Source organism: Hordeum vulgare, chromosome 4H (assembly GCF_904849725.1).
Source record: "Hordeum vulgare subsp. vulgare chromosome 4H, MorexV3_pseudomolecules_assembly, whole genome shotgun sequence".
NCBI lineage: Eukaryota > Viridiplantae > Streptophyta > Magnoliopsida > Poales > Poaceae > Hordeum > Hordeum vulgare.
In genome coordinates, this window is record NC_058521.1 from 217,475,466 (window position 1) to 217,547,293 (window position 71,828).

Sequence of the window (71,828 nt, forward strand, 5' to 3'; positions counted from 1 at the left end):
TCTAGTCTTGTTGGCTTAGATTCACGTTTCCTTCGTCATATGCTCGCTGCCTACCACTGAAATAATTGCCTCCTGATATTTCCATGAAACCCAAACACTTTCCCCTCCTAGCTAACATTGAATGGCTAACTAGGCTTGCTCAGCTACTAATGTTAGCGTTGCTAGTTGCAGGTGCAATTGTCTCATGTGATAACATGAGTTTGATATCATTATGTTAAAATCTGTTACTTAATTAATGCATCTATATACTTAGTACATGACGGGAGGCCTAGCCTTTTGCCGGGTGTTTTGTTCCGTTATTGCCGCCATAGTTTCTGGCTACCGGTGTTTGATTCCATATTGATCGCTCCTAACATGTTCGGGGTTGTTATGGGGACCCCCTTGATAAATCGTGTAGTGTTAAGACTTGTCCGGCAGGACCCAAAATTGGTTTTAATCTACTAATCACTTAATAATAATCTGCATATGGAATAGCTACCCCGAGGAATTAATCAACAACCCGGGCCAGTGCTCCTCATGAGTGTTGGTCCAAACCTGAGCACTGTTCGGGGCCAACTCAGGGCAACTTGAGTGATTTCTATCAGGCCATCGTGCGCGTAGCTCATCCGTCGTGTCCTGAGACTGAGATACACGGCTCTTATCGGGGTCGTCGACACGACGGGATGTCCTGCTAGACTTATCTTACCTTAGCCATATATCTTGCGTATAGGAATCCCGGTGAAGCTTTGGTTCTCCCCAGAGTTGAGGTTTTCCTGTAAGGAATCCGACGAGATCACGAGATTCGTGATAGAGGATTACTTTGCGGCCCGTGACCATTTGTGATGGACTAGTTGGAGCACCCCTGTGGGGTTTAATCTTTCGGAAAGCCATGCCCACGCTTATGTGGCAACTTGGAATATTTGTTAACATCCGGTTATAGATAACTTGAACTTAATCTAATAAAATTGCCAACTGAGTGCGTAACCGTGAATGTCCCCTTCGAAGATCTCTCTTCGATCGAGAACACGGTGGGGTTATGATTGATGTAGGTAGGTATTCACGATCACTTAATGATCAGCTAGTCTTCGCCTGCTAATATAGACCACCTTCAATAACTTGTTCTATGTAAGTTAGCCACCATAAAGCTTAGGATGCTGCAACCTAAACACTGAACCTTCCTTACCTAATAACTTGACTAGTTCTCACACCGAGGTCATAGATTGCTGAGTCCCTGTGGCTCACAGATTACTTCAACACCCCAACAGGTACAGGTACGCCCGACACAGGTGATCCTGATGGCACACAGCTGGCGTGGCAATACGATGAGGAGAACGACCGCCTGTACGTGAACTATCCAGAAGACTAAGGCATGGTCGTGATCGTGGGCAAGCATGCAGGGTAGCATAGACTTTTCTCATGTTATGTAGTCTGTAGCAGAACTACCTTGTCTGAATAAATGTGTGATGTAAACTCTGATATTATCTATGAGATGGCAAACGATTCCCTATTTGTCATTCTATTATTATGTATGTGCTATGTTATCATGCTTGCGAAACGCTTAGATGCGCTTCTTTCCATTTTGGGGCCTCGTTCCCTAAATCGGAAAGGACCGCATCTTAGACGTTACAAGTTGGTAATCAGAGCCTTACGACCATAGGAGCCTTTGTGTGATCGTACTTGGCTGAGTCGAGTCTAGTAAAATGTTTTGAGTCTTAGTTATATCGGAGAGTAGGATTCTTTTTTCTCCTCTTCCATGCTCTGGTGAGGTTCCCGACTTAGGAAATCTTAATTCTACTCCTCTTCTTGCTCAATTTTTTTAGGATCATGTGGGTATTTGTGAAATCTATATGATATCGATATGACGGAGTTCTGTCTTGGTGCCTCCTGTCTGCCTTGATTTCTTCCGGGGAGTTGAGCTCCAGGGTATTCTTGTGCACATCGCCATCATTCAGATTTCTGAGTATCTCAGAACGAAGGATGTTCGTAATTGCTTCAATACTAGTAGTGGCGAGATAACCCCGATGTCCCCAGTACTCGTGCAGATTGTTCGGGAGTACTACCATACTTTGTATCGTTGTGATCACGAGGGTCTGTAATAGATGAAGGTCCGAGATTCTGGTTATGTGTTGACGGATGTGATACAGTGGACGGGTTAGTATAGGAGTTGTGTGAATATTACTCCTTGTATCCGTGTACCAGATTGCATGACTAGATATTTCGGGAATTCATAGGTGGGATATCAAGTAGTGACTTATAGGACAATCTTCCTACAGATGCATGATGTGAGGTTGGGATTCGACATTTTGTGGGTACGTTTGTTCACGGTCGTCTTACAACGGTTCTCGTTGTGTCTTAAAGAGTCCTTGTAGCTTGCTACGACTCGGGGATACTTTGTAAGTCGTGGGCACTACCTTGCACGGGATGGCTACTGTAAATTCGAGCCCGTGAGATCTTATCCACGAAGATATCAGATGAAATCTCGATCATATGTTTGTTCCGAGCAATTCTAGCTCATACTTGTTTGCAAGTGGTCTTAATCAGAATTTTGTCGACAGTCACTTTGAGGAAGCATTCTTACTATTTTGTTCGGGTGCAATTGCTAATATTCCTGTTCAGGTATTTCTACCTTTTTGATTCAGCTATACCTTCAATTTATTCTGTGGGCTAATGTGTTGTCCGTCTTCAGGATGGCTCCACCAACTCGTCAGAATCCAGGTCGTGAGGATGTGCCGCCACCACCTCCTCCTCCGAAGAATCCTCCTCCGCTGCCGCCTCCTCCTGCGGAGGCTTGGCAAGCGGTGATGGCTGCTACAAATGCAAACACTCAGATGCTGATACAGTTGTTGCAAGAGAGGACTAATCAGCAGCAAAGCAACTTCAATCATGGTGGCAATCAGTTTGCTAATCTGAGTCAGCTCCTGTCAAATCAGCCGAAGACCTTCACTTCCTGTGACCAGCCGTTTGATGCTGAGGATTGGATCCGTGACATGAACAAGCACTTTGAATGCAGCAATGTTCGTCCTAAGGATTTCATCAAGTTTGCAACATTCCAGCTGAAGGGGCAAGCATCTATCTCGTGGCAACAGTTGAAGGATTTCAAGGGTGCTAGAGTGATCACTTGGGATGAGTTCTGCCGTGATTTCAGATCCCACTACATTCCGTCCAGCTTTGTGGAGGAAATGCGTGAGAAGTTCGGGCGCTTGAAGCAAGGTGGTAACTCCATGTACAAGTACAACGTTGAGTTCCACGAGCTAGCCCGATACGCCTTGCAGGATATCCCTGATCAGAAGAGTAAGATTTATCAGTTCATAGGTGGCTTGAAAGAAGATTTGCAGTTAGCTCTCACTTTGCACGATCCTGAGGAGTTCGATAAGTTCTACAACTTAGCTCTCAGGGCTGAGGCAGCTTTGCTCAGGGTGGAGAATTCTAAGAAGCGCTTCAGAGATTCTAGTTCGTAGTACTCTACTCAGGTGGTTCAAAAGCAACAGAAGTATTGGGTGTCTCTTCCTCCTCCTCGGCACACGCAGCAGTTCAAGCATTCAGGTGGCCGTGGTTCTTCCCACCCACCCAACCCAGATTTTCTGCAGAGATTCCAGCAGCAGAAGCAAGGGCCTCCTCAGACACAGTACCATCAGCCAGCAGATGTTACTTGTCACAAGTGTGGGAAGAAGGGTCACTAGGCCAACAAGTGCACTTCTCAGGTCTGTCTTCCGCCTCCTCCTCCAGGCAAACCTCCAAGCAATGCTCTCGTCAAGTTCAACCCCAGGTCTGCTCGAGTCAACATGGTGAATGCGACTGAGGCACAAAACTCGTCAGATGTGATCATGGGTAACCTCCTCGTTAATGATATTCCTGCTAAAGTTTTGTTTGATTCTGGTGCTTCTCATTCGTTCATGTCTAGACCATTTGCATGGAATCATGATTTCGTTTCTAAGACATTGGACAAACCTCTTCGTGTGGTTTCCCCGGGCATGTTGATGAGCTCTAATGTGGTAATTCCGGATGTTTCTGTCAAGATGGGTAGTTATTCTTTTCTGGCGTCTCCTATTGTCTTGGGCAATTCCGACATTGATTTGATCCTCGGTATGGACTGGTTGGCCATGAACAAAGCATTGATTGATTGTGAAGCTAAAGAAGTGAAGCTTACTCACTCTTCGGATGACGTGATTATCTTCGCGGCGCGCGATGACACAATCCGTCTATTCTCTTTGAATGAAAAGGGTGAGATTAATCCTATTTCGCAAGTCCCAGTGGTCTGCGAATATAAAGATGTGTTTCCAGAAGAACTGCCAGGAATGCCTCCGCATCGGGAAGTTGAATTTGTTATTGAGCTTGAACCAGGTACTGAGCCTGTGTGCAAATGGTCGTACAAATTGGGTCCAGAAGAGTTGAAGGAACTTAAGAGGCAACTCGATGAGCAGGAGTGTTTTGGTCTGATCAGACCAGGCTCGTCTTCGTGGGTCTGTGGAGTTCTGTTTGTCAAGAAGAAGGATGGCACGGACCAATTGTGTGTCGATTACCATCCATTGAACAAGAAGACAATCAGAAACAAGTATCCACTTCCGAACATAAATGAGTTGTTCGAACAGTTGAAAGGGGCTAAGATCTTCTCCAAGCTCGATCTCAGAATGGGCTATCATCAAATTCGCATTCGCGAAGAGGATATTCCAAAGACTGCTTTCAGGACTAGTTTTGGCTCGTATGAGTATATGGTCATGTCTTTTGATCTGGCAAATGCTCCACAGACGTTTTGTCGAATGATGAACTACATATTCTCTCCGTTCAAGAATGAGTTCGTCTTGCTATATCTCGACGATATTCTGGTCTTTTCAGAAACTGAGGAAGAACATGAAGAACATCTCAGACTGGTGCTTGACAAGCTGAGAGAGCACAAATTCTATGCCAAGTTTTCCAAGTGTGAGTTCTGGTTGAAAGAAGTCGTCTATCTTGGGCACATCATCTCTGCCGAGGGCATGAAAGTTGATCCGTCGGAGGTGCAGGCCATTGTTGAGTGGGAGCCTCCACAGAATGTGAAGCAGCTTCGAAGCTTTCTCGGGCTTGCAAGCAATTGTAGAAGGTTCGTTGATAACTTCTCCAAGATTGCTAAGACTCTCTCAAGTCTTCTTTAGAAGGGTGTGAAGTATGCCTGGTCTCCAGAGTGTCAGTTGGCCTTTGATACACTCAAAGAGAAGCTCACCTCTACTCCAGTCTTGGTTCCTCCTGATGACTCCAAACCTTACCAAGTGTTCTGCGATGCCTCTCTTCAAGGTCTTGGTTCAATTCTGATTCAAGAGAAGAAAGTGGTTGCTTATACCTCCAGGCAGTTGAAGCCAGCGGAGAAGAATTATCCTGTGCATGATCTTGAGCTGGCAGCAGTGGTACATGCTCTGATGACTTGGAGACACCTCTTGTTGGAACGAAAGGTTGAAGTGTTCACCGATCACAAGAGTCTCAAGTACATCTTCACCCAACCTAACCTGAACCTCTGGCAAACTCGTTGGGTGGAAATGCTCCAAGATTTTAATCCGAGCGTTGAGTACACGCCAGGCAAAGCTAATGTCGTGGCACATGCTTTGAGCAGGAAGGCTTACTGCAATAGTCTCATTCTGAAGCCTCTCCAGCCTGACCTTTGTGAATCTTTCAGAAAGCTCAACCTTCAGTTAGTGCCTCAGGGATTTCTTGCAAATCTTCAGATCTCTCCTACCTTGGAAGATCAGGTCCGAGCAGCACAGCTTCTTGATGCAATGGTGAAGAAAGTCAAGATTGGCTTGGCAAAGGGACTTCCGAAATATAAGTGCTTCAGTGTTGATGCCAGAGACACGTTGTTCTTTGAGGATCGTCTTGTCGTTCTGAAAGGTGATCTCAGAAAGGTAATCATGGAAGAAGCTCATAACTCTCTGCTCTCAATACATCCAGGAAGCTCCAAGATGTATCAGGACTTGAAACAGACCTTCTGGTGGACTCGCATGAAGCGTGAGATTGCTCAGTTCGTAAATGAATGTGATGTATGTCGAAGGGTGAAAGCAGAGCATCAACGTCCAGCAGGTCTTTTGCATCCATTGCCCATTCCCGAGTGGAAGTCCGACCATATTGAGATGGATTTCGTCACCGGGTTTCCGAAGTCCAAGAAGGGTAACAATGCCATCTTCGTCGTCATCGACAAGTTGAGTAAAGTGGCTCATTTTCTTCCAGTCAAGGAATCCATTTCGGCAGCTCAGCTTGCAGAGCTGTACACTTTCAGGATAGTGTCTTTGCACGACGTGCCTATGATGATTTCTTCGGATCGCCGAAGTATCTTCACTTCCAAGTTCTGGGACTCTTTTCAGTCTGCAATGGGCACAAAGATACGCTTCAGCACAGCTTTTCATCCTCAGACTAGTGGTCAAGTGGAGAGAGTCAATCAGGTCCTTGAGGATATGTTGAGAGCCTGTGTTATCTCTTTTGGCATGAAGTGGGAAGACTGCCTGCCTTTCGCTGAGTTCTCGTATAACAACAGTTATCAAGCTAGTTCAGGCAAAGCTCCTTTTGGAATTCTCTATGGCAGGAAGTGTCGTACCCCGCTCAACTGGTCCAAGACCGGCGAGCGTCAGATTCTTGGGAATGACTTGATAGAAGAAGCTGAAGAGATGTGTCGGGTCATTCGGGATAATCTCAGAGCAGCGCAGTCCCGTCAGAAGAGCTATTATGATAGCAAGCATCGTGACATGTCTTAGGAGCTCGATGACTTCGTCTATCTCAAGGTGTCGCCTATGAAGGGTACACATTGCTTTGGCATCAAAGGCAAGCTTGCGCCTCGTTTCGTGGGTCCTTTCAGAATTGTTGGCAAGAGAAGCGACCTTGCGTATCAGCTTGAGCTCCTGTCAAACTTTGCAAATGTGCATGACATGTTCCATGTCTCTCAGCTTCGGAGGTGCTTCAAGACTCCCGAGCGTATTGTTCATCTTCAAGACAACGACCTTCAACCCGACCTATCCTATCGTGAGCATCCAATTGCGGTTCTCGAGGCGACTCAGGGCAAGACCCGCAACAAGTCTGTCAAATTTCTCAAGGTGCAGTGGTCACACCATTCCGATAAAGAGGCCACTTGGGAACGCGAGGATCACCTTCGTTCTGAATTCCCAGAGTTCTTTCAGTCCTAGATATCGGGGCGAGATCTTTTTGTAGTGTGGGAGAGTTTGTAATGCCCCAAGAGTGTAACTTGCCTTATTTGGAACCTTCTGTATGTGGGTCCATCTTGTCATTGCAATGAGAGTATATTCCATGTGGTATTTCATGTGCTCATGTCTTGTTTCCCTTTGCATGCATGCATCCATTTCATTCCATGCTTTCATTGTGTTGTTGTTTTGTGAATCCATGGTGTGGTGATGAGGTGTGATGATATGTGATGGTATGTAATGTGTTGATGAGTGGTGCATTTGAAGTGGGGTGCAACTTGTAAGTTTTCAAATAGGATTCAAAACTTCCCCCCTCTCTATTTATCTCAAGCTCAAGTTTCACTTGCTCCTTCCCTGTTTCAAAAATGCCCATGCTTTAGTATGAATTGTGGTGGATGTGATGCTATGTATTTAGTGTTTTGAAACTATGTTTTAGTGGTGCAAATATTCACAAAACAGATCAATTAATTCTGTTTTGTAAATATTTTTATGCTCCAAAAATTCCCTTTTATATTTTATTAAATAAGTCATAATTCCTTATGACCACGGGCATTTTTGTTTTATTTTTAGCTTCAACAGATTTGACTGTGCATTTGTTTTGTCTCTGTTTGTTTTGAAAATAGAAAACCCCAGTGGGTTTTCTTTTTCCTATCTCGCGCCTTCGAGTGGGCTTCTCCCAATAGCTCGCCCAACTCCTCCTCGCGCGCCAGCCTTTCCTTGTAGACGGCGTCTCCTTCCTCTGTCGCCCTTCCGTCAGTTTCGTGAGTGAGGAGCCGAGACACAGAGCGATGCCGTCACGGACGTCGAGGCCGCGCGTCCCTTGCATCCTCCTCCTCCTATAAAGAACCCTTGGCGTCCGTGCTAGGCCTAGGGTTCCTCCAAGCCGCCGCCACTTCTTTCCCCTCCTTCCTCCTCCCTCTCCCTCGTCGGCAGCAGGTAAGCGAGCTCCCCCGCCATGGCCGTGACTTGAGGAGGTCCTCGCCGTCGTTGTCGTGCCCCAGCGTCCTCTCCAACCCTTCGGCAAGCACGCGGGACCTCCAGGGGACCCGTTCCCGTAGCTAGGAGGAGCAGATCGGGTCTGCTACCCCTACTTCGATGACAGCATGCTTCCTCTCTGTCGATCCCCTGAGCCGCGGCTTCTTCCACTCCTTCCTCTACTTCCTCCCCGACAGGCACGACGTCCTCGTCAAGTGGGTGAGCACGAGTCTTTCTCCCCTTCCTGTCGGTAGATCTAGCGCGTAGGAACCGTAGCATCACCGCTGAGCATGTCTCTGTCGCCGGTGACGCCGCGTGTCGTCGAGTAGTAGATGTGGGCCTCCTCGAGGAGAGTTAGCTAGTGGAATGGAACCGTGGGAGCCCCTTCTCCCTTCCATCGATGAGCTGTAGGCCAATTTCATGTAGATCGCCGGTGTTGTGCTTCCCCTGTTCCGGACAGCGTCGGGCAAAGGAAGGACCAGAGGGGTTGCTCAATAGAGTTACCTCCTCTACTCTCTTAAGATCCGAGCGCGTAGGAGAGTGGTAGGTGGGTTTTGGTGCACTTGATGGTTGTGGGTTTGAGTCCCGCAGCACGCACCCCTTTTCTATTTTTGTTTCGGGCACAGTAGCTTCAGGGGAGAACATTCCCTGCTCCCTTCCTTGTTCCTGTCGAGCTAGTGCAGCCTAGCCCAGTGGTGCTAGTTGCTGGTAGTGAACCAGGAGCACCTGGGTTCGAATCCCCCCAAGCCTTTTATTCTTATCCCTATTTTTTTCCCTTTGCTGTTTCATTTGTATGCTATGATAGTTGTTGTGGTGTGCTAGTGAAACATGTGTGGTATTTATTTTGCCTTCCAACCAGTAGGTAGCACCTTGATTATGTTGCTAGAGATCATGTGTAGGTATATCTATGTATGTGTGTGAGTAGGAGTTAGTGTTTGAGGAGTGCATGTGTAGGTGATATTAGTATTGTGTGTGCTTTCAACTATATGCACGTGATTATGGTTGTTGTGTGTAGGTGATCATGTAGGTGTGCATGTGTAGTTAGGGGGTGCAACTCTCATGAGGTGTGCTTGTGTGGTGCAAGCACCCTAGTGCATATGTGATGTAGTTTGTCCATGTAGGTGTGAGGGTGAGCTCACTAGCATGTGGTGTTGTGTGTGAGTGTGTGTGCATGTGTGTGGTGACACCCACATGCCAAGGCATGGTGTGCCTTGATGAGCACATGTGCAAGCTTGTATGTGTAGGTGTAGGAATGCATGTTGTGAGTGTAAGTAAGTGTATGTGTTTAACTAGCATGTGTAGGTGCCTGATATATGTGTGCTTGAGGTATGTGTGTGTGTGTGGTGTGCTAAGGCACATGAGCATGAGGTATACCCCTCATGTGCACCATTGGATATGTGAGTGTGTGCAAGTGCATGTGAGGTGATGAGCTAGTGGGGACACATGTGATAAAGCACTATTTACCTCTGCATGATTCCATGTAGATTTTCATCTTACATTTGTGCCTTTTTGTTCTAAGAAAGTACCTAGGTATTATATATGTTTTTGGGGTAGAATCATCCCAGGAATCCAATGGTGGAATCAGATTCCACTTTGGAACACTTTCTGGGAATGCCATATTTCTATTTTGATCAATGTTTAGAGCTTGGTTCCATGTGATGTGATGAGCCCAAGGGGTTGATTCCTTGTTGTGGCAGTAGAGGGTGAACCCCTCTATAGCATGGTGGTTTTGTTTCATGCTTAGGAGTTTACATGTGCAAGTTGTGCTTATTCAAAGTAGGCATGTGGCTGAAATTTCAGCTTAGTGAAAATCTGTGATTTTCACTAAGTCTGAGAAACTGCTGATATTTTCTTCCCTTGTAGTTGTGCTTGCAAATGTTCATGTGTTGGTAATCAGCCCTTGCAATCAACTGGAAAGTTGGAGCTTTTGTGTTTGTCTAGCTCTCTGTCAATTTTCATTCCTTTTGGCTTCCTGTAGATATTGTTTTGGGTGCTGTCAAAATGCTTCAGAGCATGAACAGCAAGTGAGAATCTGAGAATTTCACTAAGTCCATGAAAACTGATATTTTTGTCCAAGTTAGCAGCTCTAGAACTTCCTGTGTGAAACTCCTTTGTATTATCTTTTTGATCATGCTTGTAGAGATTTTGAATAGCTCCTGCCACATATCTTATTTGGCACACATTTGGGTGGCTGTAGGTGCTTTGCATGCAGCTCTCAAACTGCTATGTTGTTGTTTAGGAGAGAATGTATAGTTTTGATGTTTTGATGCTTGTGAGTGCATAGTTGATGGTGTGGTGAGATTACTTGCACCACCCAATCCATACCTGTTTTTTTTGTGTTTTGGCAACCTGGGAATACCAGAAGTATGCCATTGGAGTGTGTTTGTGGTAGAATTGATCTGTAGAACTCCATTTCTTGTATCGTTGTTTCTAGTTGATCCGTAGCTCCGTTCGTAACGTTCTTTATATGTTTTTGCATCGTTTTCGCGTGATGCATCTGTTCATGTCATCTTCATGCATGTCAAGATAGCTTAGCGTGAAGTTCTGTCCAGTAGTTTGTAGTTTCTTCTCATGCATGTGCAAGTGACTAGAATAGAGATGCATGTTCATTCTCATCTCATGCATCATGTGCTTGTTGCATCTTGTTGTGTTGTTGTTCATTGGATGCTATTTTTATGTTGGGTAGCACCAGGATCGGAGAGCGAGTACATGGATCCGGGAGAGTACGTGCAGGACGAACAAGAGCAGTTCCAAGCTGAAGACATCACATGCAAGATGACATGACCTTGATACCATCTCTAGTATTGTTGGATTAGATTCACGTTTCCTTCATCATATGCTCGCTGCCTACCACTGAAATAATTGCCTCCTGATATTTCCATGAAACCCAAACGCTTTCCCCTCCTAGCTAACATTGAATGGCTAAGTAGGCTTGCTCAGCTACTAATGTTAGCGTTGCTAGTTGCAGGTGCAATTGTCTCATGTGATAACATGAGTCTGATATCATTATGTTAAAATCTATTATTTAATTAATGCATCTATATACTTGGTACATGACGGAGGCCTAGCCTTTTGCCGGGTGTTTTGTTTCGTTATTGCCGCCATAGTTTTCGGCTACCGGTGTTTGATTCCATATTGATCGCTCCTAACACGTTCGGGGTTGTTATGGGGACCCCATTGATAAATCGTGTAGTGTTAAGACTTTTCCGGCAGGACCCAACATTGGTTTTAATCTTCTAATCACTTAATAATAATCTGCATAGGGAATAGCTACCCCGAGGAATTAATCAACAACCCGGGCCAGTGCTCCTCATGAGTGTTGGTCCAAACCTGAGCACTGTTCGGGGCCAACTCAGGGCAACTTGAGTGATTTCTATCAGGCCATCGTGCGCGTAGCTCATCCGTCGTGTCCTGAGACTGAGATACGCAACTCTTATCGGGGTCGTCGACACGATGGGAAGTCCTGCTAGACTTGTCTTACCTTAGCGATATATCTTGCGTATAGGAATCTCGGTGAAGCTTTGGTTCTCCCCATAGTTGAGGTTTTCCTCTAAGGAATCTGACGAGATCACGAGATTCGTGATAGAGGATTACTTTCCGGCCCGTGACCGTTTGTGATGGACTCGTTGGAGCACCCCTGCAGGGTTTAATCTTTCGGAAAGCCGTGCCCGCGGTTATGTGGCAACTTGGAATATTTGTTAACATCCGGTTATAGATAACTTGAACTTAATCTAATAAAATTGCCAACTGAGTGCGTAACCATGATTGACCCCTTCGAAGATCTCTCTTTGATCGGGAACACGGTGGGGTTATGATTGACGTAGGTAGGTGTTCAAGATCACTTAATGATCAGCTAGTCTTTGCCCGCTAGTATAGACCACCTTCAATAACTTGTTCTACGTAAGTTAGCCACCATAAAGCTTGGGATGCTGCAATCTAAACACTGAACCTTCCTTACCTAATAACTTGACTAGTTCTGGCACCGAGGTCATAGATTGTTGAGTCCGTGTGGCTCACAGATTACTTCAACACCCCAACAGGTACAGGTACGGCCGACACAGGTGATCCCGATGGCACACAGCTGGCGTGGCAGTACGATGAGGAGAACGACCTCCTGTACGTGAACTATCCAGAAGACTGAGGCATGGTCGTGCTCGTGGGCAAGCATGCAGGGTAGCATAGCCTTTTCTCATGTTATGTAGTCTGTAGAGGAACTACCTTGTCTGAATAAATGTGTGATGTAAACTCTAATATTATCTATGAGATGGCAAACGATTCCCTATTTGTCATTCTATTATTATGTATGTGCTATGTTATCGTGCTTGCGAAATGCTTAGATGCGCTTCTTTCCGTTTTGGGGCCTCGTTCCCTAAATCGGAAAGGACCGCATCTTAGACGTTACATTGATGCAATCGCCGTCGTCACAATTTCACTTTAGTTACCATTAGGATTAGTTATGAACTTAAATAATTTTTATTTAGTGCGGGTGTTAAGCATGAACATTATATGTGGATCTTTTTTATTGCGAGACGGTTACTCGTTTAAGTCATAGAATAATGGTTGTTCTATTTCTATGAGTAATATCTTTTATGGTCATGCACCCAATGTGAGAGGATTGTTCATATTGAATCTTGATAGCAATGATACACATATACATAACATTGAGGCCAAAAGATGTAGAGTTAACAATGATAGCGCCATGTTTTTGTGGCACTGCCGCTTAGGTCATATTGGTGTAAAGCGCATTAAGAAACTCCATTTCGATGGGCTTTTGGAGTCACTTGATTTTGAATCACTTGACACGTGCGAAACATGCCTCATGGCAAGATGACTAAGACTCCGTTCTCCGGAACAATGGAGTGTGCAAGTGACTTGTTGGAAATCATACATATCGATGTGCGGTCCGGTGAGTGTGGAGGCGCGCGGCAGATATCGTTATTTTCTCACCTTCAATGACGATTTAAGTAGGTATGGATATATCTACTTGATGAAGCACAAGTATGAAACGTTTGAGAAGTTCAAGCAATTTCAGAGTGAAGCTGAAAATCATCGTAACAAGAAGATCAAGTTCCTACGTTCTGATCGTGGGGGTGAATATCTGAGTTTCGAGTTTGGTGCTCACTTAAGACAATGTGGAATAGTTTCACAGTTGACACTGCCTCGAACACCACAGCGTAATGGTGTGTCCGAATGTTGTAATCGTACTTTGTTAGAAATGGTGCGATCTATGATGTCTCTTACCGATTTGCCGTTATCGTTTTGGGGTATGCATTAGAGACAACTGCATTCACTTTAAATAGGGCACCATCAAAATCGGTTGAGACGACACCATACGAACTGTGGTATGGCAAAAGACCGAAATTGTCATTTCTTAAAGTTTGGGGATGTGATGCTTATGTCAAAAAGCTTCAGCCTGAAAAGCTGGAACCCAAAGCGGAAAAGTGCGTCTTCATAGGTTACCCAAAGGAGACAGTTGGGTACACCTTCTATCTCAAATCCGAGGGCAAAGTGTTTGTTGCTAAAAACGGAGCTTTTCTTGAGAAGGAGTTTATCTCGAAAGAATTGAGTGTGAGGAAGATAGAACTTGATGAGGTTGTCGAACCTCTAACCCCTCTAGATGGTGGTGCAGGGCACGGGGAAACCTCTATCGAAGCGACACCGATTGAGGAGGAAGTTAATGATGATGATCATGAAACTTCGGATTAGGTTCCTATCAGACCGCGCAGGTCGACAAGATCACGTACTGCTCCTGAGTGGTACGGTAATCATGTCTTATCAATCATGTTGTTAGACAAAAATGAACCTGCGAATTATGAAGAAGCAATGGTGGGCCTGAATTCCAACAAATGGCTGGAGGCCATGAAGTCCGAGATAGGATCTATGTATGAAAAAAAAGTGTGCACTTTGTAAGTATTACCTGAAAGCCGCAATGCTATTCAGAACAAATGGATCTTTAAGAAGAAGACGGACACGGACGGTAATGTGACCGTTTATAAAGCTCGACTTGTGGCAAAGGGGTTTTCACAAGTTCAAGGAGTTGACTACGATGAGACGTTCTCACTGGTAGCGATGCTTAAGTCCGTCCGAATCATGTTAGCAATAGCTGCATTTTTCGATTGTGAAATCTGGCAGATGGATGTCAAAACGGCGTTCCTTAATGGTTTTCTTAAGGAAGAGTTGTATCTGATGCAACCCGAAGGTTTTGTCAAAGAATGCTGGTACGTCTCCAACGTATCTATAATTCTTGATGGTTTCATGCTATTATCTTGTCAAACTTTGGATGCTTTGCATGCCTTTTATATATTTTTTGGGACTAACTTATTAACTCAATGTCAAGTGTCAGTTCCTGTTTTTTCCATGTTTTTTACCCCTTTCAGAGGAGATTTTGAAACGGAGTCCAAACGGAAGAAAATCCCCGAAAAGATTTTTTCTGGAACGGAAGAAGATCGGGGAGCTTGGGAGCCAAGGCAGGGGAGCCCCAGGGGCCCCACAAGCCCCCACCCCGCGGCCAGGGGGGAGGTTGCGCCATCCAGGCTTGTGGGCCCCCTGAGCGCCCCCTGACCTAGGGGTTGCGCCTATAAATTCCCTAAAAAGTCCAAAAAAAACAGGAGATCATCGAAATCACTTTTCCGCCGCCGCAAGCTTCTATCTCCGCAAGATCCCATCTAGGCACGTTCTGGTGCCCTACCGGAGGGGGGATTCGGACACGGAGGCTTCTTCATCAACACCATTACCTCTCCGATGATGCATCAGTAGTTCACCATAGACCTACGGGTCCATAGCTAGTAACTAGATGGCTTCTTCTCTCTTGGATCTTCAATACAAAGTTCTCCATGATCTACATGGAGATCTATCCGATGTAATCTTCTTTTGCGGTGTGTTTGTCGAGATCCGATGAATTGTGGATTTATGATTAGATTATCTATGAATCTCATTTGAGTTTCTTCTGATCTCTCTTATCCATGATTGCATATCCTTGTAATTCTCTTCGAGTTGTGGGTTTTGTCTAGCCAACTAGATCTATGATTCTTGCAATGGGAGAAGTGCTTGGTTTTGGGTTCATACCGTGCGGTGACCTCAGCCAGTGACAGAAGGGGTAGCGAGGCACGCATCATGTTGTTGCCATCAAGGGTAAAAAGATGGGGTTTTCATCATTGGTTTGAGATTATCCCTCTACATTATGTCATCTTGCTTAAGGCGTTACTCTGTTCATCGTGAACTCAATACACTAGATGCATGCTGGATAGCGGTCGATGTGTGGAGTAATAGTAGTAGATGCAGAAAGTATCGGTCTACTTGTCTCGGACGTGATGCCTATATGTATGATCATTGCCTTAGATATCGTCATGACTTTGTGCGGTTCTATCAATTGCTCGACAATAATTTGTTCACCCATCGTGATATTTGCTATTATGAGAGAAACTTCTAGTGAACACTATGGCCCCCAGGGTCTACTCCACACCATATTTTCAACCGTACACTTTTTACTTCGTTGCACTTTCCGCCTTGAGATCTCACTTTGCAAACAATCTTGAAGGGATTGACAACCCCTTTGAAGCGTTGGGTGCAAGCTTGTTTGTGTTTGCGCAGGTACTTTGGACTTGACGAGGCCCTCCTTCTGGATCGATACCTTGGTTCTCAAACTAAGGGAAATACTTACTGCTCCTATGCTGCATCACCCTTTCCTCTTGAAGGGAAAAACCGACGCAAACCAGAGAAGTAACAAGAAGAATTCCTAAGCGCCAGGGAAGGACTTTTGTTGCCGCAGCAGAAGAATTTCTGGCGCCGTTGCCGGGGAGGAAGATCAAGTCAAGAACTCATCCAAGTAGGTGTCGCAAACTCATCTCTTGCATTTACTTTGTTTGCCAGTTGCCTCTCGTTTTCCTCTCCCCCACTTCACCAATTTGCCTTTTTCGTTTGCCTTTTTCGTTCGCCCTTTTTCTCGCTTGCTCTTTGTTTGCTTGTGTGCCTGCTTGCTTGTTGAAGTCACCATGAATGAAAACACCAAACTTTGTGACTTCTCGAATACTAATAATAATGATTTTATTAGTACTCCGATTGCTCCTGCCACTAGTGCGGAGTCATACGAAATCAATGCCGCTTTGCTGAATCTTGTTATGAAAGAGCAATTCTCTGGCCTTCCTAGTGAAGATGCCGCATCCCATCTCAATACCTTCATTGAGCTTTGCGATATGCAAAATAAAAAAGATGTGGATAATGACGTGATTAAATTGAAGCTTTTTCCTTTATCGTTGCGAGATCGCGCAAAAACTTGGTTTTCTTCTTTGCCCAAAAATAGTATCGATTCTTGGGATAAGTGCAAAGATGCTTATATATCCAAGTATTTTCCACCGGCTAAGATCATCTCTCTCCGTAATGATATCACGAATTTCAAGCAACTTGATCATGAACATGTTGCACAAGCTTGGGAGAGAATAAAATTAATGATTAGAAATTGTCCCGCTCATGGCTTGAGCCTTTGGATGATTATTCAAATCTTTTACGTTGGCTTGAATTTCGCTTCTAGAAATATCTTGGACTCCGCCTCGGGTGGAACGTTCATGGAAATCACATTAGGAGAAGCCACAAAGCTCTTAGACAACATCATGACGAACTACTCTCAGTGGCACACTGAAAGGTCACTTACTAGTAAGAAGGTACACACTATAGAAGAAATTAACTCGTTTGCTAAGATGGACGAGTTAATGAATTTGGTTGCTAGTAGAAGTGCTCCTTTGGATCCTAATGATATGCCTTTGTCTTCTTTGATTGAGAGTAGCAACGCTAGCTTGGACGTTAATTTTGTTGGTAGGAATAACTTTGGCAACAACAATGCTTTTAGTGGAAACTATGTTCCTAGGCCTTTTCCTAGTAACTCCTCTAATAACTTTGGCAACTCCTACAACAATACTCATGGAAATTACAATAGATTACCCTCTGATCTAGAGAGTAATATCAAAGAGTTCATCAACTCTCAAAAGATTTTCAATGCGTCCATAGAGGAAAAACTACTCAAAATTGACGATTTGGCTAAGAGCGTTGATAGAATTTCTTGTGATGTTGATGCTTTGAAAGTTAGATGTGCTCCTCCCAAAATCAACATGGATGAAACTTTGAAAGCTATGTGTGTTTCCATGATTGAGAGCCAAGAAAAAACCGCCCAAATTCGTGCTAGACATGCATGGCTTAAAAAGGCGTGTTCTCGTGATGAGAATCACGAAGATCTTAAAGTGCTTGGTGTGACTCCCATTGAATCTTTGTTTTCTTGTGTCAAACCTAATGATTATGGGGCTAGATATGAATCCACTTTGGTTGAAAAGTGCCCCAATGATTCGGAGTCCATCTATCTTGATGCTAAAAGCATTAAAAGTGGAGTAGAAGATGTTAAAACTTTGAGTAGTAATGAAATTACTACCGTGGATTTCAAGGAATTCAATTATGATAGTTGCTCCTTGATTGAATGCATTTCTTTGATGCAATCCATGTTGAACTCTCCACACGCTTATAGCCAAAACAAGGCCTTTACCGATCATATCGTCGAAGCTATGATAAAATCTCTTGAAGAGAAACTTGAATTGGAAGTGTCTATCCCTAGAAAGCTTCATGATGAGTGGGAACCTACCATCAAAATCAAAATAAAAACTATGAGTGCATTGCTTTGTGTGATTTGGGTGCTAGTGTTTCTGCGATTCCAAAGTCTTTATGTGATGTTCTAGGTTTTAATGAGATTGAAGAGTGTTCTCTTAATTGGCATCTTGCTGATTCTACTATCAAGAAACCCATGGGAAGGATCAATGATGTTCTTATTATTGCAAATATGAACTATGTACCCGTGGATTTCATTGTGCTTGACATTGATTGCAATCCTAAATGCCCCATTATTCTTGGTAGACCTTTCCCAAGGACTATCGGTGCTATCATCGATATGAAGGAAGGGAATATTAGATTTCAATTTCCTTTAAGGAAGGGCATGGAACACTTTCCTAGAAATAAAATAAGATTGCTTTATGAATCCATGATGAGGTCCACTTATGGTTTGAGCACCAAAGACGACGATACGTGATTCTATCGCTTCTATGCCTAGCTAAGGGCGTTAAACAATAGCGCTTGTTGGGAGGCAACCCAATGAATTTATATTTTTCTTTCTGTTTTGTTGCATCCACACTTTCATAATTCTGTTGTGATTGTGTATTTTGTGTGTGTTTATTTTTGTGTTTGAGCCAAGCAAAACCTTTATGACTAGTATTGGTAATGGTTGTTTGATCCTGCTGGAAAAAGACAGAAACTTTTCGCTCACGAGATGATTTTTCACTTTTATTCAGAAAGGGATTTTGAGTTGATTATTTTTGCTGCTGATTGATATGATTTTTTCCCAGGCCGTCGTAATTGTTCAGATTTTTTGAGGCACCAGAAGTATACAGATTGCTACAGACTGGTCTGTTTTTGACAGATTCTATTTTTGTTGAGTTGGTTGCTTGTTTTGATGAAACTATGGTTAGTACCGAGGGGTACTAGCCATGGAGAAGTGAGAATACAGTAGCCCAACACCAATATAGATGGAATTCAAGTTTGCTAGAGTACCAAAAGAAGTGGTAGTTTGTTTTCTTGTACTAATGTTATCACAAGTTTCTGTTTAAGTTTTGTGTTGTGAAGTTTTCAAGTTTTAGGTGATGTTCTCATGGACAAAGAGATAAGGAGTGGAAAGAGATCAAGCTTGGGGATGCCCAAGGCATCCCAAGCCAAACTCAAGGACACCAAAAAGCCTAAGCTTGGGGATGCCCCGGGAAGGCATCCCCTCTTTCGTCTTCAATCCATCTTTAACATTACTTGGAGCTATATTTTTATTCACCACATGATATGTGTTTTGCTTGGAGCGTGTTGTATCGTAGGAGTCTTTTCCTTTTGTTGTGTCACAATCATCCTTGCTGCACACCTTTTTGAGAGAGAGAGAGAGAGACATGCACTCATCGTGATTTTGCTAGAATGCTCATAGTGCTTCACTTATATCTTTTGAGCTAGATACTTTTGCTCTTGTGCTTCACTTATATATTTTAGAGCATGGCGGTGTGTGATTTGGTAGCTGGCTTATGCTATGAAAGTAGTCCCAAATGTGATAGGTACCCAAAGAGGATGCAAAAACCTCCATCTTCATGTGCATTGAGTAGAAAGAGAAGTTTCGATTCCTCTCAATTAGTTTTGAGACGTGGATTCGGTAATATTGAGAGGTATGTTAGTAGGGTGTTGTGAATCTAGAGATACTTGTGTTGAAGTTAGTGATTCCCGTAGCATGCACTTATGGTGAACCGCTATGTTAGGAAGTCGGAGCATAATTGATCTATTGATTGTCATCCTTTGTGTTGAGGTCGGGATCGCGCGATGGTTTACACCTACCAACCCTTCCCCTAGGAGTATGCATTTAGCACTTTGTTTCGATTTCTAATAAAAACTTTCGCAATAAGTATGTGAGTTCTTCATGACTAATGTGAGCCCATGGTATAGATGCACTTTCACCTTCCACCATTGCTAGCCTCTCTAGTGTCACGCAATTCTCGCCGGTGCACAAACCCACCAAATTCCTTCCTCAAAACAGCCACCATATCTACCTACTATGGCATTTTCATAGCCATTCCGAGATATATTGCCATGCAACTCCCATTGTTCCATCGCATGACTTGTGCCGTCACTCTCATATTGCCATTGCATGATCGTAAGATAGCTAGCGAGATGTTTCAACGTCATACGCCATGCTAGATCGTTGCACATCCCGGTACACTGCCGGAGGCATTTCCTATGGAGTCATCATCATTGTGATCTTTGAGCTGTGAGTAAATAAAAGTGTGATGATCATCATTATTAGAGCATTGTCCCATGTGAGAAAAAAAAGAGGCCAAAGAGCCCAAAAAAACAGAGAATAAAAAGAGGCCTAAGAGCCCAAATGAAAAAAAGGAGAGAAAAGAGAGAAGGGACAATGCTACTATCTTTTTCCACGCTTGTGCTTCATGATAGCACCATGTTATTCATGATTGAGAGCTTCTTGCTTTGTCACTACCATATGCTAGTGGGAATCTTCATTATATAACTTGGCTTGTATATTCCAATGATGGGCTTCCTCAAAATTGCCCTAGGTCTTCGTGAGCAAGCAAGTTGGATGCACACCCAGTAGTTTTCCATTTGAGCTTTCACATACTTATAGCTCTACTGCATCTCTTGTATGGCAATACCTACTCATTCACATTGATATCTATTAATGGGCATCTCCATATCCTATTGATACGCCGAGTCAGTGTGACCATCTCCTCCTTTTTGTCTCACAACCACCACCACACTCTATTCCACCTATAGTGCTATATCCATGGCTCGCGCTCATGTATTGCGTGATAGTTATAAAAAGTTTGAGAAAGTAAGAGTGCGAAAACAATTACTTGGCCAATACCGGGGTTGTGCATGATTTACATTAGTTGTATGAGGATGATGGAGCATAGCCAGACTATATGATTTTGTAGGGATAACTTTCTTTGGCCTTGTTATTTTGAAAGTTCATGATTACTTTGCTAGTTTACTTGAAGTATTATTGTTTTCATGTCAATAGAAAACTATTTTTTTGGATCTTACGGATCTGAACATTCATGCCACGTGAAAGAAGTTGCGAAGGACAACTATGCTAGGTAGCATTCCACATCAAAATTCATTCTTTATCACTTTCCTACTCGAGGACGAGCACGAGTTAAGATTGGGGATGCTTGATACGTCTCCAACGTATCTATAATTTTTGATGGTTTCATGCTATTATCTTGTCAAACTTTGGATGTTTTGCATGCCTTTTATATATTTTTGGGACTAACTTATTAACTCAGTGCCAAGTGCGAGTTCCTATTTTTTTCCATGTTTTTGACCCCTTTCAGAGGAGATTTTGAAACGGAGTCCAAACGGAAGAAAATCCCCGAAAAGATTTTTTTTCGAACGGAAGAAGATCGGGGAGCTTGGGAGCCAAGGCAGGGGAGCCCCAGGGGCCCCACAAGACCCCACCCCGCGGCCAGGGGGAGGCCGCGCCATCCAGGCTTGTGGCCCCCCTGAGCGCCCCCTGACCTAGGGGTTGCGCTTATAAATTCCCTAAAAATCCCAAAAAAATCAGGAGATCATCGAAATCACTTTTCCGCCGCCGCAAGCTTCTGTCTCCGCACGATCCCATCTCGGGCACGTTCTGGTGCCCTGCCGGAGGGGGGATTCAGACACGGAGGGCTTCTTCATCAACACCATTACCTCTCCGATGATGCGTGAGTAGTTCACCATAGACCTACGGGTCCATAGCTAGTAACTAGATGGCTTCTTCTCTCTCTTGGATCTTCAATACAAAGTTCTCCATGATCTTCATGGAGATCTATCCGATGTAATCTTCTTTTGCGGTGTGTTTGTCGAGATCCGATGAATTGTGGATTTATGATCAGATTATCTATGAATTTTTTTTTGAGTTTCTTCTGATCTCTCTTATGCATGATTTCATATCCTTGTAATTCTCTTCGAGTTGTGGGTTTTGTTTGGCCAACTAGATCTATGATTCTTGCAATGGGAGAAGTGCTTGGTTTTGGGTTCATACTGTGCGGTGACCTCACCCAATGACAGAAGGGGTAGCGAGGCACGCATCGCGTTGTTGCCATCAAGGGTAAAAAGATGGGGTTTTCATCATTAGTTTGAGATTATCCCTCTACATCATGTCATCTTGCTTAAGGCGTTACTCTGTTCGTCATGAACTCAATACACTAGATGCATGCTAGATAGCGGTCGATGTGTGGAGTAATAGTAGTAGATGCAGAAAGTATCGGTCTACTTGTCTCGGACGTGATGCCTATATGTATGATCATTGCCTTAGATATCGTCATGACTTTGCGTGGTTCTATCAATTGCTCGACAACAATTTGTTCACCCACCGTGATATTTGCTATTATGAGAGAAGCTTCTAGTGAACACTATGGCCCCCAGGGTCTACTCCACACCATATTTTCAGCCTTACACTTTTTACTTCGTTGCACTTTCCGCCTTGAGATCTCACTTTGCAAACAATCTTGAAGGGATTGACAACCCCTTTGAAGCGTTGGGTGAAAGCTTGTTTGTGTTTGCGCAGGTACTTTGGACTTTACGAGGCCCTCCTTCTAGATCGATACCTTGGTTCTCAAACTGAGGGAAATACTTACTGCTCCTGTGCTGCATCACCCTTTCCTCTTCAAGGGAAAAATGACGCAAACCAGAGAAGTAACAAGAAGAATTCCTAAGCGACAAGGAAGGACTTTTGTTTGCGCAACAAATGCTAACAAAGTATGCAAGCTCCAGCGATCTATTTATGGACTGGTGCAAGCATCTCGGAGTTGGAATAAGCGCTTTGATGAGGTTATCAAAGCATTTGGGTTTATACAAGTGGTTGGAGAATCTTGTATTTACAAGAAAGTGAGTGGGAGCTCTGTGGCATTTCTAATATTATATGTGGATGACATATTGCTGATTGGAAACAACGTGGAGTTTTAGAGAGCGTAAAGGATTACTTGAATAAAATATTCACGATGAAGGACCTAGGAGAAGCTGCTTATATTCTAGGCATTAAGATCTATAGGGATAGATCGAGACGCCTGATAGGACCTTCACAAAGCACATACCTTGATAAAGTTTTGAAGAAGTTCAAAATGGAACATTCCAAGAAGGGGTTCTTGCCAGTGTTACAAGGTATAAAATTGATAAGACTCAGTGCCCAACAACTGCGGAAGATAGAGAACAAATGAGTCCCATCCCCTATGCTGCAACCACAGGTTCTATCATGTATGCAATGTTGTGCACTAGACCAGACGTCAGCTTGGCCATAAGTATGGCAGGCAGGTTTTAAAGTAATCCAGGAGTGGATCACTGGATGGCGGTCAAGAATATTCTGAAGTACCTTAAAAGGACTAAGGAAATGTTTCTCGTTTATGGAGGTGACGAAGAGCTCGTCGTAAAGGGTTAAGTCTCAAACCGGATATGTACTTATTCTTAATGGGGGTGCGGTAAGCTGGTGCAGTTCCAAGCAAAGCGTCGTAGCAGATTCTACATGTGAAGCAAAGTACATGGATGCCTCGGAGGCAGCTAAAGAGGGTGTCTGGATGAAGCAGTTCATGACGGATCTTGGAGTTGTGCCGAGCGTACTAAATCCAATAACTCTGTTCTGTGACAACACTGGTGCCATTGCCTTAGCAAAGGAACCAAGGTTTCACAAGAAGACCAGACATATCAAACGACGCTTCAACCTCATCCGCGACTAAGTTGAAGGAGAGGACGTAAATATTTGCAAAGTGCACAGAGATCTGAATGTAGCAGACCCGCTCACTAAATCTCTTCCACGGGCAAAACATGATCAACACCAGAACTGTATGGGTGTTAGATTTATTACAATGTAAATCGCATGGCGATGTGAGGACTAGATTATTGACTCTAGTGCAAGTGGGAGACTGTTGGAAATATGCCCTAGAGGCAATGATAAAATAGTTATTATTATATTTCTTGTTACAAGATAATCGTTTATTATCCTTGCTATAATTGTATTGAATGAAAACATAGATACATGTGTGGATACATAGACAAAACAATGTCCCTAGCAAGCCTCTAGTTGGCTAGCCAGTTGATCAATGATAGTCAAGGTTTTCTCACTATATGCAAGTGTTGTCACTTCATAACTGGATCACATCATTAGGAGAATCATGTAATGGACTAGACCCAAACTATGAATGTAGCATGTTGATCGTGTCATTTTGTTGCTATTGTTTTCTGCGTGTCAAGTATTTATTCCTATGACCATGAGATCATATAACTCACTGGCATTGGAGGAATACCTTGTGTGTATCAAACGTTGCAACGTAACTGGGTGACTATAAAGGTGCTCTACAGGTATCTCCGAAGGTGTCCGTTGAGTTAGTATGGATCAAGACTGGGATTGTCACTCCGTGTGACGGAGAGGTATCTCGGGGCCCACTCGGTAATACAAATCACACACAAGCCTTGCAAGCAATGTGACTAAGTGTAAGTCACAGGATCTTGTATTACAGAACGAGTAAAGAGACTTGACGGTAACAAGATTGAAATAGGTATGCGGATACCGACGATCGAATCTCAGGCAAGTAACATACCAAAGGACAAAGGGAATGACATACGGGATTATATGAATCATTGGCACTGAGGTTCGACCGATAAGATCTTCGGAGAATATGTAGGATCCAATATGGGCATCCAGGTCCCGCTATTGGATTTGAATCACGAAGCTGTACCACTACATCAACCGCGTTTCTTAACGCTCCCCGCTTAGCAATCTACAAGGGTACGTAGATCTAATCTCCTCTCGTAGATGGACATCACCATGATAGGTCTTCGTGTGCGTAGGAAATTTTTTGTTTCCCATGCAACGTTCCGCAACAAGCTCCACCACCACCACCATCATGCCGCCATGCTGGAGAACTCATCTACCTCTCCGCCGCTCTTGCTGGATCAAGAAGGCGGGGATCGTCACCGAGCTGTACGTGTGCTGAATGCGGAGGTGTCGTCCGTTCGGCACTAGATCGGGATGGACCGTGATGGGATCGCGGGACGGATCGTAATGAGATCGCGAGACGGGCTGCGATTTGGATCGCGAATATGTTCCACTACACCAACCACGTTATATACGCTTCCGCTTAGCGATCTACAAGGGTATGCAGATTCACTCTCCTCTCTCGTAGATGATCATCACCATGGATAGGTATTGCGTCTGCGTAGAATTTTTTTGTTTCCCATGCGACGTTCCCCAACATAGTACTTGGCTGGAAATTAGATCGGACGGCCATGAAGAAGTGAAACACAAGATCGGACGGCTAAAATCATGAGGTGCGTGAGAGGGTAGGGAAAGGATGCAATTTTACTGTCCTCAATAAGGAATACACGTTGAAGGTAATCGCTTGTCGAGATTGACAAAGCGTAGACCTCACAGTAAGAAAGGATATTCTGCAAATGAGCAGTAAATCCCAACTCATTACCTTGTGATTTCGAATAAGATGAGGGAGAAATATTAAAAAAGTGCAAGTTTGATATGCGAGAAAAGCTGATTTCAATCGCAAAAACATGTTCAAGAGATATGTGGTAAACACATGAAACATGTCATTCTTCCCACATGAAATCCGGTAATTTATTTATATTATTAAGTCATTGCATAATATAAGCACACCTAATTACATAAGTCATAACTAGAATAAATCTAGAATCAGGACTAGAATGTAAGTAGTCAAACTAGATATAGTCTAACCTTGCACTAATACAATAATTAGTACTAAATTTTAACTAAAAACAGAGAAAAAAATGAAACAAGTCCTACTCGGGCAGGCCCACAGCCGAGTAGGAGGAGGCTGGCCGGCGGCTGGGCCTGGGTCGCCCCGGCCTTTGGCAAGCCCCTCCAGCCACCGCATAAGAGAGGGAGAGGGGAGAGGGCGGTACGGATAAGGGTCAGAGACCCGATCCAATCCATCCACTCGATCCCCACCTCCGCTCAACGCATGAATGGGACGAGAGGCCGCCAGCGTCAGCGAGGCTGCCAACGCCTCCCCACCCCGCGTCACCAATGCAACACAGAGGAGCTCGCCTCGTCTGACGAAGAAACGAGGACGACATGGTCGCGAGGACCTCCCTGCAGCGGCGTGGTGGAGAAATCGAGGCCGGCCGGATCCTATGAGCTGATGCGGCGGTCGAGGGCAGCGATGGCACACCCGAATAGGCGGCCGAAGCGCCGCTCCACGTGCTTGCTCGAGCCCGCGTTCGTCTCCTACGGTGGCAAGACGTTGGCCTCGGTCCGGTAGCCTCGGCTACCGTCATGGGCGTCGACGGCGCGAGCCAGACCACCGAAGGCGAAGGGGGTGGATGCGCCCCGGGGGGGGGGGGGGGCGGAGCAGGCGCGGTTGTGGCCCCGTGCGCCGCAGGGGCGCTCGGGCCGGCCACGAGCCAGGGGTCAAACCCCATTGGCGTATGGCCACGGGCGCGAGGAGCACCGCGGTGGGCGCATCCGAGGGCGCAGCGGTCGCATCCAGAGGCATGGCGACCTCCACACGCGCCCCTCCCAGCGCCATGGTGACCGCGTCCAACGACGTCGCAACCGAAGCAGCGGATGGCCTGCATCCGACAACAGAAAACGTTGGAGTCCACCCACTCCATGGCGACGGCGAGCAATGAGGCGGTAGCGCCGTCCTCGCGGATGAGGCAAAAGAAAAAGCGAGACGAGGCCTAGCATCTCACTGGCGATGAGTCCTCCTTTCCTTCTCACTTTCTTTGTTCTCTTTTGCTCTTGTGTGGTAGGCAAGTGGTGATAACGTGTTGTAAGTTCAAGAAGGAATGAGAGATGAACAAATAAAATAAACTTGTGTCTTTATTGATGATCTTTACAGATTACTCCCTCCGTTCTTAAATGTAAGTCTTTTTAAAGATTCTACTATGGACTATATACGGATGTATATAGACATATTTTAGAGTGTATGTTCATTCATTTTGTTTCTTATGTAGTCATAGTAAAATCTTTAAAATGATTTATATTTAGAAACAGAGGGAGTATATAAAGAGACGCCTTCATAATAAGACGTCCGTTTGTATGTCGGTTCGGAGGGTGATTTCACGAGCCATCACGATAGTTGCCAAGGAGCAACTGCACATGGGAAAATAGGGATTCCCCTAATTAATCGCATGGATTAATTAATCTTAACACTTTCTGGTTGTCTCGTCGTCGCTGAGTTCCGAAACCCAAACCCAGCCCCCGCTCCTTTCCTTTCCCTTCCACCGGGCTTAACGACCTCGAAAAAGAGTAAAGCCAGAGAGAAAGCTACACCCCACCGAATCCCACAACCGAGAAGAGGAAGAAGGAGAAGGAGGAGGGAGCGAGCGAGAGCGCTGACGATGCAGCAGGCGATGTCCTTGCCCCCGGTAGCGGTTGGCACGGCGTCCCCACCGGCCGGCATCACCACCGAGCAGATCCAAAAGGTTCGATCCGCGCCTCCTTCCTGCTAGGGTTACGCAGATGCTTCCTTCAAGCGATTGATTCGACCATAGGCCTCACCCTTTTCGTGTCTGGTTGGAGAAATATCGCCCCTATTTCGCTCTCCTCCCGCTCTATAGCCTTAGGTGATCTCATCAGATTCTCGCTTGTCTGCTCTCGTTAATATACTCTATCAGCTAACTGCACGTGCGTGGTGGCGCATTCAGAAAGCTACAGAAGCACGTCTATGCAAGAGGGTTTTAGCAACAAAATGAAACCAGGATAAGGGGATTGGAAATAGACATATTAATAGGAGTAGCAAAAGAGCACGTGCGTTGCAACGCGAGAGAAAATAACACACGCTCTTAACCCAATAACCATGACTAACCTTAAAAGGCCCTTTGTTAGTTTCACATGGCATCACACTTGTGTTGCCAACAGTAGCCTCAGTGCTCACACAACGAAAACACGTTTGAATGTGGTAGAGAAACTAGAGAGGTGCTGGGCGCAGCTGAAAGGAAATCCAAGAAGAGTCCATGAAAGGCTAGCACGATTAGGATCCTTTGTAGGGTTTATCTCGGAAGAGAAGGCTATGAAGCGAACATCTCTTCTTTGGGAGAGAGTCGGTCCTAAGGTCTTTCTCTCTCTCGCGCGCGTGCACGCACGCTCGCTCGGAATAAGAGAGAAATATGTTGTTTTTTCCTGCGAGGTTTTTCATAGGTGTGCATGCATGGTTTTTGATATTGTTTTTCTCTCGAACTGGTTTTAGTGGGTGTTCATTATTTGCAATTCGGATCGCCACTGGTACGAAAGAAAAAGGATCGTGCACTATAAATTAAGTTTGCACCAGAAATAATATTTTAGAAATAGTTAACAGCTAAAAATAACATCATATTTTGATTCTACACATTTTTCTAATCAAATTTCCTATATAACATGTTAAAATCGGAGTTACGGTTTAAAAGATATGGATAATTTTGTTTTACATGAACTGCGGATTGATTAACCGAAACGTCAAGGGGTTTTCTGTTAAAAGAAACAAAAGGTTCAGCTGACTTAAAATATGGACGGCAGGTTGATTACCTAAAAGGTCAGGGTTTTTTCTAAAAAAATACAAAAATGTTTGATTTAAACATGCACCACGTGTTAATTTATGAAAAACTGAGGGGTTTATTTGCAAAATGGCGTGACTGAGAAGCACTCCGTGCTTTATTATTAAGTATAGAAGTAGAGATTGTGAATAGACATGCACTTGTAGGGTTGATAGGAGGTAAATATCATTGTCTGCCAAAAACCAATGGTGACCATCAATCACGCAGCTGAATCTTGCCAACTCGATGTGGCCTGATGGCCTGTGAGCCTCGTGGTTCGTGGTTCTGTACCACAAGATACGGCTCATCAGCCATGCTCTGTGGTGCTACTGCAGACTTACCCTTGTGCATCTGCAAGACGGCATCGTTTGCATGACCAATGTGGTTTCCACCATCCTCGCCAAGTCCATCATCCACCGATGTGTGACAAGCAGCCGTGCAATACCACTGTCGGACCATGGCCGCTGTGCCACAGAACATGGCTTGCTTGCTGATGTTCAGTGACTGCAATTATCTATCAACAATCACCAACCACCACACGGTGTAGCCTTTTCACTAGAGGATTGCTGCCGGTATGATGCCACTCATCAGCCCCTTCTGTATGATGCCACCCATCCACAAGCATGGAGTTGGATTTTATTTTGTTAATTGTATTTTTGCTAAATGAATGACTTTGTTTTACCAACTTAACTGTATAGCTATTTGCTCAATGGCACCCTTCGATAGCTACAGCCAGACCTTTTCCAACATCATCTCTGTGTTTCCAAATCATGGACTCCTGATAGTTACATAAGCAACTAAGTTTAACTCCAAAAGAGTCAGAAATCATCAGTATCCATCTGAACACATTTCTATCCAAAGACCGGTTCAAGAAATATCAACTATGCTGGCACGATAAAAGAAGTAAGAATATATGGGACGGCGCTTCTTCACGAATAAAGTTTCTTGTGTGGTTCTTACACAACATTGCACCAGTGAATGTAAAATCGATGAGTTATGACTATGGAATCCTAGTGTTATAGTATGATCATATTTACGCATTAAATATATATTACTACCTAAGTCTCAAAATATAAGACATTTTTGTAGGCTAGTAGCTTTTTACTAACAGTTGTCTTCTTTTTTCAGTATTTGGATGAAAATAAGCAACTTATTTTGGCCATCCTTGAAAATCAGAACCTAGGAAAGTTGGCTGAATGTGCTCAGTAAGTGGCTTGCTAATTTGGTTTACTGCTTGCAATTACCACACGAAATGTTTATTGTTGGTTTCATATTTTGCGGCCAGAGATCTCTCAGGTATTCTTAATTCCTATATACCCTCTATGGGCTCATATTTTGTACTTATTACATGCTGTATTGCAGAATACCTTATACCTGCCATTCCGTGTATACTGTTTCCGAAAAATGTCGTTTTCCCGCATCCCCAATATCCATATCCCCACAATGATGAAACTGCCAATGCATTGACCCTGTTCTCTCGTTTTATGTGATGTAGTGTGAAACTGCATACAACAACAACAACAAAGCCTTTAGTCCGAAACAAGTTGGGGTAGGCTAGAGGTGAAACCCATAAGATCTCGCGACTAACTCATGGTTCTGGTACATGGATGGCAAGCTTCCACACACCCCTATCCATGACTAGTTCTTTGGTGATGCTCCACTCCTTCAGATCTCTCTTTGGGACTCTTCCCATGTCAAGTTTGGTCTACCCCGGTCTCTTTTGACATTATCAGCACGCTTTAGCCGTCCGCTATGCATTGGGACTTCTGGAGGCCTGCGTTGAATATGCCCAAACCATCTCCGACGATGTTGGACAAGCTTCTCTTCAATCGGCGCTACACCAACTCTAACTCGTATATCATCATTCCGTATTCGGTCCTTCCTTGTGTGGCCACACACCCATCTCAACATGCGCATCTCCGCCACACCTAATTGTTGCACATGTCGCCTTCTAGTCGGCCAACACTTAGCGCCATACAACATTGCGAGTCGAACTGCCGTCCTATAGAACTTACCTTTTAGCTTTTGTGGCACTCTCTCGTCACCGAGAATGCCAGAAGCTTGGCGCCACTTCATCTATCCGGCTTTAATTCGATGGTTCACATCTTCATCGATATCCCCATCCTTGTGCAACATTGATCCCAAATATCAAAAGATGTCCTTGTGAGGCACCACTTGCCCATCAAGGCTAACATCCTCCTCCTCGTGCCTAGTAGTACTGAAAGCGCACCTCATGTACTCGGTTTTAGTTCTACTAAGTTTAAAACCTTCCGATTCCAAGGTTTGTCTCCATTACTCCAACTTCCTGTTGACCCCCTTCTGACTATCATCGATTAGCACCACATCGTCTGCAAAGAGCATACATCATGGGGTATCTCCTTGTATATCCCTTGTGACCTCATCCATAACCAAGGCAAAAAGTTAAGGGCTCAAAGCTGACCCCTGATGCAGTCCTATCTTAATCGGGAAGTCGTCAGTATCGCCATCACTTGTTGGAACACTTGTCACAACATTATCGTATATGTCCTTGATGAGGGTAATGTAATTTGCTGGGGCTTTGTGTTTCTCCAAGGCCCACCACATAACATTCCTCGGTATCTTATCATAGGCCTTCTCCAAGTCAATCAACGCCATATGCAGATCCTTCTGTTGCTCCCTATATCTCCCCGTAAGTTGTCGTACCAAGAAAATGGCTTCCATGGTCAACCTCCCAGGCATGAAACCAAATTCATTTTTGGCCACGCTTGTCATTCTTCTTAAGCGGTGCTCAATGACTCTCTCCCATAACTTCATTGTATGGCTCATCAGTTTAATTCCACGATAATTAGTACAACTCTGAATATCCCACTTGTTCTTGAAGATTGGTACTAATATACTCCGTCTCCATTCTTCTGGCATCTTGTTTGTCCGAAAAATGAGGTTGAAAAGTTTGGTTAGCCATACTATCGCTATGTTCCCGAAGCCTCTCCACACCTCAATGCGGTTACAATCAGGGCCCATCGCCTTGCCTCCTTACATCCTCTTAAAAGCCTTCTTGACCTCCGACTCCTGGATTCGCCGCACAAAACGCCTACTAGTATCATCACAGGAGTCGTCTAGTTCAACCGTAGAGCTCTCACTCTCCCCATTGAACAACTTGTCAAAGTACTCCCGCCATCTATGCTTAATCTCCTCGTTCTTCACTAGGAGTTGATCTGCTCCGTCTTTGATGCACTTGATTTGGTCAATATCCCTCGTCTTCCTCTCTCGGATCTTGGCCATCTTATAGATGTCCCTTTCGCCCATCGTCGTGTCTAATCGCTGGTAGAGGTCGTCATACGCCCGACCCCTTGCTTCACTCAGAGCCCGCTTTGCGGCCTTCTTTGTCATCTTGTACTTCTCTATGTTGTCTGCATTCTTATCCAAATATAGGCGTCTGAAACAATCTTTCTTCTCCTTAATTGCCTTCTGGACATCATCGTTCCACCACCAGGTATCTTTAGCTTCTCTTATACTTCCCGTGGACACTCCAAACTCCTCTGAGGCCACCTTACGGATGCAAGTCGCCATCTTCATCCACATGTTGTCCGCATCACCTCCTTCCTACCAAGGCCCCTCCTTAATGACCCTCTCTTTGAATGCCCAAGCTACCTCCCCCTTGAGCTTCCACCACTTCGTTCTAGCGACTTTGGCATGCTTGTCCTGCTGAATACGAATCCGAAAGCGGAAGTCAACAACCAGAAGCTTATGCTGAGGGACAACATTCTCTCCATGTATCACCTTACAGTCTCGGCACGCACGCTCGTCTTCTCTTCTTGAGAGGATGAAATCAATCTGACTAGAGTGTGGACCACTACTATAAGTCACTATATGTGATTCTCTCTTCTTGAAGAGGGTGTTAGCTATGATCATGCCGTAGGCTAGTGCAAAGCTTAAGACATCTTCTCCTTCTTGATTCGTGATGCCATAGCCAAATCTCCTATGCACCCCTTCAAAACCTGTGTTAGACGTGTCCATGTGGCCATTGAGGTCTCCTCCTATGAAGAGTCTCTCGTCAATCGATACACTCCTAACCATGTCCTCTAGGCCTTTCCAGAACTCCCTCTTGGTGTTCTCATTGTGGCCTACTTGCGGGGCATACGCTGATAACGTTGAGAACCAAGTCCCCAACTACCAACTTGACCAGGATAATCCGGTCCCCACGTCTCTTGAAGTCCACCACTCCATTCTTGAGGCTCTTCCTGATCAAGATGCCTACTCCATTTCTGTTTGCAACCGTCCCTGTGTACCACAGCTTGAAGCCGGTACCCTCTACCTCCTTCGCCTTCTGTCCCCTCCTTTTGGTCTCTTGGACACAAAGGATATCAACACCTCTCCTCACCGCTGTATCAACTACCTCCCGAAGCTTACCTGTCAGAGACCCTACGTTCCAGCTACCTAAGCGAATCCTCCTAGGCTCGGCTAGCTTTCTTATACCTCGCACTCGTCGAGTCAAATGCGAAGACCCTTGCTCATTTTCCACGACACACGGGCGCTGATGTAGCGCGCCACTAAGGATGCGACGACCCGATCCTCGCTCACTTGCCACCGTATTCAGATCACGGAAAGGCGTGCCACCTGAGGGGTGACGGCCCAGCCCTTGCCCATTTGACACCACACCCGGGTTCCGATGTGCCGCGTCGCTGAGAGGGTTACGCCCCAACGAAAATCTTTTGGGTTTCATCTCCATAAGAGTGGCTGAGTTTTGATGTTGGCTCGCCAAGCCTATCACAACCCTCATTCACCCGGGCTTGGGACCGGCTATGTTGAGACAACATAGGCGGAGCTAGTGTGGAACTGCATAGTTGCCATTTTTTCGTTGAAGTTATGTGTATGGCATTCCAAATACAAACCTCTTTTGTATATGAGACATGTTTTGGTCGAAAAATGGTTGACGCTATAAAGACAGCAGTAGATTACAAATGAAATATACGATCTATCTTACATAATGCTCGGATTCAAGGACAATGTGAGTGTCTTTTAACAGCATCATTGTTTGTACAGTACTCTTCTTAAAATAAGATGTTTCTGGTACATTTGTGGTTGCCCTGTGTATACGACGTAAATTTAAGTTTTGGCCCAGTGATTACTGATTATTTGCATTCTTTGTCCAGTAATAACTCTTTTCACTTATGAAGTTCCTACAATTGATAGTGTACTACCTCTTTACTAATATATTTTTCCTTTGTACTAAAAATAGGCACCTACTGTGTCATTTTACTAATATATCTTTAGGTTTCAACTATTCATGCATGTTGTCTTTACCTTCTGTGAGGGTTTTGTTTTGACTGAAATGCAGCATAATGCCTTCAAGTCAAACTTTAAATGAATTCCTAAGCCTCCACATGTTAAGATGATTAAGGAGATGGAGTGTAAAATTCAAGATTTGCACTGTGCAATAAAAAAGTTTATGATTAACTCCACCTGTTCCTGTCTGAATTAGTACATGTTCTGTGGGTTCTGATAAAACGTAATCTCGAGAGGCACGATCTTGATCTTTGTAAAATCGGAGTATCGGACTGTTGCCAGCGGTTCCGCATTACAATTTCAGATAGGCAGATTAGTTCGAGTGTCGAGCTAAATTTCTTGTTTGTTGGGTTAAGGACCCCATATGGAGCAAAAGGACCTACATTTGGTGTTTATTGACTTGGAGAAGGCCTACAATAAGATACCGCGGAATGTCATGTGGTGAGCCTTGAAGAAGCACAAAGTGCCAACAAAGTACATACCCTCATCAAGGGCATGTATGATAATGGCGTGACAAGTGTTCGAACAAGTGATGATGTCACTGATGACTTTCCGATTAAAATATGACTGCACCTAGGGTCAGCTTTGAGCCCTTATCTTTTTGCCTTGGTGATGGATGAGGTCACAAGGAGATATCCCATGGTGTATGCTCTTTGCGGATGATGTAGTGCTAGTGGACGATAGTCGGACGGTATTAATAGGAAGTTAGCTATTGTAACAAACTTTGGAATCGAAAGGTTTTAGGCTTAGTAGAAATAAAACTGAATACATGAGGTGCGGTTTCATTACTACTAAGCACGAGGAGGAGGAGGTTAGCCTTGATGAGCACATTTCACCATCAATATCACGTGCCAAGGTTGGTTAGCATCGACCTCAGAAGGACACTTTTCGAGATTTCGGGTCAATGCTGTAGAAGGACGGTGATACCAATGAAGATGCCAAGGTTGGTTAGCATCGACCTCAGAAGGACACTTTTCGAGATTTGGGGTCAATGCTGTAGAAGGACGGTGATACCAATGAAGAATCAAAGCCGAAAGGATGAAGTGGACCCCATATGCCTTGCTAGTTTTGGATGTCAATTGATAGAGCTACACCACAAGCTTGTAATGTATTGTGGCCATCATATGATGTGCCTACGCAAATGCTTCCCTATAAATGGATGTGGTATTGCTGATGCATTTAGAATAACAGGGTTTATGCTCTGGACTTTTCTGGACTTTCAGGTATCAAGCTCAACTTCAAAAAAATCTCTTGTATCTGGCTGCTATCGCGGATGCCCAACCACCACAGAACCCTGCAAGTCGCCCCCAGGTTAGTCCGTTATCCATTTTGCAAACATATGGTGCTTACACGTGGTGCTGAGTTATCCATTTTGCAAACATATGGTGCAGCCTGGTTCTATGCAAGGCGCAGGGCATTACATGTCACAAGTACCAATGTTCCCTCCAAGAACCCCTTTAACCCCACAGCAGATGCAAGAGCAGCAGCACCAGCAACTTCAGCAGCAGCAAGCCCAGGCCCTTTCTTTCCCCACCCAGATGGTGATGAGACCAGGCACCGTCAACGGCATGCAGCAGCCTATGCAAGCAGCCGGCGACCTCCAGCCAGCAGCAGCAGCAGCAGCAGCAGCAGTAGCTGGAGGGAGCAAGCAGGACGCAGCAGTGGCTGGGGCCGTCTCGGAACCTTGTGGCGCCGAGAGCCACAAGAGCGCGGGAGCAGAGAAGGAGGTGGGCGGTGATGTAGCAAAATATTCCTAAGCTGTTAGTGTTAGGCAGAAATAACGCCATGTATGTATTGTACATATAAATGTCGCTAGGCTACCTGCATAGCCAGCGCCGTCGATGGTCGTTTTGAAATCTGGTTCGAACGAATTTGCCATGGTTCATACTTGATTTGTACTTTCAAGTTGCCCATCCCAACGTCCATTTTCTTTTTTACATTGCATGCTCTAAATTGGGATGCAGGCCGGCATCCCACATAAACCCACATAATATAATACTCCCTCCGTTCCTAAATATAAGTCTTTTAAGAGGTTTCATTAAAAAGACTACATACGGATGTATATAGATATGTTTTAGAATATAGATTCATTCATTTCGCTTCGTATGTAGCCTTCTAGTGAAATCTCCGTATGCCGCTTTACATCCCTATCTACATTACATGCTCTGCTCGGAAGGAATGATGGTTGGGCCAGCCATATGTGTACGGGTGGATGCGCCTGTGTTTGGGTTGGGAGTGCATCGAGGCGATCGTGGGTTGGCCAGGCGCGAGATCATGGGATCGTGGGCCCCAGGCAAGCGGAAGAATGTTGGGGGCATGGCTACAGGCAGGCGGTGCGTGTTTTTCTTTACCTTTCCGCGTTTCACCGGCTATGTCTCCCTTGCTTTAGCGTTTTTGGACCCGCATGTCTATCTATTTTAGCATGCCAGTGCTGCTATTGGTTGCTGCCATGTGCCAGCATTCTGTTGATGACCGAGAGGTCACTTTTCGTTCATCCTTCTCTTCTCGTCGTCTACCGCTCGCATTCACTTTACCTGGTTTTGCTTCGTCGCCCTCATTTGCTCGTTCGCCATCGCCTCGTTGTCTCCGTGCTCTTTACCTGCTTTGCCTCATGGCGCCTCGTGCTGCTTTGCCTTTGCATTCGGTTAGGGTAAGCGGCTTGCTTCGCCAGATCGATTAGTTGCCTCGCAGTCTTGCATCGGTCGTTGATACGTTCTTGTTTCTTTCTTCTGGTTCCTTCTTCTTTGCAGGTCCGCTGCGACTGCTTACTTGTGTGCATGTGTGACAGCTCGTTCCTTCGTCCCGAGGTGAGCCCCCTTCTGTTCTTCTGCCCGTCAACTGTTTGACGAAATGCCCATTGATCTGTTCTTCTTTTTTTCTTTTGCTTTCTTCTTGTTTGCAGGTCTGCTGCGACTGATTTTTCGTGTGCGCCTGTGATAGCTCACTCCCTCTTCCTGAGGTGCGCCCCCTTCTGTTCCTCTGCCTGTCATCTGCTCGATGAAATGTCTACTTAGGTTCCTTTTGTTATGGGTTGTTTCTTGCATTGTGTTCGATCTTTGTAGGCGTTGGATATGTTAGATCTGCTATGTAATGCTTGTAATGGTTGAGTTAGTTCTTACGTTTGTCTAGGTTAGTCCATGTTTGGACTTGCTCCCGCTGATGTGTGCGTTCGTGTGTTGGGTTGTTGTTTCTCTTTGGCTCCTTGTGCTTTATTCCTCCACTTTGTTCTTCATGGAAGTTGTCTCTTGCCTACTTCGGTTGTCCCTTCTGTCAATGGCTGTCCTTGCTGCTTCTAGACGATGCGTTCATCCCAAGGCTACACTTGCATGCGCATGGTCTTCATGTTGTGACCTGCCGCTTTTAATTTTTGTTTTAGGTCGTCTCTGAAGAATCTGAGCTTTTAATGTTGTTTTCGCCTGTAATGTGTGTGTTTTAATGCTTCTGTTGCATTAGGTGCTTCTGCATAAATTCTTGGTATCTTGTTCCCAGTTGTGTGTGTGTGTGCCGCGGTTGTCGTTTCCCTTTGCCTTTGTTCTTTCCGTTGGTATCTTTTGGTGCAGGGTCTACCATGCTCTTGTCTGTGTTCATGTGTTTGCTATGTGAGAAAGGGTTTCATGGATTAATGTGTGTGTACTTACATTTTTTTTGCATTGCTGTGTGTTGTAGGCTTTTCTTTCTATGGGTTGCCTGCACAGATAGTCCATCTCCTCGGTCGAGCTTTGCAAAGGCTTTGTTGCGGTTCAGCTTGCTCGGCACCTCGGCTGTTCTCCTTCCTCATCTGAAGGTACCATCTTCCTCCTTTGCTTGCTTTCCTTATGCTTGTTTCAGGTTATATCATTTACCTAGTTCTAACTGTGTGTGTTCCGTGTGTTGTGTCGTTTTATGCCTTTGTCTACTATTCCTTGTTGTCGATTGCTGCTTATACTTCCTGCTTGAATACGTTCTTTTGTGTATATTGTTTTTATCCTTGCTTCGCATGTGCAGAATGTGTGTTGTGGTGTCTTTTATTTTACCGGTCGAGGAAACCGTAGCAGTGCATTGTATGCTGCCCCCTCCTGCTATCTGTGTGAGGTTAACGGGGGATGGCCTTGTCCTTGCTGGGGTAGATATTGACATTCCTCGGGACGGTATCTTGGCAATGGCATAAAGAAAGTTTTTCTAGGCTTTTGGATGTGAGGGTTTTACCCGTGCATATGGGCAGGCTGCTCTGCAGGCAATAAAGTACTTACAAGGGTTGTATGACTTTGTAGTTAGGGATTACAACTATGAGTGTGTTGTTTGCTATAGGAATTCGGGGAATGCTGCTGTTGCTCTTGCTCTATCGGCTGCTCGCTATGCAGCTTATTTAGAGAGAACTCTTGCTTGCATGCACTCGTCCTCGATACAAGAGCCCGTTAGTGTCTTTGGTGCTCAGCCACAGCCACCGCCTAACATGGCGTTGTTATACTCAGGCCTTTTAGTGTCTTTGTGTTCTATTTAGTTAGCATACCGGTGGTCCTCTTGTTCCAGGATTCTATTTATTTGGTAATAATAGATGGTGGGAAATGGGAACCCTTTTCCCCCTGTTTTCCCCTTTTCCCTTCTTTTACCTTGAGCCAGGTTCTCGTGAATGGCATTCATATGGTTATGGATGTTTACTCTATCTGTTTTGCATGGTGTGCCTTTTAGGAGAACCGTGTGCTTGGTATTTCCTCCTTTGAGCTGCTCTTGTTTGATTATTCTTTCTTTGCCTCCATGAGATTGATTTCAGAGTTTCGTTTCTGCCTGTTTGTTGTTTTCTTGCAGCATCATGTTGTATATTTTTTCATGTTTTTAGTTTGTATGCCCACGCTATGCCTCCGTGTTGTGTTGTTCCTGCCCGAAAGGTTGTTCCTTTGGGACATCCTCCTTCGCATCGTGTCGTTCCTCCATGTCGTGTTGCTTGTGTTGTAGTTGTTTTACATATTGTGACAGTCATGCCTGCCATTCCCACCGTTTGAAAGAGGAAGCATATGTTCTTTCCCTCTTTTAGTGCCGTTTTTCTTTTACGCATGTGTTGGGGATATTACCTGCGGTGTAACCCGCCCTAGCTGGACGGGTCACTAAAGGGGCGACTCATCCATTGGTAATGCAGGCCTTGGCCCAGGAGCCGGATGGCGGTTCAGGAGCTATACAGAGGATAGACCGTCATGGAGGTTTCCAGTCTTGGAAAGCACGACGACTTAGAGATAAAGGAAACCACGATCTGTAGCGTGGTTAGGACTCTTGTAAATCCTAGGACCTCGACCTATATATAAAGGCGAGTCCCCGGGGAGGATAGGGTAAGTTAGAAATCATCGAGAGCTAGGTCAGGCGAGTTACGCCCTCCTTGTAATCGAAACCATCATCACACAAAGCAGGACGTAGGCTTTTACCTCCACACGAGGGGTCGAACCTGGGTAAATCTGAGTCTCGCTTTCGCTCATCCCCTTTGAGTCGCCACCAAGGTGCGATGGCTCCTTCATTAAGTCCTTTCACGAGGACATCTGCCGTGACAAAACCACGACAGTTGGCGCCCACCGTGGGGCCAACGCAAGGTGGAGTTGAGTTCTCAAAGGGAGCCCTACCAGGGCCAGAAAGCTATGTAGTCGGCATCATGACGAAGAGCCGCCGCGGAAGGTACTACATCGATAACTCGCCGTGGGGGCCAGAAGCCGATTCAGTCGAATCTGGTTACAAAGTCCCCTTCGGCAAGATCAACGTCTTTATCGGCATGATTGGAACACCCGTTCCTGAGCCGGACACCTCCACCGACATCGTCGAGCCGGCCAGGTATGTCATCCCCATCACACGACAGGACAGGAGACACCATGTTTTTGTCAGTTTTACGCAGGGTGCCAGCGTACAAGACGAACCGGCAATCCAGGAGGTCACCCCCGTCAATTCTGATGGCGAATCATCCATGGGCGAGATAGATTCAATTCATCCCCTTCATGAAGGACAACTCGGAGGGTTGTCACCGGCAATGGACCCCGAGATCCTTGAAAGATCCCGTCGACAAATCGCCATCTATATGGCAGGGGCGACACAACCTCAGCAAAACCCGTCCGGCAACAACGAGACTGGCGAGACGTCGAAAACCCCGGCTCAAGCCATGGCGGACTTAACGGCGGAGGTCATCAGGCTCATGACAACCTCTGTGACAGCAGAGAATCAGGAAGCAATCAACGCCGAGCTGGCAAAGCTGCGGGAGGCGATGGCCAAAGCTCAGCGGGACGTGGAAGCGGAAGCCGCCAGGATGGTGACACAACAAGCCATGACCACTGCGGAGACGGAACGGCTGAACACTGAAGGCTGGCGGCTCGAGAGACAACAGCGCGCGTCCGATGCTATTCACCAAAGGAGGCAGCACGGCCGCCTCCCGGCCGACTTACATCCAACTCGCCTCTTCGACACCCCGCGCACTCCTCGGGTGGGACCTGATCGACCTTTGCAAACCGCTCGGGGGGGGGGGGGTCCGGTTCAACCACCTAACCCGCCACCGCCTCAACCAATGGATGCCCATGCAACTCGCTTCCAGACACCACGAGGCCACTTCTCAAATCCCATGGATAATGTGCTGGCGGCAACCCGCCACTTGGAGTCCCTCCCGATCTACGGAAACTCCCCGGCCGAGGTGGAGGCAAGAAACACCATCGAGATGCTGAAGACAACAGTGGTCCAACATGCACAATACTCACACAACCTTGACCGGTTACACTCCACGCCCCAGGCGAGTCACATCAGGAGTCGCCACGAGGACCAACCCGCAGTGACCAGTGGGCAACGACGTTTGCCTCAGACCACCCCGCTCGGGGTGCTTGATACGCGAGCCCAAGACATTGTGGATGCAGCGCGAGCCGCGCGTCAGATGGAGACGACAGCCGCGGCGGATCAGGGCTATCCGGCTTATACCCAGACACCTCCCGCACCGCTCGATGCCGGAGGCAGGCACATTGGGGTGTCGTGTCTCATGCCCGCCCTACGCAATGAGTGGATGCCGAAGGATTTCAAAGGACCAAGGAAGGTACCCAATTACAGAACACATCTTGAACCAGGGTCATGGATTGAGAGTTATGAACTTGCGATGGACATGCTCGACGTGAACGAGGCGGTTTGCGCCAAGTATTTCACTATGATGCTCGAAGGAACGACGCGTGCATGGTTGAAAAACCTGCCACCTAACTCCATCAACACTTGGGCAGAGTTAAAGGAGCGTTTCATCAAAAATTTCCGAGGGACTTGCAAACGCCCGATGACCATCGTCGACTTAAAATACTGCGTTTAGTGGCCGGACGAGTCGGCCCATCATTGGACACGGCGAGTTGCGGAGGTCATTCATTCGTCCGACGGCATCTCGGCGGCTCAGGCAGTGTTGATTCTGGAGAAGAATTGCCATTATGAGCCTCTGGTGCTGAAGCTGGGGCGACTTAAGCGTAAGGTGCAGGACATGGGCGAGTTGATAGACACCCTCACCAGATACGCCGAGTCAGATGACACCAAGGATCCTGGAGAGGACGATGACAAGGTTAGCACAGCCAGGAAGGGCGAGTCATCAAAGGGTCACTCCTAGTTTCAAGGACGGGGTAACCACAACCATGACGGGCAAGGTAAAAGAAGACAACAGGAAGGTCCCACAGATTTCGTCGCTAATACCAATACCGGCAACGGGAACCAACGCCAGAAGAAGCGGGGTTTCAGTGGGAAGAAGCTGCGCAACTATCATGAAATGCTCAAGGGCCCCTGCCCACAGCATGCTACGGCTGAGGGGCCGACGACACATTCTTGGGAGGATTGCTATGTGATGCAGGAGTTCCGAGCTGAGGCGCTCAAGAAAGGCCAAGGAGGTGATTAGGGCCAGCGACAGGAACAGTTCGACGCGCCCGGTTCACGCCAAAGCCCGTTCGGCGGCTTCCCTAACCCGGGTCCACAGGGCGGGTCACAGCCTAATAGCGGACAGTACCAAGTTCACAACCAACCGCAGTACAACCCGCCGGGAGTATTTCAGCAACCACCCCTGCAAGGAGATCTCCAGCGATAGGATGATCGTAGCGGTTTCTAGAATAACCCTAAGCAGCTGAACAACGGACATTATCATGTGTTCACCACTAGCACCTGCAAACGGGACCAGAAGGTGAAACATAGAACTTTCAGCGTGGCTGAACCGGCGCTTCCCATGTACCTTCATTGGTCTGAACAACCCATAACCTGGAGTAGGGAGGATCACCCGCCCCGAGTTGATAACCCTGGCGACTTGGCTTTGGTCGTGGCTCCCCAAGTCGGAGGATACACCCTTTCCAAAGTCCTTATGGATGGAGGCAGCAACGTTAACATCCTATACTTCGATACCTTTCGAAGGATGAATCTCTTGGAGAAAGACTTGATGTTGTCGTCCACGGTTTTCCACGGCATTGTTCCGGGTAAGTCGGCATATCTAATTGGGCGGATTAAACTTAACGTGGCTTTTGGCACAGAGTCCAACTATAGGAGCGAGTCACTCATGTTCGAGGTGGTCAAAATCAAGAGCCCTTACCACACATTGTTTGGAAGGCCGGCTTATGCGCGTTTCATGGCTCGCCCATGTTATGTTTATCTCAAGCTCAAGATGCCTGGTCCTAAGGGGCCTATTACGATTAGCGTAGACAGGAAGATAGCCCAAGAGTGCGAAGAAGGAGACGGAGCTTATGCCGAGACGGCTTGCACGGCCGAGGAGCTCAAGTTTCACCAAGCCAATGTTGACCCGGCAGACATGACGTCGCTCAAGAGGCCAACAATTGACTCTGAGCCGCCCCTCAAGTTTAAGCCAACGGATGATACCAAGGTTATAAACTTCACCCCCGGCGACTCAACCAAGCAGTTCACTATTGGACGGGTCTGGATCCCAAATAGGAAAGCGCGCTCATCGAATTCATCCGTGAGAATCGGGACATCTTCGCGTGGAAACCTTCTGACATGTCAGGTGTACCGAGAGAATTCGCTGAGCACCATCTTAATACTGACCCCAAAGTAAAGCCGGTTTGGCAGTACCTTCGTAGGTTTAATGAGGAACGACGTAAGGCGATTGGAGAGGAAGTCGCCCGGCTTTTGGCCGCCAGGTTCATCATCGAGGTTTTCCATCCTGAATGGTTGGCTAACCTGGTTCTGGTGCTAAAAAAGAACGGCACCTTCCGCATGTGCATCGACTACACCGACCTCAACAGAGCCTGTCCAAAGGATCCCTTCGCCCTTCCCCGCATTGATCAAATCATTGACTCAACGGCGGGTTGCGAGCGTTTGTGTTTCTTGGATGCTTATTCGGGATACCACCAGATCAAGATGGCTGTGGCAGACCAGGAGAAAACGTCCTTCATAACCCCCTTCAGAGCCTTCTGTTACGTGTCTATGCCGTTCGGGCTCAAGAGTGCGGGGGCGACTTATCAGCGTTGCATCCAAAATTGTTTGCATAACCAGATCAGACGTAATGTCCACGCTTATGTTGACGACATCGTAGTCAGATCTCAGAAGAAAGAGTCGCTCTTGGAGGATCTCAAGGAGACTTTTGACAATTTGCGCGTGTACCAGATGAGGCTTAACCCCACCAAGTGCGTGTTTGGTGTTCCTGCAGGAAAGTTATTGGGTTTTCTGGTGTCAGAACGCGGCATTGAAGCTAACCGGACAAAATTGAAGCCGATCACTTCGCTAGGAGTATGATCTCCAAGAGACGAAACAAATATTATTGGAGCCTCGACGATGATATTGAAGGAATTTCCGCTCTGGAAAATGGTATCCACCAATCCGAACCACTATGAAGGGTTGCGCGGACAACAAGGTGCACCATGATAATTATTGTTCTTCCTTTATCATGGTTTTTTAGAATCCGAGGCTTAATTCTGTGTATTTTAAAAAATGTTGCTTCTTAGGTGATACATGCAATGCCTTTTTGATCAACCCTTTTTTCACTGGATTCAAACTAATGAGATACCTTCATGATATGCTATGCATTCTACCTGTTATTGTTTGATGCCCTTATTCCAACCTATTACACGTAAAAGCAATCCTTGACGATGCTATAAAATAACATGCTTAATACATACAAACTGATCAACCATATAATCGTATTATCTGTCTTTTTTCATTTCATTGAGTTGTTCCTTGTTTATGTTATCTTCTGTTTGCTGCATCTAATCTTTATGTTCTTGTTCTTCTTATATTCTATAACGCTTGGTTATTTATACCGATACTAAATTTGTTAGCATGCCGCTTTTATTTACGAATGGACACAACTGAGGACAACTAATGCTGGAAAGGGTGCTAGCATTACAAAGAAAGATAGATAGTACTTCTTTGATGCTCTGAGCTAAACTGGTAGAGGCTAGGGTTCTACCAGGTCTCGGACGTAGGTTGTAGGGGTGGAAGTGCGGGCTGCGAGGTTGGGGACGCCGGCGCCGGCGGTTGGGCGCCGGCGCGGCGTGAGAGAGAGAGAGAGAGAGGAGGCTAGGGTTTGGGGCTCCCGTCTCTTGAGGGAGACGACAACAGAATATACTGTTTATTGTGTGCTTAATATCGAAGGGGTACATGTGTTTATATAGGAGGACAACCTCCACTAAACCCTAGATAACTTGGACTCTAACTTGGACTCTAATATAACTTGGACTCTAAGATAGGTAAGATAACTTGGGCTAAGCTCGTAATTAACCCTGCCCATTGGGCCTCCTCCGTTGGTACGTTGTACCGGTCATAACATCTCTCCCCGCCTTCTCAAACAGCTCGTCCTCGAGCTGAACATCTGGAAACTGCTGGCGGAAATCGTCGAGCTTCTCCCAAGTCGCTTCCTCCTCTGGCAGGCCGGTCCACTGAACCAAGACATGCCAGACGCCGCGACGCTGCTGCGCCTGCAGGACCTTGGCCACCTGTGCGGAAGCTGGAAGGAGGCGGCCATCCGAAGTAGGAGGAAGGGCCGGTGTCGCTGCAGGAGGGTCCCCGCGGTAGGCCTTCAATAAGCCGACATGGAAGACGTCGTGGAGGCGAGAACCAGCTGGCAGTTCCAAGCGGTATGCGAGTGTGCCGACACGCTCCAGCACACGAAAGGGACCGACGTAGCGAGGTCCCAATTTGCGCTTGGAGCGCGGGTCCAGAGACTGCGTGGTCCTGTGGAGGAGGCGCAACCACACCCAATCGCCCACCGCAAACTCTGCCTCGCGATGATGAGCATCGTAGTACTTCCGAGCCAGCTGCTGTGCTTGGAGAAGACGCTGGCGCGCCTCAACCAGAATGTCGTCGCGGGTGCGGAGTAAGTCGCCCGTCGTCTCGGACCGAGCCGTCCCAGGCTCGTAAGGGAGCATCGATAGGAGGTGTTGTAGCAGTACTCCGCCCATGCCAAGCAGTCCATCCAAGCTCGTGGACGATCACTAGCAACACAACGCAGGTACATGGCGATCACCTTGTTGACCACCTCGGATTGGCCGTCTGTCTGAGGGTGGAACGACGTGCTCATGCGGAGCTTCACGCCCGCCAGTCGAAAGAGATCCCGCCAGACATGTCCCGTGAACACGGGATCACGATCGCTGACGATGGACGACGAAAAACCGTGGAGGCGGACTATGCCGTCGAAGAAGGCCCGCGCCACGGAGGCGGCTGTATATGGATGACCCAGGGCGATGAAGTGCGCGTACTTGGAGAAGCGGTCAACCACCGTGAGGATGACGGACTTGCCGCCCACTTTGGGAAGGCCCTCGATGAAGTCCATGGAAATATCCGCCCACACCTGGGAGGGTACGTCCAGCGGCTGCAGTAGACCCGCGGGTCGTAGTGTCTTCGTCTTGTTCCGCTGGCATGTCACGCACGACCGCACCCAGTCGCGGACCATCGCGCCATCACCGGGGATGTAAAAATCAGCACAGAGACGATGGAGAGTCTTCTGCACGCCCTCGTGCCCTGCAGAGTGCGCCAAGGTCAGGACCTGGTGGCGCAGGTCGCCATGGTCGGGCACGAAGATGCGGCGGCCATGTAGGAGCAACCCCTCGTCCAAGCGCCAGGGCGCGTCCAGCTCGCCGGCGTCAAGGCGCTGGCGCAGGCCCTGCGCGTCCACGGCCGTCGAAGTTGCCTGGCGAATGTCGTCGATGAAGGCGAAAGATGGCCCAGAGCGGATGCACATGATAGTGCCAGCCATGGCGACGTCGTCCGCGACATCCTCAGTGTCGCGGCGGGACAGGGCGTTGGCGACCGTGTTGAGACGGACGGGGCGGTACTCGACGGTGAAATCAAAGCCGAAGAGCTTGCTGATCCACTGGTGCTGCGGAACTGTGGAGAGGCGCTGGTCCAGCAAGAACTTGAGGCTGTAGTGGTCCGTGCGCACACGGAATGACCGGCCCCAAAGATAAGGCTGCCAGTGGCGCACCGCCGAACCAGCCCAATAAGCTCACGCTCGTAGGCCGCGAGCTTGTGATGGCGAGCGGCGAAGGGGCGGCTGAAGAAGGCAAGCGGTCCCTCGCCCTGGTGGAGGACGGCGCCGAAGCCGATGCCAGAGGCGTCGCAGTCCACCATGAACGGGATATCAAAGTCCGGCATCTGGAGGACGGGTCCCGTCGTGAGCGCCCGCTGGAGAGCCTCGAATGCCGTAGTCGCCTCCTCGTCCCAGGAGAAGGCATCGCGTCGAAGGAGACGCGTCAGTGGCGCGGCGATGAGGCCGAAGTCCCGGATGTACTTCCGGTAGTAGCCGACAAGGCCCAAGAAGCCGCGGAGCACCCGGGGTGACCGCGGGATCGGCGACGGCGGCGACCTTGTCCACGTCCATTGCTACCCCGTCCGCCGAGATGACGTGCCACAGGTACGCGACGGAGGTCGTGCCGAACGAGCACTTCGAGCGCTTGAGGTGAAGACGATGCGCTCGAAGCTCGTTGAAGATGATGGCCACGTGTTGTAGGTGCTCCGCCCAAGATGCACTGTAGATAAGAATGTCATCAAAGAAAACAAGCACAAAGCGGCGCAAGTATGGGCTGAGCACATCGTTCACTAGGGCCTGGAAGGTCGCCGACGCGTTGGAGAGGCCAAACGGCATCACCAGGAACTCGAAGTGGCCATGGTGAGTGCGGAACGCCGTCTTCTCGATGTCGTCCGGGTGCATGCGCACCTGATGGTAGCCCGAGCGAAGGTCGAGCTTGGTGAAGAAGCGCGCTCCGTGTAGCTCGTCCAAGAGCTCATCCATGACGGGGATGGGGAACTTGTCCTTGGACGTCAGGGCGTTGAGGGCGCGGTAGTCGATGCAGAAGCGCCATGTGCCGTCGGGCTTGCGCACAAGGAGCACCGGGGCGGAGAACGGCGATGTCGTAATCCGGATGATGCCCTGCGCGAGCATGACCGCCACCTGACGCTCGAGCTCGTCTTTCTGCAGCTGAGGGTACCGGTACGGACGCACGACTACAGGTGCCGTGTCCGGCAGCAGGTGGATGCGGTGGTCACAGGGCCGCGCGGGAGGGAGGCCCTGTGGATCCTCGAAGATGTCGCTGTGCTGCTGCAGGAGGTCGGCCAGGAGGGGATGCGCCTCGTCCAGTGCGGTCGCCATCAACTGGAGTTGCGGAGTCACGGCGCCGGAGCCGCCGATGCCTGTCCACTGAACGCGACGGCCGCCCTCGCACCAGAAGATGAGGGACAGCACATCGAGGTCCCAAAGATGGGGCCGAGAGTGGACAGGAAGTCGATGCCGAGGATGAAGTCGTAGCAGCACAGGTCGATGCCAACGCAGTTGATGGAGAACGGCTCGTCGCCGATGAGGACGGGAACCTGCCGCGCCACCCCTGGCAAGCAAGGCGGTCCCCGTTGGCGACCGTGACGCTGAACTTCTCCGAGCCCGCCGGTTGGAGTGTGAGGCGGCGCATGGCGTCCCCGGACAGGAAGTTGTGTGTCGAACCCGTGTCCACGAGCACGGTGAGACGCTCCCCGTTGATCGTCACCGGAAGCAGCATCATCTTTGCCGTCTTGATGCCAGCCATGGCATGAAGGGAGACGACGAAGGCGGCCGCACCGACCGACCCGTAGGTCGTGATGCCGGCCTCGGAGAGTGTGGTGGCGTCGAGCTCCGCGGTGAGGGCCTCCACCTCCGCATCGTCGACGGTCTCCAAGTAGAACAGGCGGGCGCACGTATGACCCGGCGCATACGGCTCGTCACAGTTGAAGCACAGGCCCTTGCGGCGCCGCTCGAGCTGCTCGGCCGACGTCAAGCGCCGGAAGGTGCGTGTCGGCGCGGGGGCAGCCGCAGTAGCGGCCGGCAGGGCGGGGCGTGTCGGGGTGGCGGCCGCTGGGGCGGGGCGGGTCGGGGGACGCGTGCCGCGGCCCGGGAACGCCTGCTGCAGGGCGTTGGCACGCTGCTCGTACGCGCGTGCGTAATACATGGCCGTCTGCAGGTCCTGGGGGTCGCGCATCTCGACGTCGATGCAGATGTGGTCGGGAAGGCCGCCGACGAAGAGCTCGGCGTGTTGGCGAGCCGTGACGTTAGGCGCATGGCAGGCCAACGTCTCGAAGCGGTCGGCGAAGTCCTGCACCGAGGTGGTGAAGGGAAGGCGACCGAGCTCGGCCAAGCGGCTCCCTCGTATGGGGGGGCCGAACCGGGGGAGACACAGGTCGCAAAAGCGCTCCCACGGAGGCATCCCGCCCTCGTCCTGCTCGAGGGCGTAGTACCACGTCTGGGCGGCGCCACGGAGGTGGTAGGAGGCGATCCACGTGCGGTCGGACGCCATGGTCCGCTGCCCCCTGAAAAACTGGTCGCACTGATTGAGCCAGTTCAGGGGGTCGACGGTGCCGTCGTAGGTGGCGAACTCCAGCTTGGTGAAGCGGGGCGGCTGCTGCACGTGTGGCGAGGCCGCGTAGGTGCCCTCTTGACGACCCAGCGCGGCGGAAGGAGAGTGCTGCGGCACCACGGAGCTCCCGGCGTACGGATCAGTGTACCCACCGAACCCCCCGAAGGTGGGGGAGGGTGGTTGCAACACCGTCGGCTGTAGTGGCGCCATCGTGTAAGTCGGCGTGTCGATCCACGTCGGTAGCGGGGATGGCGACGGCGGCCACCGGACCTGGGTGATTGGCAGGCCCTGGGGCGCGACAGTGGCCGGGGGCGGTGGCGCGAAGGGCGCCGTCGGCGGAGGCGGTGGTGGCGGGGTTGCGTACGGAGCCTGGAGGAAAGTCCGGAGGTTCGAGACCGCCAGGTTGAGGTCGCGGATCGCCGAGGACATCTCCGCCGGGGAGAGGACGGGGGCGGGTTCGGCCGCCAGGGACGCGGGACCGGAGGCTGCCGGACCTGAGGTGGCCGGCGGCGGCGGCTGCTACGAGGTGGCGGGGAAGGCGGTGTTGGCGGCGGCGGTGGTGGTGGGAAGGTCCGACAAACTCATCGAACCCAAGCTACTTGATACCAAATTGGTAGAGGCTAGGGTTCTACCAGGTCTCGGACGTAGGTTGTAGGGGTGGAAGTGCGGGCTGCGAGGTTGGGGACGCCGGCGCCGGCGGTTGGGCGCCGTCGCGGCGTGAGAGAGAGAGAGAGAGAGGCGGCTAGGGTTTGGGGCTCCCGTCTCCTGAGGGAGACGACAACAGAATATACTGTTTATTGTTTGCTTAATATCGAAGGGGTACATGTGTTTATATAGGAGGACAACCTCCACTAAACCCTAGATAACTTGGACTCTAACTTGGACTCTAATATAACTTGGACTCTAATATAACTTGGACTCTAAGATAGGTAAGATAACTTGGCCTAAGCCCGTAATTAACCCTGCCCATTGGGCCTCCTCCGTTGGTACGTTGTACCGGTCATAACATAAACATCCTAGGAACATTTTTGTACATGCACCAATGTATTTTGTGCGCCTTTGTAAGGCAAAGCTATGACACCCGAAAAACTATGTCAAGCCACTGTCATGACAATTCCTCTATTTAGGTCCTCAAACAAAGCACCTGCTATGCATTGTAAATATTGCCTTTGGCCCTTCCTGCCTTGTCTTCCTCCTTTTGACAATTTCTACTCATTGTAAATGTTGATGGGCCAAGATGCTTAGTCTATCTCTTGTCAATGTTATTGTACCATGTGTGCCTCCCTGTATCTTCTGTACATGCATTTTGTGCGCCTTTGTAAGGCAAAGCTATGACACCCGAAAAACTATGTCAAGCCACTGTCATGACAATTCCTCTATTTAGGTCCTCAAACAAAGCACCTGCTATGCGTTGTAAATATTGCCTTTGGCCCTTCCTGCCTTGTCTTCCTCCTTTTGACAATTTCTACTCATTGTAAATGTTGATGGGCCAAGATGCTTAGTCTATCTCTTGTCAATGTTATTGTACCATGTAAGCCTCCCTGTATCTTCTGTTGATTCGTCCACCTACTGGTTTATTAATCCTCCTCTTTAGCTAATCTATCACACGGGGTAGGCATTATGTTTTGCCCTGTTGACCAACTGCTTCAATTAAAATACCTACTAAAATTATCCTTCGTTTGGTATTTTGTTGTTCTTGTTCTAGTTTTTAGTAAAGAGTGGCTGGATAAATTCCACGGAATACCTCTTTACTTTTTATCCATGCTTATTTCTCAATTTCAGTCTTCATCCCTTCAAATGCTTTTCAGCTGACTTATCCACATCTTCAAATAACTTATATTTTCCTCAGAATTTATGTACAGTTAACATAAGAACAGTGTACATTTTTCAAATTCAAAAAGTAACCCAGCAGTTGATCATGTTTATCCGAGGTTGACATAAAAACAATGTGCATTTTTGAAATTCCAAAAAATAACTCAGCAGCTCAACGTATTGTTCTTAATAATCCCAATATTGCTCCATAAAATAAGCAAAGAATGCCAAGCTTCGGGTTCACTCATACAAATGGATTCCTTCTACTTCATAATTTGTTTGAAGAGCCTCTAATTTACATGATCATAATAATTTGATTAATTTCATTCTTTTCCCGTTTATTCCAGTGCTTGCATGTATATAAAGGAACACACATGGGACATTACTCCTTTGGGCCAATGGCCTTGTCACGGACAAAGACATATTTGACAAAACCCTCTCCAAACCCTATCTTGTCTGTTTGCTGCGTTCATCTTCCTCCCGCTCCCCTCCCTCTCCGCACGGAGCTCTTCTCTATGTTGGCTACTTCTGCATTCAGAGTGGATTCCTAAGTAACAAATACGAACCTCCAATCGCCTAGCTTGCTAGCTTTCTGTGGTACCAAGACATCTCCCAGGTATGCCTCGTCATCGAACACTTTCGCTCGCTCCTTCCCGAGCTCACGTGGTCATGGTGTGAAGAAACACCTCTCTCCCACTCATTTTGCTTCCACTTTGACTGACCATGGTTTAAATTGTTAGGTATTTGACGTGTTATCGCCCTCCACAAAGCAAATCAGGAGCTCCAACAAGCACATCACTGATCCACAGGGTACATTTCACTATTCCAGGTCAAGATCCACGCGAACACGAGCTTCTTCCACAGGCAATGCACATATCGTCGGCAGAAGAACAGAGTGCACAGCTTGCTTGTCGAGGGGCAGATCCTCACCGAGCACGACGAGATGGCCCAGGCGGTCTTTGCTCACTTTGACGTGCTGCTAGGCACTGCGCCTGACCGTGCACACACGCTCGACCTCGAGCACCACATTATGCCCGCTGACCTGACGAGCGTCGAGGTGCCCTTCAGCCCCGAGGAGATTTGGGAGGCTGTGAGGCGCATGCCCGCGCACAAGGCGCTAGGACCGGACGGCTTTTCCGCGGAGTTCTTGCGCGCATGCTGGAGCATCATTAAGCAGGACATACTTGAGGTCTTCGAGCTGCTCTATGCGCTGAGGGGCGCGGATTCCACAGGCTTTAATCAAGTGTTGCTCTTCTTCCCGCTCCCCTCCCTCTCCGCACGGAGCTCTTCTCTATGTTGGCTACTTCTACATTCAGAGTGGATTCCTAAGTAACAAATACGAACCTCCAATCGCCTAGCTTGCTAGCTTTCTGTGGTACCAAGACATCTCCCAGGTATGCCTCGTCATCGAACACTTTCGCTCGCTCCTTCCCGAGCTCACGTGGTCATGGTGTGAAGAAACACCTCTCTCCCACTCATTTTGCTTCCACTTTGACTGACCATGGTTTAAATTGTTAGGTATTTGACGTGTTATCGCCCTCCACAAAGCAAATCAGGAGCTCCAACAAGCACATCACTGATCCACAGGGTACATTTCACTATTCCAGGTAAGATCCAGCTCTCTTCTTGCTTTGTAGCCAAGAAGACAAATCAGGTTGCTCCCCATCTTCTTTAGAATATTCAATGTTGTTTTATACAAGCATCTTTTATATATTAACATAATGCCTATTTAACCACATATCTATAGAGAAGGAAAAATAATCTATTTCACACTTGCCAAAGATCACCCTATGGAGAAAAAACAACTGCTGGCCCTTTCACCCGCCTATAGGTATATAACTTTCTTCACGCTATACCAAATACCATGGGAACAACTACATATATATGCTTACCTTTACGCCCTTATGACACATTCATTTTTGCTACAACCGATCAATTGACTGAATGGAAGCTAACATGGAAATACATGATAGATGGCATTTCTTCTTCACAAGGCTTCATAAGCAGAGTTAAACACAAGACAAGACAAGTTACAGAGTTGTTTGCATTCTATGTGCCAACCCGCTCTGATGGATTGCATGCACGCAAGCACCAGGTTGCACTGCTTATTTCACAACACCTACATTTTGGATACCAACCAACAATGTATCCACCATATGGAAAGCCTAGTGAGTTGGTTTTGTATTTGGAAAATAGGCCTTACACAACTTATGCACGCGTAGTATTGTCCACTAGAATAACCATGACACTAGATGAAACTAAAGTTGTTTGTTACCCTGTAAAGGATGTTGGTGTGCCAGAAGAACTAACATATGACTTTCTGACTGAAGATAGAAAAACAACAACAACTAAACATTTTAAGCTCAAGATTTATGCATACCCATTGCATCTTTGGACTATAAGGGAAGTTGAGCATGCGGTACAACCACATTGCATTGTGGAGCATGTTAGTCCAGCCACTCTCAACTTTCGCAAACTTCGATCAATAAATTGCACAACTTGGACTATTAGAAATCATGTGCTATTTCCATGGTATATGCTCATTCATGTTTCAAGCAAATATGATAGGACAGGAAACCAAAATGATATGCATAGAAAAACAAAGACATTCTGTGTGGGTATTGACATAATCAACATCAAGGATAACCGTCACAGGTGTGTTCATAGATCACATAGGAGAACTCCTTCTTTCTTGGAGGCACTAAAGTGACATACTCTCTCATTCATACTTAAACGAAGTTGATATACCAAATGACCAAATGAAGATCTTAAAATCATCATCCCTCCTAACATCATGTGATGAGGGAAAAATGATGACACAAGATAAGTTAACATGGTGCCTCTAGAAAATGCAAATTGCATTCCCCGGAAATGTCATAGCGAAGAAAGTTGAGAGTTACAAATAACTTGTATCTTTTAAAGGGCCAATAAGCATAACTTTCTTCCACACGTTATCTGTTAACACTGCTAGGGTCCGACTACCATTAGACATCTTCTAAGTGTAGAAATGGACAACATATGTTGGGGTGGTGTCTTCTACCCCCTCTCGAAGAGATGAGATAAGGATTACAGGCTTGCTAACTGAATTCTACAGCCTAGCTATAATTGACAACATTTTGATCCCTCATTGCATGCTAGATAATAACAACCATCACCTTGATGATTCTCCTGATATGTGGCACTATAACTGTACCATATGGATAGAACAAAGATAATCCAGATGTAATATCTATACGGTCTGCTCCAGATGGTTTGTCTATAGAAACATCACCTTTTCAAGATCAAGTGCCTCTGGAGTTGTATCATGCAAGCATTATCCGCCAATGACGCTACACTCCAAAGGGTTTATCTATGTGCTTTGCCCATTGTAAATAATCTATCGTAGGCTTCTTATAGACTCCTATGTATCAGTAGTGGATTGTGTTAGAATGCTATATGTCAACACAAAGTTTCTATTTCCTTATTCTCATCGTAGACTTCAACGCTTTATGTCAGCATTAAGTAATCTTAGAAGACTATGCATGAACACTAAATTCCTATTTGGTTATGTTGTAGTTAGTGCCGGTTGTTTTTACCTCTTTAAAGTGATGTACCACATATTGCTTTATGAAATTTATATATGCTATTAACAAACCATGTAATCCTCTTCATCTATCATGATACAACTTTCACATATACATGGTTTCAAGGCTCACTTGGCCGATGCTTCTTGCGCCATTGGCGCAACGGGTCATCTAGTACTAAGGAAGAAAGAAAGCCTGTTTGATCGTTGAAGGCTCGTCATATTTGTCATTTAGAACAAGCTTAGATTGATGATGATGATGTATTATGTCCGGGATTGCTATCTCATTACTCTGAATTGTTGTAGGCTTGTAGCTATTGTGGAATAAATCACTAGCTTGATGTGCTAATCCTTTTGTTTGCTCGCTAGTAGGAGTATTTGCTTTGACAAGTGAGTGAATGGTAAGTGTGAAGCATATGGTTGTAACTTGATTTTTTCTCAGTTATGTAGTGACGCGACCCAATTTATCTTCAATTGATAGCTCACAAGATTGATAGATTTGGGGGATACAAGGTGAGATACACGTGGGTGAGGGGCAGGGCAAGAGAGATTATTATTTTTATCTACCTGCTTTACACGCATGCCATCACAACACTGGCCCTTAAACTAGGCATAGAACACACACTTACATGTGGCCCCGAGGTCCGCAGAACTAGCTCACATACAGCTTGCTGGTTCATCTTTGGCACCTGACTCGTGATCCACCATGACACTAGACAATGGTGACACTAGACAATGGTGAGGGAGCCCCCTTGAGCTTGTTCCGCCGTCCATAATGGAAGGCATCGTTGGCAATCTTCGTTTGATGACATACTAGACTTTCCAAGTTGCGGGTTCTTCAGTCAAATCAACAAGATTTATCAAGATGAAGCAATAAGCATTGCCCACGCCTACGAGCCGGCGTTGCAAAACTTTTGCCATCAGTCTACGGATGATGCACCGCGCTGTAGAGAAGAGTGGTACTCACATATTTGAAGAGATCACTCCAAACATGGCTTGTAAAATATGGGGTCGTGATTTGAAATTATTGACTGTGGAACACCATGTAACCAGACCACTTGATCCACAAAAAAAATCATTGAAGCAGTATGAGCTATGTATGGGTGATGCAAGGATATAAATTGAGCATATTTGGTCAGTTGATCGACTACCAATATCACGTTTTCCCCCTTGGACAGTGGCAAACCCTCGACAAAATCCACGGTGATTTCTTGCCTAGGAGCCCGAGGAGGTGGTCGTGGTTGCAATAGACCGGTTGGTTTCACATTGGTGTGCTTGGCTTGTTGACAAAAATCTCAAGATATAGTTTCAAGCCTGGCCAACAGTACAACTTATTTGCTCTTGGGTAAGTAGCAGTAATTCTGAAATGCCCCTAATAGTGATGTCGTGCAAGGCAACGATTATTTTGGTTTGCAAAGCCAAATTGTTGCGAATTACCAACCGTCCTTGGTATTTTACCATTCCATGTTCCAAAGAGTAACCCTTTCTTGTGAGAGGGGCAACTATTGAAGTAGTTCTAGCATATCAATGTAACCGTGTAACAATTGTAAACCTCTTGTATCCAATCAGGGCAACAAACACACATGGCCTAAGTTTCATAGCAATAACCGATGCAAGACACATAATCTACAACTCCATTATGTATTCCTTTTTGTACTTGAAATGAAGTTGTAGGCAAGCTAACTTTGCCATAGCTTTGCGCTGCAATTCCACTCTCAAGTGTTGATCAGAAAGAGAGTACAAACTCTTGTGATAAGTCCAAATAGTGAAAGCACCTATGTGTAGGTATTGTATCCATTTATTCACTGCCATCATGACTGCCGTGAACTCCTTTCCGCATATAGAGAGAATGCGGTTCATGATACCCAATGCCTTGCTCATACACGGAATCAGATGGCCTTGGTGCATGAGCACAACCCTCACACCAGTGTTGCATGCATAGTTTTTCCACTTGAAAGGGAATATTGAAATATGCTAGATCATGATTAATTTTAGTAAACAATTCATGACTAGAACCAAAACTAGCATGCAACAATCTAGTAAACTAGATGAACAACAGAATATGCACATCACCATCTCACACAAAGTAGCAACTATAGAGAGAGACCATAACATATCACGAATAATGTACTGTTCGCCAGTTGCTATAGGAGTGAGGTATTGATGAAGATGTTGGCGATGATCTGTTGTTGACGGTGATGGAGACGACGATTAGTAGCACCACCCGACTTGGACGGTAGACGACCCGTGATGACGAATTTGAGTAGTCGCGTAGAGTGTCGTGGGAATGGACCTAACAATAGTGCCAAGGGTACGACTGGAGGGCAAATCAAAGCTAAGGAGCAGTAGTAACACTCGGATGTACGAGTTCAGGCCCCACTCGAGAGTGGTAAAGACCCTACGTCTCGAGCCCGTAGGCTTAGTGTTGCTTATGGGGGGTGTGAGTATACAGAATGCTCAACTCTTGTCATGGAGCTCAAGGCAGGCTTATATAGAGTACGTCTGGGACCGTTGAGCATCATAACAAGGGTGAGTTAATGTTAATAACTACAAAAGTTACAAGTAATAGCAGCTCTAACTCCAGCGTTACTGGTAACGCCGATCTTCACTGTACTTTATATAGTAGATTAAATTATTGACGTTGCAGTCTCTTCCTCGTCCGTGTCTTGCTTTAGTCCGAGTGTCAGAGCACGTTCGACTTACCAAAGATGGTCTAAGTGACCCTGTGTTTCCGATTATGACTCTGTACACCCGAGTGAGACCGAGACTGCACCGATTGATTTGAGGACTTTGATGACTGTGTCGGGAGCTAGGTGGCCCCTGGAATGCAGGTCCATGACCCTACCCCTAATGGACAACCCCATCAGTAGCCCCTGAATTGGTTGAGGTTTTACTAGACGAGTGAAAGGCACTTATGAGTGTCCTTGATGTCCCGTAGACGCCGGAGATGCAGCTTGGGGTTGTTTCACTCGGACTCTCAATAATCCAGTATGGATTCAGGAGTGAAATATTCCAAGTGTTTGGACATGTACGCATGCCTACAGTCGGTAGCAATATCTTACCTCCCAGGGTGATGAATTGACGACTCGGATGAACGCGATCCTAGAACTCCGAGTGACCAGGAGAAATTAGGACGGATCCTACTCGCGCCCTGGTAAGGACATGCTCGCCACCTTTATGCGTATCCGAGTGATCAAAGTCCCACGGAGGGACGAGTGGTTCGGATGTCCGACCACCCCGCTCTGAGCAATAGGATAGATAATCCATTCGGGATGCAAGTGCGACAGAGTTTTCACGGTTTTGAATCGTGGAGCGCGCTCGAGGGAGAGAAAACAACGGCGTTGTGGGAATGGGGAAAGTGGCGAGGCATCTCGATTCCCGTGCCTAAGATTCCGACACGTGCTGCAAACGCGTTGTCCCAGGGATCCTACAAATCCCCTCTTTGAAAGCAGATTGCTTGACGGAGATCATGTGTGCAATGTATAAAAGGGGAGGACTGAGGGAGGAGAGAAGCACACTTTCAGATCTGGAGCTTTTCTTCCTCCCCTCATACCCTGTTGTCGCATTCGAGAGATCCGCCACACCTCCGGCCACCACACACCTCGACCACCTTGCCGAGTGAAATGACAAGGGGCCCGACGGCAAAAGCCGAGCGAGCCAAGAAGGGCTCGCATGGGTCCTCATCGAGTGCCGGAGTGCTTCCGCCGGGCTGGATTCAGGGCCACTGGATGGTGTCCCATATCTCCAAAGGCCGTCTGCTAGAGTTGGAGAGCCAAGGGCTTGTGGCTCCCGGGAGCTGGCGACTACCGGAGGAGGGAGAGCCAGAGCCTGTGCCGCGAGGAGACGAGCTACTGATCATCGTCAGTCATGTGGAGAGAGGTTTCTTCATGCCCTCGCATCCCTTCTTCCGCGCATTCCTTGATTTTTTCGGTGCCCAGCTCCACCACCTTCCCTCCAATGCCGTCACATACTTAGCTGCTTTCGTGTCTTTCTGTGAGAACTTCCTTGGGTGCCATCTGCATTGGGGATTCTTCAAACACTTGTTCACCTGCCAAGTGATAACAATAAAGAAATCTTCTCAATCGGGGGGAAGACAAACGTAGTGCAACACTGCGGGGGCTTAGGCATACATAGTAGCTTCCCCCAAATGTCCTTTCCCGATTCAGTGAAGGGTTGGCAGGACTCCTGGTTTTACTGACACGATGTTCCAGTTGGCGAGGGACAACCAGATCTCCTGCCTTACTCAGCTGAGCGAGTTTAGTCGTCTCCTTCTTTGACCATGTCAAAGGAGGAGAAGGTAGATGTAGACATATTGGTTATCTCTCTGGTTGCGCTGTTGTGGAAGGATGTCAATGAGATGGACCTTTTTGAGGTCTTCTTTCAGCGGAGGATCCAACCCCTTCAGTCCAAGGTCCGCCCCTTGTGGAGATATGAAGGGCCAAATGATCCAACCTGTGTTCACGCGGAGGAGATTGGGGTAGAGGAGTTGGAGAACAAGCTTTAAGCCATCACTCCCGTGCGCGACAACCCTAGGGGCACCAGGCTGGTGCCCCTTTTTCAGAGAGGAACCCACCGAATGAGGTAATCTCTTGTACATTTTGTCCAAGTGATCTGTGCTGCTATTGCTTTCCGTCCATGTTCATGAACTTGCTTTCTTCACTCGGCAGGCCTTTACAACATTCGTCAGTTCTGTGCCGACGGTCGATCCTACGCCAATGGACGCGGCGAGTGACACCGAGCGTCCCGAAAGCTCGAGGGTGACAATGATGACGATGATAAGGATGAGTCCAAGGAGAGTGACGAGGACGACGAGCATAGGGACGAGGCGGAGTCCTCCCCGTGTGATGATGTCCCGGCTGAGGCTCTCACCAAGGCGTGTTAGGACCCTGGAGTCCATACTGGGGGCGCTAAGACCTCGAGCATTGCAAAACTGATTGTATCGGTTGCGCCAACCCATAGCTCCAAACGAGGATAGAGTGAGCCTAAGGTAGTGCCACAGAAGGCCGCCATGCAATCCAAGACGACGGTCTCCAAGCCTCGGAAGACCGATATCCCGCGCATCAAGGTGGATGTGCTAGTAGCTTCAGCGTAAGTGTTCTTGTCTAGTGGCTGCACTTACTGAGCAGAGTTTCCCGAATGATGGTTGATTTCTGTGCGGGTTTGTCGCAGAGCCGATACTTCGACCGCTTCGCTTGAACCCAAGAACCCGGATAATGGACGGGATGATGCCAACGTCGCGTCCTCCAAAGGTAATTCTTGAACTCATCCATGCTTTATTCGGGACTTGAGATTTCTCTTTGAAACAACTGTTGAGTGCCCTTCGACACTTGCAGGGCCACGAAATGTGATCGAGCTTGACTCGGCGAGCCCTCTGGCTGTTGAGGATGTGGCAAAGCAGGACACCACTCCAGCCGAGTGACTAGGTCTTCAGGTGCCAAGGCTATGACTCCCGCACGGGGTGCTGCCTTGATCGGGGCATCACTCAGAACCGATCCGACTGTCACTCTGTCGACTCCTCCAATAGCCATGTCTTCCAGTTGCACCATATCCCAGAGGATCAAGAAGGTGCGTGCAAGTAGGCCTTAGCCCAACTGGGGCTGATGGCCGGATGACTGAAAGAGGCATATGATGCCAGCGAGGCCGTGGAGAAGAACGTCTAGGTAAGTTTTCTTGCAAATATGAGACTTAGTTAGGAGTTTTCCCTTTGCATTTTTCTTATTTTTGGTCGCGAGTGGGTTTGCGCGGATCACACCCACTGGGTGTTCTCTTTGAGTGGGGGCGCACTGAGTGCACTCACTGGGTGTGGTCCCCGAGACTGCGGCCAACTGAATCAGTCGGCGATAGTCTTAGTTCTAATTTTGACTTAAGGTAGACCGATGGGGCACACGACCCTTTGTATCTCTCCTCATCCTTCTAGTGGGGGCACGCTGAGCACACCCACTGGGTGTAGTCCCCGAGACTACCGTCGGCTGAAGCTGTCGGTGGTAGTCTTATAGTTACTATTGTTGAATTTTGCATGATTGTGTTTGTTGTTGACAGAACATGTGTGGGCTGAGGAGCTGCTACGACGCCATGGAGAAGGAGGTGTGGGACTTGCCTCTCTGTCTTGATGCTGAAAGTGCTAGGATGAACGCGTGGAGCAGGAGAAGCGCACACTCGAAGGTAAATCTTTCCCATCCAACCGTCTTAAAACTTGATTTCTCTCCCCGTCCGACTAAGGTTATTTTACCAGACCGACTTGCTGAGAGGTTAACAACTTCTACTTTTTTAGTTACCATGAAGGAGGACCTCGAGAAGAGGGATGAGGATCTGGTGTCTGCATGGATGGAAACCAACCAGAAGACCAAAGCGTCTGACGCCAATCTTAAATCAGTCGAAAAGCTCGAGGAGGGGAAACAACTCTTGGAGGTTGCTGCGAAGCAGTCCGCTAAAGAACTTGCTGAGCTGAAGATGCATTACACCAAGTGGGAGAGCAAGTTTGAGTAGGTCACCGCCAAGAAGCTCGAGTTGGAGCAGTTTGTCAAGGACTTCGGCAAGGAAATGAGCGATAATATCAAAGGTATGTTGCGGGTCCGAGTAATTTCTTGCAGTATCTATGCGGTTCCCTAGTGATATTGGATGCCCTTTGTCCTTTACTTGTGTTCAACATTCTGTGCCGACGTCAACAAAGAGATCGAGAAGATCAAGAAGGAGCTGAATCCAAAGAGGGGGTTCTTCAAACTAGAGGACCACATCGTATATGTGTTGGTCTGCTTCAAGTGGCTTCACTCGGCCGTCTTGGAGATTGACCAAGAGGTAACCCTGGTGAGGATTTCTCTAAGGATGCGTGAGCCATCATTGACCGAGTGAAGTAAGTTCCCAGCCGAGTGCAGTCTTGGAAGAAATTAGCAGCTCGAGCTGGAGCCGACATTGCCCTCTCGCTCTTGTGTATCCATTGCAAGGGAGTGGACAAAGAGAAGCTGAAAAACTTCAAGGTTGTCAACAGGAAGAACACCAAGTTTGAGGACTTCATGGAGATGTCTAGATAAGTTGCCACTCGGATCGCTGATGGGATCGACCTCGAGACCTTCGTCAAAGTTGTGGATCCTTCGTCCCCCGAGTGATGTTCGGAAAAAGACATTAAATCTGATCGCCTCGGAATGCCGAGTGGTTGATGTAATTCTTAAACTTTGATCAAGCCTTGGGCTCCCGCTATCCGTACTTTCGTTTTGAATCAGAATGCGGTTTCATTTGCTATGTTTTGATTTGAATTTGAATCTTCGAACCAATGATGGTCCTTTCCATCATGATTTCCAAGTGAGGGTTATGCCCACACTTGAAGCCATTTTTTACTTAGGCGAAAGTAGGTTCGCAGCTAAGCCCTCGAGTGTGGAGGACCTCCTGACTCGAGGTAGGTTTTACCTTAGGTAAAAGTATATTCGCAGCTAAGGGATGATTGTACTGTTCATCTTGGCATCCGAGTTGGGATCACACCCTCATTCGGAAACATTTTTACTTGCGAAAAAGGAGGTTCGCAGCTAAGCCCCCGGGCGTGGAGGTCATCCTCACTCGAATTTGGTTTTATCTTAGGCGAATTCGGGTTCGCAACTAAGAAGTGAAGGTAGTTCTTGCAAACTAATGATGGACCTCTCCATGTTGGTGCGTGAATGAGGGTTATGCCCTCATTCAGAGCCATTTTTTACTTAGACGAAAGCAGGTTCGCAGCTAAGCCCCCATGTGTGGAGGACGTCCTCACTCGAGGCATGCTTAACCTTAAATGAAAGCAGGTTCGTAGCTAAGGAATGATTGTCCTGTTCATCTTGGCATCCGAGTGAGGAACCTGCCCTCATTCGGAACCGTTTTTACTTAGGCGAAAGTAGGTTCGCTGCTAAGCCCCCGAGCGTGGAGGTCATCCTCCTCGGAGCCGGTTTTATCTTAGGAGAATTCAGGTTCGTAACCAATAAGTGAAGGTAGTTCTTGCGAACTTGTGATGGCGCTGTCCATCTTGGTGTCAGGACCCCGATCCTAAGCCATAGGAATCCAGCCTGTAACACATCGCATCCCTTTGCGGTCTCACGCACGGTTGCCACCTTACCTTAGACGGGACCGTTTGCGCCTTTTGACTCATGTATGCAATTGTGTCGCTAGCATTCCAATGTCAAAGAACCCAGGTCGACATGTCTAGTCATAAACTCAAGTGGCTCAACTATACAAAGACAGGCATACATAACCCAACAAAGCAGGTGTCGGTCATGAGCGAGTGTAGACGAGTCGTAGCAAGCTACAAGGACTCCATTACACCGCGTGACATTTCCCAGTAGGGACAACCACAACAACTAAGAAGGATACATGCCGGTCAACCAATGTGTCCGGAGCAGTAGCGAACTACCAAGGCTCGGTGGAAACACAAAGGGGCATTTCTCTGTATAGAGAGCTACTAAGGGCATACGACTAGGTGTCGAATCCCATACATATCACAGTGCATCACACGTACGCATGACATACTTTATATGCATAGATACAACAATGGCATCACAACATAACCATACAACATCACAACATTTATTTACAAAACTCGGAAGAGTCTTGCATAATATGTTCATACAGATAGGGGTCACATGACCCGACACTCAAGTCATACAAACAGAGTCATACAAACCAAGAGGAAGCATTAAAGTTGTCTAAGTACAACCAGTTGAAAGGAAAAAGGCATAAAGCCTCACTATCTACAGATCCCTTCTGAAAGGGGCCAGGTCGTAGCTGGGACACCAACTAATCGTCATCATCGAGGTGTAGATAAAACCCACCTGTTGGCTCGTGGTTATCTTCTGCAACATTTATTAAACAAACATGAGTACAAAAGTACTCAGCAAGACTGTAGAACAGATGTATCTACTCATGCACATGTATCAACAAAGGGAGTTGTGGGGTTTCATGCAGCAAGCCAGCTTTGACTCTTGGCTAGACTAAACTACAATTTCAAATAGTTTTAAACAACTTTGATAAGTCGTACACGAGTCCACTACCACCACAACAATACACTACCATGGATTCCTTTCCGTCTCCCTACGGAAATGCCATACATGATACTCACACTTATCTTGATACTTTTATGAGTAGCCACTAAAGTTATCTAAGAACAACATATGTCTCCAAGTAGTCCATATCCGCGGACGCGACTATTCGAATAGATCATAATCCTGCAGGGGTGTACTTCTTCACACACGCTCTCGCCACTTATCGCCATGTGCACGTCATGCACCTCGGCAACCTTCAAACGGAAGCCTAGCGAGGGAGTCGGCCACGGCCGTTAACCACGCTAATACCTAGTCCAGGTTTATCGCATATTTGAGAGTGAACCCGCACGGAAGTCCGACCGAGGTTTCCGTGACGACCCCAAACGATGTGCGCGGGGTTCCCAAGCCCACCATCCAGGTGCCACTTGGTACACCGTGCCACTGCCTACCACATCATAGCCTACCTCTAAGGTCAGCACTATGCACGGCCTCCAGGATGACTATAAACACCAGAAACTACTTGCAACTCCTGGACCGAGTACTAGGCAATTAATAAGTCGAGCGGGGTTATATTTCAGGTCCCAGCATGTGGTACTAACTAGTCTCGGATTACATAAACGAAACTCAGTTCCTAAGGACTGTTCCAATGAAACAACCCGCCATGTACTCCTACATAGCCTTTCATCGGCACCTTTACCAAATCAGGTTCCACACTTATTCTTTGTCACTAGAACACATTCATCCATTCCGGTTCATCACCCAGATCAAACAGACCTGACACAACTCTAGGCATAGCAAGCATAGCAGGATAAAACACGTCCTGGCTCAAGCAACTACCAGGTATGCTAGGTTGCAAGGTTTGGCCATTTACTGTGACAATGACAGGTCATGCAAAGGAATAGGTTCAGCTAAGAAAGTAAAGCATTTGAAATATTTTGTCCTAATGCAATAAGTGGGAGCAAGAGCATGAACATGGGATTATACCGGGATGATCAAAAGGGTGCTTGCCTTGTTGTTCAACAGGGGGATTAAATCCGTCATTCGGATATTCGGACGTATCCGGAAGGGCAGGGCCTACCGAAATAATAACAACAATCAATAACATTCATATGCAACAATATGATGCATGAATATGGCATGAAATGAAATGTAGCATGAGCTAGTGTGGCTACCAAACCCTTGGTTTGATGCTGATTTGAATTCAAGTTCAAATATTAGTTGAAATAAGATATCTATCAAGTTCATTTAATTGATTTGACCTGATATTGTTTCATAACTTTGTTTTTCATGCATGAAAATAGCACCATTGTGTTCATTGATTTTTTCTCATCATTTTACATATATGTTTTTGTCAAATTTGGAGTTATATTTAATTTTCTATGAATTTCCAAAGTTTTGCACTTATTCTGGAATTATTTTAAACAGAAATAGCATTATTGCACCAGGCTGACGTCATCAGGGTCAACAGGGGCTTGTCAGGTCAAACCTGACTAGTAGGGCCCACTGGTCAGTGGCTCAGGGGCTAATCCCGCGCTGACCAGAGGCTAAGTGGGGTTTGACCCACTCCGGGGCCCACTGCGAGTGGCTCTAGGGGTTGGATTAGGCTCTAATGAGTTGTCCACGTCGGCCGCCACCGGAGCCACGCCGGCAGCGACCAAACCCGCGGCGGATCCTTACCGGAGTTGCTCTGAAATGTGCTGTGAGGCTCGGATTTGAGTGCCGAGAGTACTGGGAGGAAGCCCAGGCTCGGCCTCATCTTACAGGGGCAGCGAGAGGAGCTAGGGTGGCCGGAGAGCACCGGCGACGAGCCATGGCAGCGGTCGAAGCTCGGGTTTGACGACCACGGGGCTAGAGAGCAGGAAAGATAGGGTAGATGGGGGGGGGGAACGCTTCGGAGCTCACTGCGATGTCGATGAGAGGCTCAGGCTGCTCGGGGAGGCGCTGGATCCGGTGAATCGATGACGACTTGCCGGCGGCCGAAGGTGGAAGACGACTGTGATGAGGGTGATGGAGTGATTGGTGGATCGTTTCCTTTGGCGTGGATGTCGTGCTCATCGAGGCGGAGAGGATGTCATGCTCGGGGAAGCTTGCGGTGGCCGGAGGCGACGACTAGCTCAAGCTCGAGCTCGGCTCTAATGGCGGCCGAGAGGAGGCGACGCAGGAGAGTGAATGGGGAGAGGGAGAGGGATGGAATGGCCTTGGGAGGCTTATCCCTCCACGACTAGCGCGACGGAGTGGCCAGGCAAGTACTCAGGTGCATGGCCGTGCCACACGAAGCAACGGCCACCTCCTGCTACCGACTGGCGAGGGGAAGACGACAGGAACAGATGGGTTGGGCCAAGGTGAGCATCAGGTAAGTCTTTTTCCATTTTCTTTCCTTTCTGATTTCTGTTAAATCATTTTTGTCATTTGTTTGTTTTTATTTTGGCTCCAAACTATTTCTATAAATAGTGAATAAAACTCTGGGGTGTTATTTGGAATATTTCCAAGCTCATATAAAAGATTCAACATTTTATGATATTGTGAAATATTTAAAACCACATATTTGGGTGATAGTAGCTTTTAATATTTAAATAAAATACCAAATGTATTTTAAAAGTAAGTTCCACCCCTGAAATATTGTTTCCAATATTTATAAAAAATGGTGGGCTTTTATGAAGGCCATTTTGGGTTCATTGATTTATCACAAGTTTTGAATTGGTTGAATATGGAAGTGCTAGGATTTTTCTTTGATTTCTATTTTCACTTTTAAATGCAAGGATAAAACATGAGCACAATCTTGCTAAACTTCAAATGGAAACTAGGGATGTGACACTTGGTATCCGAATGAGAGTTATGCCCTCATTCGGAGCCATTTTTACTTAAGCGAAAGCAGGATTGCATCTAAGCCCCCGAGTGTGGAGGACGTCCTCACTCGAGGCAGACTTTACCTTAAGAGAAAGTTGGTTCAAAGCCAAGGAATAATTGCCTGTTCATCTTGGCATCTGAGTGAGGATCATGCCCTCATTCGGAACCATTTTTACTTAGGCGAAAGCAAGTTCGCGGCTAAGCTCCTGAGCATGGAGTTCGTCCTCACTCGGAGCCGGTTTTGTCTTAGGAAAATTCTGGTTCGCAACCAAGAAGTGAAGGTAGTTCTTGCAGACTAACGATGGTCTTCTCCATCTTGGTTCCCGAATGAGGGTTATGCCCTCATTCAGAGCCGTTTTTACTTAGGCGAAAGCAGGATCACAGCTAAGCCCCAAGTGTGGAGGACGTCCTCACCTGAGGCAGGATTTACCTTAGGCGAAAGCATGTTCGCAGTTAAGGCTTTACACCCACTCGGGGCAATAAAAAGGGACATTTCACTAGAGTGAGAAATTTGGCAAAAAGGTGAAGGAAGAAAACACTTTATTCGTCAAATCATTCGAATTCATTACAAGAACGAAGATGTATGTTCTATGTATAGAACTTGCGGAGCAGATCTGCATTCTAGGTTCTGGCTCCTCTGCCTCATTTTGGAAGTTGTACAACCGATAGGCTCCAATGTGCAAGATTTTAGAGATCGCATAGGGACCTTGCCATGGAGGTGCCAGCTTTCGGGGCTTTTGCAGGTCCAGTTGGAGCACCAGGTCGCCCTCCTCGAAGGCTCGCCGTGTGACTTGTTTTATCATGGTAGCGCCTCAAATCTTGCTGATATAGCATAAACCAATGAGGGCGAATTCTCTCTCTTCTTCCAAGAGATCCAGACAGTCGTGATGCGCTGCCTCAGCTTCAGCTTCATTGTATTGCTCCACTCGGGGGGAGTTGTGACATAAGTCACTCGGCAAAACGGCTTCAGACCCATACACCATAAAGAAAGGGTTACGCCTGATATTCTGAGTCGCTCGCATGCCCCATAGGACGGGCGACAGTTCTTCAACCCATGCTCCTGCGATGTACTTGAGATCTCTCATCAATCGGGGCTTCAATCCTTGTAGTATCATCCCATTCACCCGCTCTGCTTGCCCATTCAACCGCGGGCGTGCCATGGAGGCGTAATTAACCCGAGTACGTTGCGAGTAGCAGAACTCGCGAAATTCATCTCAATCAAAATTAGACCTATTGTTGGTGCTGATATCATGTGGAACTCTGAATCTAAATATAATTTACCGAATGAAGCTGATGGTAGTTGCTAAGTTCAGGATTTTGATGGGTTTCGCTTCAACCCACTCGCTGAACTTGTCCACCGCTACTAGCAGGTGGGTAAATCCACTCCACTCGGTCTGTAGAGGGCCGACAATGTCGATACCCCACACAGCGAATGGCCAGGTGACCGAAGTTGTCTTTAGTGCGGATGCGGGTTTGTGTGACTAATTCTTGTAGAACTGGCATCCGACACATAGCTCAACTAGGTCTCTTGCTGCCTCATTGGCTCGGGGCCAATAAAAACCCGCTCGGAATGCGTTGGCCACTAGTGCTCGGGAGGACGCATGATGGCCACAGGTTCCCGATTGAATCTCGTGCAAGATTTGTAGTCCTTCCTCCGGGGAAATGCATTTCTAACTGACTCATATAGCACTTCTCTTGTATAGTTTGTCTCCCAATACTTCGAAAGCTTATGACCACCGGACAATTCGGCGGGATTCCTCTTCGTCTTCTAAGAGTTCTTGCCGGAGCAAGTAGGTCAGATAATGCCGAGTCCATCCAGGAGCGATTACCAACATCTCGTGGACTAGGTCAATCATAGCCGGGACGTCGATCTTAGTCGGATTTCGAAGACCGATTGTCTGTGGGGGATCCTCTGTAAAAGGATATTCTTAAACCTAAGGGGTGTGCAAGTGTTTAAGGAACACACCCTTTGGAACGGCTCGTCGAGTGGAACCGATCTTGGCCAAGTCGTCTGCTGCGTGGTTCTTGGCTCGGGGCACATGGTGCAACTCTAAACCTTCAAAATTCTTCTCCAACTTCGTGTGTGCATTACAGTAAACATTCATGGCTAGAATCCAAATGTCCCACTCCTTCATCACCTGATTAACGACGAGGTGTAAGTTGCCATAGATCATCAAACGTCAGATACCGAATGAGATGGCCATACGGAGCCCGTACACGAGGGCTTCGTACTCGGCCTCATTCTTAGATGAATCGAAGTGGATCTGGAGCATATAGCTCAGTCGGTCTCCCCCAGGGTAAACGAGAACCACTCCAGCCCCGAGCCATGGAGCATCTTGGATCAGTCAAAGAACATAGTCCAATGCTCGGGGACACTCGGGACCAGCTGCTCTTGTTCTATCCATTTAGTCAAGAAGTCAACCAGGGCCTGAGACTTGATTGCTTTTTTGGCTTCAAACTTGATCTCCAACGGGAGGAGCTTAATTGCCCATTTGGCGACTCATCTAGTGGCGTCTCTAGTGCAAGATTTCTGACAAGGGAGCAACGTTGATAACTGGGACTGAGTGATCTTGGAAGTAATGAACCACCATAGACCATCTTTTGGTAATGCGGGTACCTTTGTTTGGAGGGTGACAAGACTTGTGAGATATAATAGATGGGTCTTTGAACCTTGTATGCCTTGTATGCTTCCTCATGCTCACTATATCCTTCTAGCATAGCTGGATGTCTTGAATATTGAATTCAATAACTCATCGTACCTCCGAGATAATGCAAGACCCTATCAAGTGCACGTTAATGATCATCACCTGGGTTGGACATGAACCTACTCAGTTTTCTCATAACAAAAGAGATGTATGGTCTTGTAGCTCTAGGTAAGTACGTGAGTGAACCGACAATCTAAGTGTATCTTAATTTATTCATCATTTCTTTCTTGTTCTTTCTAAGTGTCATGCTGGGATCATAAGGTGTTGGAGAAGGGTTGCTATCCATAAAGCTGAAACGGCTCAAGGCCTTCTCAACATAGTGAGATTGTGTTAGAGTAATCCCACTCTTATCCTTAATTAGTTTGATCTTTAGAATCACATCGGCTTCTCCCAGATCTTTCATGTCAAAGCTTTTTGACAGAAAATACTTGACCTCATTGTTTGCATTAATGTTTGTACCAAAGATTGGTATGCCATCCACATACAAACATAATATAACACTATTGCCCTCACCATGACAATAGTAAACACACCTATCAACCTCGTTAATGACAAATCCTGCAAAAGTCAAAGTTTTCTCGAACTTCTCATGACATTGCTTAGGTGCCTGTTTCAGACCATACAAAGAATTTAACAACTGACACACCTTTTTTCTCTTCACCTTTCACTACAAAACCATCATGCTGATCCATATATATTTCCTCTTCCAACTCCCCGTTTAGGATGAATGATGAGACCATAAGAGGCACCCAGGGAAAGTAGCACCCAAATGGTGGCCATTCTAGCAACATGTGAATAGGTGTCAAAGCAATCTCCACCTTCTTTCTATGTGTAGCCCTTGACCACGAGTCACACCTTGTACTTACAATAGTAACATCGGGCCTTAACTTCTTTTTGAACACCCACTTACAACCCACGAGTTTACAACCATAAGGTCCTTCAGTTAGCTCCCAAGTTCCATTAGAAAGAATTGACTCCATCCCATTATGAACAACTTCTTTACAATCATCTACATTCGGAGATGCATATGCCTCTGCAATAGACTTGGGAGTATCGCCCACAAGGTATATAATGAAATCATCACCAAAGGATTTAGGAACCATTTATCTCTTGCTCCTCATAGGAGCATCATCGTTATCCTTCTCACATACTTCCTCTGGTCTTTGTTCAAAATAATCATCAAAAGTACAAGATTCAGGATTTATCTCGGAACAAAATCTAGCAATACTGTGCATATGTTTGATAGAAATATATCCTCAAAAAATGTTGTAGCACGAGATTCCATTATAGTATCTACATGCATATCATGTACCTCAGACTAAACCACTAAAAATCTATAAGCTATGTTCCGCTGGGCATAACGTGGAAAGACACAATCCACTATCTTTGGTCCGAGTTTGCATTTCTTAGGAATAGGAATACTGATTTGGACCTTTGCCACACATCCCCAAGTGTGCAAATAAGAGAGTGGTAGTTTTCTCCCAACCCACTTTTCATAAGGGGTTTTCTCTTTATTCTTGTTAGGTACTCTATTCAGGACATGCCATGAAGTCAACAAAGCCCCCCCCATCATGCCTTAGATAAACTAGCAATGTCTAAAATGGCATTCACCGAGCCAGTCAACATGTGATTTTTCCTTTCGGCAACCCCGTTGGATTGGAGCGAATAGGGAGGCATTCTCTCATGAGTAATACCATGGTACTCACAAAAATCATCAAATACTTTGAGAAAATACCCTCCACCATGATCCAGCCTAAGGCACTTGATCTTTATCTCTAGTTGATTTTCAACTTCAGCTTTGTAGATTATAAAGTAGTCTAAAGCTTCATCTTTAGTTTGCAACAAATAAACATAGGAAAATCTAGTCGGACCATCAATCAACGTGATGAAATATCTCTTTTCACATTTTGTCCACACACCATTCATCTCACATAGATCAGAATGTACGAGTTCTAGAGGTGCCAAGTTTCTCTCCATGGTAGTCGTGTGAGGCTTTCAAGGTTGCTTTGGTTGCACACAACTATGGCATTTCGAACCTTCCGCAATAGTGAAAATAGGAATTAAGCTCATGTTGGATATCCAAGATATTAAACCAAAATTAATATGAGATAAACGGAAGTGCCAAACATTTGCATCATCATTAACACTAGCACAAATTTGGTTTACTAACTTATTTCAAAAATCTGAAAGGGAAAAAGGAACAAGCCTCCACACTCATAGCATTTTCCTATAAATTGTCCAAATCTCTACACGACTGCTTTATTCGACTCGAAAACTACCTTAAACCCATCTCGACATAGAAGGAAGCCGCTAACTACTTTAAACTATCTTAAACGCGTTCCTTAGTTGCACGATCTTTCCCGAACTGAACTTCAGATCCACCGTACTAATGCCACAAATAGAAGCATGTGACCCATTCCTCATTAGGACAGAAGAATCCCTTGTGACCTGATAAGAAGTAAATAAAGAGACGTCAACACACACATGAACGTTAGCACCCGGATCAATCAACCATGAAGATGATTGAAAAACTGAAAGTATAATAGGTAAATTACCATACCCGTCAGTATTGCTAGCGGTCACCATGTTGGCAATCTTGGAGCCCGTTTTCTCTCTGCGGTCTGCATGCTCTCTGCATTCCCTGGAAAAGTGACCGGGCTTCCTGCACACGTAGCACTCCATCTCAGCCTTGTTGAACTTCTACTTCTTAAAGGTAGTAGTCTTCATAGGTTTGTTGAAAGCAGGCTTGTTATTCCCTTTGTTCTTGTTTTGTGTGTACCATTGCACCACATTGGTGGTAGGTTGAACCTCACCTCTTTCCTCAGTAGTGTATTTAGCCCGAGCTTTCTCTTCAACATCAAGAGATGCAATTAGATTTTCAAGTGATATCTCCTATCTCTTATGTTTCATAGTAGTGGAGAAGTTTCTCCATGAAGGAGGTAACTTTGCAATCATGCACCTAGCCATGGATTTATCAGATAGATCACACTTAACAAGTTCCAATTCCTTCACAATGGATTGTATCTCATGAGCTTGTTCAAGAATAGAACGGTTATTCACCATCTTGTAGTCGTAAAAATTCTCCATGATATACAGTTCACCGCCTTCCATCTGTCAAACTGAATTTCGCATTCAGTGCATCCCACAGAGTCTTCCCATCTTGTGTGTGCATGCACACATCACCTAGACGGTTAGCAAGGACACTCAGAACGCATCCCGCAAAGATAGCGTTGGATTCTTGGATCTTTCTCTAATCTTCGTCAGAAGCCCCTCTAGCATGCCATCACTAACATGGAGAACTTTCAGAGCGGTAAGCCAGAGCATGGACCTCACTTGCCACCTCCTAAATTCCATACCGGTAAACTTATCCGGCCTTAGTGCATCAGCAAATCCAGCCACAGTTAACTCAAGAAATTTCCTAAAATTAGGTTTATGGATTGTTGGAAAATTAGGCAAGATCATAATTAATTCCAGTAAATAATTCATGACTAGAACCAAAACTAGCATGCAACAATCTAGTAAACTAGATGAATACCACAATATGCACATTACCATCTCACACAAAGTAGCAGCTACAGAGAGAGACATTAATAGATCAAGAATAACATATTGTTCGTTAGCTGTTGTAGGAGCGACGTCGTTGATGACGATGTTGGCCATGATGTGCTGTTGACAAC

At 46.8% G+C, this 71,828-nt stretch overlaps 2 protein-coding genes across 8 annotated transcripts; both read left to right on the plus strand.

Moving 5' to 3' along the window:
* The first annotated feature begins 26,854 nt into the window (after window positions 1-26,854).
* On the plus strand, window positions 26,855-35,366 carry LOC123448413 (GRF1-interacting factor 2-like). The gene is made up of 4 exons (XM_045125275.1): window positions 26,855-27,110; window positions 29,325-29,401; window positions 34,685-34,772; window positions 34,853-35,366. The coding sequence occupies exons 1-4, from the start codon at window positions 27,027-27,029 to the stop codon at window positions 35,216-35,218; spliced, it is 615 nt and encodes a 204-aa protein (XP_044981210.1). The 5' UTR covers window positions 26,855-27,026; the 3' UTR covers window positions 35,219-35,366.
* Window positions 35,367-35,472: 106 nt separating this feature from the next.
* Window positions 35,473-54,077, plus strand: LOC123448412. 7 transcript variants are annotated; one of them, XR_006631735.1, is made up of 7 exons: window positions 35,473-36,111; window positions 36,212-36,268; window positions 36,364-36,420; window positions 37,128-37,245; window positions 50,871-51,435; window positions 51,560-51,872; window positions 52,015-54,077. XR_006631735.1 is itself a non-coding variant. In XM_045125274.1 (5 exons), exons 1-5 carry the CDS (start codon window positions 35,660-35,662, stop codon window positions 51,372-51,374), a joined length of 1,188 nt encoding a protein of 395 aa, XP_044981209.1. In that variant the 5' UTR covers window positions 35,473-35,659; the 3' UTR covers window positions 51,375-54,077. The 7 variants fall into 7 exon arrangements, 1 of the variants encoding a protein (XP_044981209.1); XR_006631736.1 differs by having other exon boundaries at window positions 51,560-51,648; window positions 51,789-54,077; XR_006631737.1 differs by having other exon boundaries at window positions 51,560-51,648.
* Window positions 54,078-71,828: the final 17,751 nt, after the last annotated feature.

What these genes read in the sequence shown, in the direction of transcription:
- LOC123448412 (XM_045125274.1), top strand. Translation starts at nt 35,660, where the DNA reads ATGTGTACGGGTGGATGCGCCTGTGTTTGGGTTGGGAGTGCATCGAGG. An exon ending in GCTCGTTCCTTCGTCCCGAG is followed by an intron (nt 36,269 to 36,363) that starts GTGAGCCCCCTT and finishes TCTTGTTTGCAG; the next exon opens with GTCTGCTGCGACTGATTTTT. An exon ending in TTCTCCTTCCTCATCTGAAG is followed by an intron (nt 37,246 to 50,870) that starts GTACCATCTTCC and finishes TCACTATTCCAG; the next exon opens with GTCAAGATCCACGCGAACAC.
- LOC123448413 (XM_045125275.1), top strand. Translation starts at nt 27,027, where the DNA reads ATGCAGCAGGCGATGTCCTTGCCCCCGGTAGCGGTTGGCACGGCGTCC. An exon ending in AAGTTGGCTGAATGTGCTCA is followed by an intron (nt 29,402 to 34,684) that starts GTAAGTGGCTTG and finishes CTGGACTTTCAG; the next exon opens with GTATCAAGCTCAACTTCAAA. An exon ending in ACCCTGCAAGTCGCCCCCAG is followed by an intron (nt 34,773 to 34,852) that starts GTTAGTCCGTTA and finishes CATATGGTGCAG; the next exon opens with CCTGGTTCTATGCAAGGCGC.